Genomic DNA, 72,089 nt, shown 5'->3' on the forward strand with positions numbered 1-72,089 from the left:
CACCAAAATATTTACTTAAGAGAATAATAACATGAATCCAGAGGCACCTATTGCAAGAGCAGCTAGCCGGGTATTTTTCTCAAAATCAAGAAGGATAAACTCTGTAGGAAGGAACACGCTGAGAATACACACATGATAGATTAAACTGATCAAAGGTGTGCTCCCTTAAAAAAACCTGCAATCCTCATGTTCTAGAAGGTGTTCCAGAAAGTCCTTGTGCTCTAGCAGCCATCATGTGTCCAAATGAAGAATATTGATTTTTGTTTTCCTGGACTTTTAGTCAGATAAGCAAGCTTCTCTGTGTTACGGTGTAAAGGGGAAAGAAAGACAGCAAGTAATGCTTTAAGATAACTATAAAATTACACCCTTAAATTGTTTTCTTTATTGTTACGGAAAATCGCCCTGCTGTTTACAGCAGGCCTATTTCCTGCAGATGAAGAAAAAGAAACCACGCATTTGACACAAATATTTTGCACTGGACATCAGCATTCTATACTTACATGACTGTATTAAATTGGAAAGGGATGGAACTAGCTCAGTCCTTAAATAAAGCACAAGACCATCATGAAGAATTGTGGTTCATGTAGGACCACAGATCAGGTCCACCATGACATGGAACTTCCAAGACAGAATTGCACCTGAGTGTAATTAAGGACTGTAAGTGTAATTAAGGTTAATAATTGTGCCCATTAAATAAGAACTGACAGATATATAGGCTTTTGCAGCAAGAAAATTGCCTAGTATTTGAAGCTGACAGCTTGCAGCTCACTTAGAAGGAACACAGTGGATTCCAGAAGCCAATGAGTCAGAACAGGAAAAGGTAAAATTGCGAAGAAAAACTGCAACAGTTTGAAGCAGGATAGACAGCCATGACTGTTGCATCTTAGAAGTCTTTTTTAAAGCTTGTAGTATAAGAAAGTAATGCATCATACTTTTTCACACAAACTGTTGGTGACAAGACCACCTTTTTTTGGTACACTTCTGCAATTTCCACTTTAGAACTTGTAAGGGTGGCTGTTTGGTTGTTTTTTTTTTTTTTTTTTAGCTTTCAAACAAGACTCACACGACACAGACTTTTTGTTTCTTTTTCCATATTCAGATGTATATTTCTGGCGCAGAAATCTGTGATGGATCAGGAAGTGGGTCTGCTTCAGGTAACACACTACACTACGACTTCCAGGTAGGTAAAATTTGAGTCAGTCGTAAGCACACCAGAACAACATGAAGGGCTGGTCCAGAGCTGTTCATGTACCTAGGAATAACTGAATATATATGTTCAACAAGACAAATCAGCATCATGATTTTTGGGAGACAAAGCAGATAAGAAAGCATCAGCGAAGCAGCTGTAGTTTGCACTCAAATGTGCATGGTGCATGCACACATTTGTGATAGAAGAGTAAATGGCCAATTACTACCAACTGCCATTTAATTAAAAATTACAAGGCAATAGGAAGAGGACATGGACATACAAAATTCTCTCCTGGGTCACTTCACCATTTTCGGCGTCAGGATGCAAAGGAAATTCCAATTACAGTCAAATGTACCCAGAGTACTGAACTGCAGTATGAACTAGGAAGAGAAATTACATACTTAATATTGATCAAATCACTGAAAATTAGGACATGATCAGTAATCAATTTAATAACAACCCCCCTCTCCAGTGGTACGTAACTAAAAGCACTGTGCTTGTCAACATCAAACAGAAAAGTCCTTTAAACTTAGTAAGGACCTTCAAACTTGCTATAATGGAATTATGGCCTGGAAGATGCAAGGTAACATCCATGAAAATGTCTACTCAGTTTAAGGACGGGGTAGTTCCTTTCTCCAGGAACTTGCATCAAACCCACTCTCATTTCCGCAACTTCAGGGGATAGAAAGAAACGGAACACACAGAGAGACGATCAGGTGCAAAGATGTCATACTGGTCCTGGAACGGTGACAGGAGTATGATAACAGCTACCATTTTCAAGTATGGATTCGGACACGCAGTAGGAACATTCCAGGATATTCATATTTCAAGGGAGAACTAACTTTTTTTAAGTGTTGTGTTATGGGCTTTTTTCATATAGGTTGTACGAACTTGCAGCCTTATCTTCATCAGCAATGCGGAACAGAGCCACTGTGATAGCAAATGCATGAGCTATCCTGGAAAGCAGTCCAATATATCAAATCAAAAGTTTTCTCAATTGGTTGAGGGAGCAGATAGAAAGTGCCCCCTACTGTCAGGATTTTGGAGCTTCTCTAGGCATCTCCTATTTGCACATATGAACAAAATCCTTCAAACTGATTACAGTCTCCAGCAGTGAAAAAAAAAACCACCCATGTTGTGCTGGTCAAACTCCCAGTGATTTTGTCTTACTGTTCAGATAGAATGAGCTGCTTCAAGGGCATGAATTGAGCAAAGTCTGACCCATGTGACTATGAAATGGAGACCTAACTGCTATTACAATTAACATTTGCCTCATAACAATTAAATCCTCCTCCTTTTCTACATAAACAGTGAAATTTATTTTCTGCTTTGCAGGAAGGAAAAAGCAGTAAATAATATGTTCCCAATTCAGTCACTATAAAGAGAGTTGAGAAGGCTAAGCAGACTGCTTGAGAGCAGTAACTCCGTATGAGTTACTACGCTTGACACCAACAATGCCAAATAATTGTGGGAAAAAAGCTAATTATCAGGAAACACCCAAATTAATGCAAGTTTATAAGTCTGTAACAGTGGCAACCTACATCTGTATGCCGTAACTGTAAAGTTTACACCTGAAGTTGTTCAGCAAAAAGTAATTTATGCATTCAGGAGTTACTTCCACATTGCTTACATATTGTTACAGAGGAATACCACTAATGTACATGCATGAATACTCAGAATATTTAAAGCATGACTACTCCTTCTTCCCTTTGTTGCACTGTCTCTACGCATCTTTGAAATAGCGTAGAAATCCTAATCACAGGTTCATACCAATGCACTTGAAGTATTTCCTAACATTTCATCTGTCCACCTGAAAATGGTAAAAAGTTCATTATGAAAAGGTATTCACATACACTGATAAGTAAGCGTAAGAAGTAGATGTCCTAAGAAGGCCAATGGGAACTCATTAGAAAGACAGCAATGCTGACGTGTAAAGAGAAAAAAAAAGAAAATTAAAAATACACAATTTTACTACAGAGGATTAAGAGGCATCACAGACCACCACTGTGGTACTAGTAATTACACATAATATTTGACTGAATTTTAGAATTATTTTGAAACAAAAAATAAATTACAAACACTAATTAAAAAAAAAAAAAAAAAAAGAAAAAAACGCAGCTGAGTATCATGAAAAACTACTTGGCAATGAGATCTGCAAAGCAGTACAAAAGCATCCCAAGAGAAGTAGTGGAATCTCCACCATTTGGGGTATTTAAAACCAAACTGGACAAAATGCTGGAAAATATTCTGCAGGGAGTAGTTCTGAATTTGTAAGGAGACAGACTGGATGACCTAACAGGTCTTTTTCCATCTGTAACGTCTATTATTTTGTAATTGTCTCATGTCCTCAATCAATACATTAAGCAATCTTTGCATAGCTACAGTGCCAGGTGGTTTGGTTCCAAAGCTCTCACTCTTTCTTTACTCATCATTTAAGACTAGCAGAGCAAATCCTACTTATGAATGAAAATGGTCACAGCAATATCAACAGCAAGGAAAATAAACAATTTTGAGGGCCAACCACGTAATTTCTCTCACACCAAAGGTTCTCAAGCTGTGCTAGTGTGTACCATTCATAAAAGGGTACCACTGGTAGAATACAGATTCAAAATGGTATGCAGCTCACCTCAATGCTTCCGCTTTTTAGTATGACTTGTATTTGTGAAATCAGCATTTGTTAGATCCTGTTGCAAACTGCAAGCATCTCAGAAACTGATGAAAAATAATTCTGTAAAATCTCAACTAAGTTTTCTCAAGCTGTATGTTGATGACAGTTTCTTTCAGCTACAATAATAATCTAGCAGTATCTGCCTGTGTCTCATCCTCATCACTCAATCCAATTCTAGGCTGTTTACAAATCTTATTTACATACTACAGGAAGCAGCAGGGAAGAGGGAGTGCATTCATTATTACAGACTTTTCCCCTAAAGTTCTTTTCTAGAGCTCCATAATCCACGGTATTACTTAAATTTGGAAAAATCAGAAAAAGCATTCTTTGATCAGGGACAGCTGCTCTGTTTTCGTAACAGAGAAACAGCACCAGGTTTCACATTACAGATAAATGTGTTTCTGAGCATGAGTTTGATAAAGTTGGAGAAAAACTCTCAGACACTTCTATCCCACACACGAAGCTTTATAGCCTTAAGAAAATGAGCAGAGTTGTCAGATCATAGTCACACCTTGTTGAACACCTGTGAGATTCTTGGGTTTGCTTTTTTGTTTTACTGAAGGTGGTACTTTAAATGTTCTTGTTTAAGGGCCCTGTTATTCCCACAGTTGTTCTATTTTATTGTTCATCAAAAGGAACATGCCATATGAAGAACATCTAAAAGTAAGACATTTACATGTTTTGAACTACGTTTTATTTAATAGCAGTTCAAATCTATGGATTGTAATTGATTGATTTCAATTTCCTAAATATAAGTTTTAAAAATATTTAATTAAGTACTATAAAATCAAGGCATGATTTAACTGTCTGCCTGTAGAGCAGGTAAAATTTTAAAAATAATTGATGCTTTTTACTTTTTATAGCAATATTAACATGCTTTTTACATTGTTTTCCACTTTGCTTCCTTTTATATTCACAGAGGGAGAATTAACCTGTTAGCATAGGCCAACTTAGATCCTTTCCTGGCACAGTTCACAGAAGTTTGCACATGGCACACATACTTCCACTTGTTTACATAATCTAATTTACCAATTGATTTATATCACTAAAAGTTTGTCCATGAGCATGCTTATTCCAGGATAAAAATTCCATACACAGACTTATAAAGATATGCAATAGTTAGAAATTTAAGATATTTTTCCCTGTATAGCCACAGTCTTTACTGTATCTGGTCTAAATTTTACATTTTTAAAACAGAGGTTATTTCCAGACATCTCAAGAGACTTTGTTTTCACTGTAAGTATAAATTAATGTTCCATACTCTTCTCATACAGTGCAAAGCACCAAAAAAATATTTTTGAAAAAGTGTTGCACATTTAACTGAACACCTAAACTATTCAACTTAATTACACATAAATGATATATTTAAGAGAAATTAATAAAAAATATTTCCTACTTCCATTTGAAAGCTTAAAAAAATACTACTTTTAAAAAAGTATGAACAAGATATGATGTGTGACAAGCAAAGAAAATCCAGAACAAAATCTCAAGTTAATATTAGAAGATTGACAAAAGAGGTACACAATGAGGTTATCTCTACTATGATGTCTGACATAGGGAAACATTAAAACTCCTAAAATAAATATTGTGATTATCCTAAAAGAAAAACAATACAGGTAAAAAAGATTTTACTATCTGCACAAAGCAACAAGAATTTTACTTAATCAAACTGCTATAAAAATACCAAATAAACTAAAACTGAATAAAAAATAAAACAAAAAATGAACTGACTTGTTATCTTTTCTATATTACCACCTGTGAAGGGTAAAAGAAAGAAAAATAACTGGGATGTTATATTGGGTTTTTTTTAAACAGTACTTATTCCCAGTTACCACATACTGCTAATTCTGTGCTCCAGGAATCATTCTGAGAGAAGCACCATGTAATATGGTAGTGATGGGTTACAAAAGATGAGTAAAACAAAAAAATAAATATTTAACTACTCACAACATATGGCAACATGTAGCAGAAAGTCTGTGGCTCTCTATGCTTAAGATGGTTGATCTTATTTTTAGTATATTAGTAAGAACAAATGTCACCATTTTAAACACAGAAATTATAATATATACACTAGCCATGTCTGGTTTTGACACTAAAGAATAAAAATATCATTCTGCATAGTGCCCTGTTTTTCACTCTTGGTTTTGCATCATAGAAAGAAACACAATTTCTGATGGTATCTCATTGATACATCTTGATTTCCAAGGATAAATCACAGAAATAATCTCTCTATAGATATAAGAAGATTAATATATGTATGTTACTTATATATGTGTAAGTTTAAATACATTTTGAATTTGCTAGTTAAGCTAAAATTTTAACCTTGAGTATTCGAGGTATTTGTCCTTTAAATGAAGGGACATAAAAGAAGCTTTTATTTTTGGAATTTTTTTCAACTTTTTTACATTTTAAATTTTTCCAGACCTCAGGGTTAAAACAGGTAAACTGTTTGTTTATGTGGTGCATTATCTTCCTAAATCCATCACCAACACCACAACCCTGACATTACAACACATTAGTGGCAAAAAGTATAAACAGCTAATAGAAGAAGTGCATCTTGTCACTGTATGGAGGAAGTGTTAAGCAGTGCCAGCACTGGATATCATCAAGTAAACAGTAAATTAAGAATAAGCAAAAAAGAAATATAATTTGATGTCAAAATATGAGTCATCTCACAGACCTAACTTTAAGCTTGCCCAGTTCAACCAACACATGCACCCAAAAGCATTAGCCTTAGAGGGGTTTCAGCTGACCCCATCAGCGGGCAGAGCTATCTCCTACCGCTCTAGAAAATGCTCCCAGGGTAGAAACATCAGATGTGCCCAAGAGTTAAACGCTACTTGTCAGCTCAGCTAGAATTTACACAACACAGAGCTAAAGAAAACTCTAATAAATTATATGGCACATGGATAGCATACTCTATCTTGTAATCCATAAGCATGATAAAATTTGTTTCAGATGAAGAATAATTTGCCTGTTCATGATACTTCAATTATCAATACTTTTTAGATTCCTGGGTTTTTTAGCTCTTCATTTTGAAAGTTCCATTTGAGGAAATCACATTACAATTAAATGTAGAGCTAAGCATTACTACTTTCATGCAAATGCAAGTCTAAACTTTTTTTGTTTTGTTTTAAGAAGGCCCTTCTAAAAACACCCATTATCCCAAATTCACATTTTGCTTTATGCACATGTGTACATGGTTGAGAATCTGCAAGACCTGGCTGACTATCAACTCTCGCTGCCTCCAAGAGGAGGAAGCGGTTTTGAAAAGATGCTGCTTGTTGCTTCCTGTTGGAGGGCTCGGACGGCTGCCTTTAATCTCTACTGCCCCTGACTTCCATTTCAGGAGAATGGAGCACCTCCCAAGGAGGACCGGAGCATTTCTCTCTTTCTCAGCATAGAAGAATGACATAGGATGAAGATGAAGCACTATTCAGTGATGCCAGTACTTAAGCACCAACCTCTCTTCCCTTCACACTCCCATCCTTCCGATCTGTTGTTGTACTGTGAACTGACAGACCAGGCTTCCCATCTTTCAGTAAGGTGGTCATTTTGGTATACCTATCCACAGGAAACAAGGCAAAGGTTTCACTACACCATGCAAATGCCCTAAAAGCAGACATGCTCAGGCTGTAAATGAAGGACGGAGCAAGTGCCTTCTTTCCATCTGCAGCCCAGGTACTTTGCTTTCTTGTTAGAGAAAGACATCCTAAGGGGGTTAAAGAGATGCTGGAGTGGTCACCTTACATTCACAATCAAACCTTTTTCCTCTAAAAAGATAAAACACGTATGTATAGACTGGTAGTCTATATATCTACCAACTCCACCCAAGTCAAAATATGACAGGCAGTCATACAAACGTTAGCATTATTTTTAGCTGGTTACTCTTTTTTGTTGACTTGACCAGTAATTAAAGTTAATTTGTCTGTCAGAGACGACATAGGCACAAAGGCTACTTACTATATGAGGTAGACAAACAAAATCCATTAAAGAACTAAACTAATGAACTCTACTTAAAAGCAAGAATTTCCAAGCAAAATATTAATGCAGTTGCTCCAATAGAAATCAAAATGCATTATACATTTAAATGACATTTCTTCCTTGCACAAACAGGAGAAATTCCTCAAAAACAAAATCCTTCCAAGAAAGCCAACTGCCAACTCCAAGGGCATACCGAGGCCATCCATTGCATTGTTAATGTTAGAGACAACTGAATTAGCACTAAATCAGCTAGTATACTTACATAGCATATTAAAACACTATAACAGAAACACTATCTTCAGTCCTAATAACAGGATAACTTCATTAGTAGCACGCTGTGCATAGGCTAATTACTTTTGCATTGCAAGGTGCAGATAGGCTTTTAAAATTCCCTCCCACTTCCTATTTTCAATGTGAACATCTTTCTCCCATTAGCTAATTGAGTGTCATACCTATGGAACATCATTCTGGGTAGATATCTAATAAATAAATGACATCTTCTCTCACAGTATTACACATCACTAGGACAGTATTGCATAGTCACAGTATTACACATTACTGTGTTCTTCCTTTACCTTCCTTGCTAATCCAGTATTTTGCTCTTTCTCACATGGGTAAGAGCTCAAATTGTAGATTTATAGAACCTAAGGCTATGGAAAACATTATGATCATCTATGCTGGCCTCCTGAATAACGCAGACAACAGAATTATATGATTCCAAATTAAATACATAAACTCCTGCTAAAGCAACAGTTTATTGTATTCAATGACCTCCAATTCCAATTTAAAAGACTTCAGGCTCTAAAGAGCCCATCATATTCCTACACCATTTGTTCCACTGGTTAAGTACCCTGACTATAAAATTAAATCTTATCTAAATCTGCCTAACTTCACCTACCATGCATCAATCTGTTTAGCCTTCTACCAGATGCATGAGTCTACCATCAGAAATCTCTAGGTTTCTGTAAGTTTTAATTCTTTTCTTAAACTTCTTTAGTTTAATCAGCTTCCTAGTTTCTCTCAGTCATGGTGGGCTGAGAAAGATAACATTAATCCAATTCAGCAAATATTTTTGAGAATCAGTAAACCAAAGTTTAGGGAGAAACATATGGACAAAAAAATATACAGTGAATACAGGAGAAGAATGATAGAATAACAAACAACTCTAAAGATGGAAGAATGATCTTACATTAGTTATCTGCTTTCAAGAACATATCATCAGACTGAGCAACTTCATCATTGGATTCCTTAAAAATATTTAGCTGTTTGAAGCAAAACTATTTTGATCACTTAGATCATTTATACGGAACTGAAATATTTGCACATGAATTGAAAATAAAAGAAAAATAAAGCCCATAACATTCGGCATTTACCATGAGTTAAAAATACTCATTTGTTCCTCATCTGTCAACATAATTTCATCACTTTTCTTTTTTTACTAATTGTCCTAATAAGCATGTCCATGTAAGTTAATATGTATTGAAATAAAAACAACTAAACAGAATCAAACGTTTAAAATGTAGCCCCAAGGAACTACTGAGGAAAAGGGCAAGCTTTCTTACTTTTATTAGAAGTTTAGATTGAACTACAGGTTAAAGGTTCTGTAACATTCTAACATGGTTTCCTTTAGGGTATAGCTTTTGGAAGCTTACCAAGACAAATTTTAACTCCTTGTACAATTCTAAACCTGTTTCTATACAAACTTCTTTGCTTCATTCAGCTCCTTCCTTAAAATCATGACTGTCACAAACACTGGAAGAAGTGAAATTATTTTTCTAACTCACAGTGAAAATATTTATAATTTTCTACAGCTTGAGCCTTTTCTCCATGTGAACAGGATTTTGTCTCCTTTGCAAAACACCAACATAGTTTAAAGTAATAATTAATTCTTATATTAATATTTTAAAAATAGAGGTTCTATACAACAATGGATTCTATAAATTTCCTACAAGTGAGCTAAAACAGTATCATGTTTGACTAAACCAGATTTCACATGAAACTGATTACAGAGTTGCGCTTGAAGATTAAATCACTGTGTCCTGGTTTCAGCCAGGATAAAGTTAACTTTCCTTGGGCTGAGGGGGAGTACAGCTAGAGGATAGGGTCCAGATTTATCATTGGAGTATTCCACATTATGTGACATCATGCTCAGTATATAGGCAGACAGGGGCTCTCACAAGCCCCATTTCGGTTTCCAGGTTGGTGTGGCAAAATTTTCTGGTGCGGTCAGATCGCTGCTGTTGGGGGGCGGGCTGCATACCTGTCACCATGCTCAGTAAGACACTGCTGCATTCTACCCATTTTGGACTTACCGTTGGGTTTGTTACTAGATTTTTTTTAATTCAACCTACGCATTTCTTCTTTTGTCCCTCCCCTATTTCACCAGGGTGGGAGAGGAAGTAAACAACTGGCCATGTGGCAACTGGCTACCAGATGAGTTCATACTACAACACACTGAAAAAATTCTGAAACTTTATGATGAGCAACAGAAGGAAATACTTTCAACAAAGTATGGAACCAGGAAATTAACTTCCAGAACAAGAAGAAAAATGCTATTAAGATAAAAATATAAAAGCAAAGTGACCTAACCAATTGTAACCAATGGGAAAATGAGACACACTCAGAGAGAGTGAGGACATTTTCTGAAGTGTTACATTAGTCAGAATAAAGTAGGCTATTTGAGAGAAGTCTGAATGAACAGAAAGCTGGAATTTTAACAAGAAAATTCACATGTTGACCCCATCTTCATATTCCTAGGGACTATGAATAAAATGTCTCAAATTTTTTTTTAACCCAACAAGTACAGTTAATTGCTTAATTAGAAATTATAACAGCTGTACTGTAAGAAAGAAGAACAACTAATTAAATATACAAGAGAGACAGGACCTCAAATGCAATTTCTCAGCTGGTCTTTCCTATTTAATACCGCACTAAAAGGAACACTCTTATTAGGTGCCTACATAAGACTAAAATTCACTGAAAAAATTCTTCCTTTGTAGTAAGCATCTCATTCATCCCATGAATGATAATATAAATTCCTTACCTTCTACAGAAAAAACATCAGAAAAAAATTAGTGCTCTACTTTTTTCTCCAGAGTTTTGTATGGAAACAAGAGGTACACAGCATGTTATCTACCTATTCATTCACCTTGTTTTACTTAGCTGTAAATGAGCATATTTTATAGACTTTAAGTAGTAGTAGCTGCAGTGATGACCTATATGAGAGGAGGACATTAACTGATATGTGTCAGTCAGAATTGGCTCCAGCCTGTCCCAAATGAGATAAAAATGCTGGAAAAAAAATTTCAGTCTACCAGAGAAGCACACAGTATCCCTGCTCAGACATATTTAAGACAGTCAAAGGCAAATGTGAGGGGCTGGAAACACTTTTGGTGGGGATGGGGCACTCCAAGCCAAAAGGCATTAGGGACATACCTGAGGGACTGTGACTGTGGGCAAACCACAGCAGGGCAGGGACACCCCTAAGGGTCTGTGGCTTACCTGTGGCCACAGGTGATGCACACAGGAACCACTGGCACAGATTAGCAGACAGAAACCATCACACAGATCACCTCAACCTTCTGGCTGCCCATTGCCACACCACAGGTGGACTGAGTACAATTTACAGCAAAGTAAGTACAGTTGGACTGGGGCAGGGGGGGACCAGATTTTTATGTACATATGTGCCTAATTGCTTGTCATTTTCTTCTCAACATTCAAAACAGTGACAAGAGACTCATGTTGGTTCAGAAAGAATTATCTCAAGTAAAATTTCCTAACTCTAGACTGTCTCACTGACTATATTACCTTAAATTTTAATCCAGTGACCCAGTTCTACCAAATTTGAGAGCAACTGAATTGCCAAAGACATTACAGCTGTGGTACTCAGTAAATAGGGGGGTGAGGAGGGAATAGAAAGGTGGGAATAATCTCTAATTCCCTGACTGATGGTGGAAACAGAGAGACTTTAGACGTTACTCACTTTGACAACAGCCGGCAGACCATTCAGCACATGCATTATTTGGAATAAGCACAAGCTTTGTTTAGAAAATAACAAAGCACATGATGCCTTTTGCCCAGCTAACAGAAGCAAAAGGAAGCTGAAGGTACTACCAGTGTATGTTTACAAAAGGACATGAGAAAGAAATGTGAAAACTGTAGTGGGATTCACATGGAAAATGAAATACAGGTTATCTTCTCAACATGAAGATGTACGCTTTAATTCCATGGCACTCTAGCCACCAAGGATGGTTAGGGAATAGGATACCATTCATCTTTCCTGCAGCTGCTGCTGCAGGTAGTCAGGAATGCAAAACAGCTGGGACCAAGTATGCATAACTTTGCCTTTACATCCTTGTTCTCAAGAATGCTTACTTTCTCTGCAAGATCCACTCCTACACTCTTTTATATTTCACTTAAAATGACAGAAAGTTATCTTTTATTTCAATTATGGCAGCTTCTTTCATCAGTTGCTAATTATTTTCTTCTAACAATTTTGATACTACTTCTCATTCTGCCTTACTACAGGCAAGATGGTCCCTATAAGACTGTGCTACATTTTTAACCTTTACTGGGGAAAAAAAGGAAGTATTTTACCAATAGAATGCTTTAACAAACTAATTAGTATGAACTTGAAAGCTATTAACTTATTGAAAAAGCTATTAACATATTTTCATTACGTTATCTTGCAAATTAAATATTATCTATGAGATTTCAGAATCAGGTCTTTATTCTGAGAGGAATGTCTCTGCTAAGGAGATTTTTTTTTTTTTTAAATAGAAAAATAAGGTAACTTGACAAATGTGTGTATGTTTTCCTTGCACATATTTGTTAGTGGTGTTTATTGTACAGCAAATGTTTAAAGACATAAGACCTTACCCCATTCTGAAACCTAGTATTTCAGCTCCGCAAGTGACAAATCCTTACTTTTTGGCTGACATCTTTTATGCTTGTCTCAGGCTGCACTCTTCATTTTTGTTAAACCAGGGAAAGAATTACACATATGGATGTCACGAGAAATGGTGCATTCACTTTAAAAAAGAATTACATATGAAATGCTTTGTCCTTATTAAAAGTGAGGAAATGTTTTGCTTAAAAGCATAAACCTCATCACAATTTAACACAATGGTCTGAAATAAGGCACATGGGATGAACTATCTCAATACTGTGCTTTCATGAACCCTGCAGAAATTATCCCACATTTGGCCAAATTGTGAATCTCTGCAAATTATATTTTGCATATGCTCAGCAGAAAGTTCATTCCAAAAGCAAGTCTCTAAAAAAAAAAAAAAAAAAAAAAAAATCACTACTGAGTATTCTCCAGACTGGAGATGAAGGAGCTAATCTAGCCCTTTGTAGCTGCCTCTGTTCCAGGCTGTTACAATGCCAAAGACAAGAATAGACAGCAAGGGAACATTTCCTTCTGTGCCTTTTGTTCCTTCACTAATTGAGCCCTGAGAGTTCACAGATGAGAGAAGCATAAAAGAGGGAAGAAAGACCAAAGACAATTAGGTAGATTAGAAAGACAACTGCTACTGGAAGTATGATACAAAAGGTCAGGGGGGGAAAAAAAAAAAAAATAAAAAATATATATATATATATAAAACAGCAGAAGGGGGAGAAACTAAAATGAGACAGTTTTAGATCTGTATTTGCTCACGAAGGACAAGGACAAAGTCAGGACAGAAAGGTGAGGATATGGGTTAAGCAAGATGAGGAAAGATGCCAGGAAAAGCTGTGTTAAACAAGAAGGACACAGACAGATGTGGTCAGCTAAGAGGAGGTAGAGTACAATTCTATACCAATATAATCCATCCTGCTCAGAAACTAGAGTTCAGCCTGAGTTTACAATCTCAACAGCCTTCAGTGGTCAGCAAACCATGTGCTTTAAAAACATCTAGAAGTTGGCCCCTATACAGATGATTATCGTTAGTAGTCTCTCAAATTAAGTAGCAGATGTTTGTATTATCACAATGAACTATGTGAAGATCAATATAATTCCACATCATGGAATTTTTTTTTTAGTTGCCTTCACTTAAAAACTTAGCAGTTTATATTGATAAAACTACAATTTTTCTGAGTGATCATTTCCTAACTGGATAATATTTCCCAAATTACTTTTATCCCTTCCTTCATGTCATAAATCACTGCTGGAGAAGCACAGGTATTATATCTAAAGCTGACAAAAAGTTGAGCTGGCACAACCAGTAACGGGGTAAATATTTTTTAAAGATCTTTCTAGTGCTTTGTGGGAAATATCACCGTCACTGCCCCAAGCCAATAAATAATCCTGTTGTTGGATAAAACATAAACTAAATTTGTCCTTCCAAAGAAAAATGAAATCTTACTGAATAAACCTGAGATACCAAGATCCCTCTGATCATGCATAATGAGTTATTAATCAATTTCTTTACTAAATAGTCATTTAAGAGAAATATCCTTCACAGTAAGCCAATTTAAAAAAAAAAAAAATTCTATATTGTAAAAGCAATCTTTGTATTTAACCTTTAATCTGTGTTTTCCCAGTTTAGATAAACGGAAAGGGAAGAGGGAGATATGTTTTGATCAATGTGGCCCTATTTTATATTATTTTTCACTGGGAGGGTCATAAAAGAGCATGCCTTCTTTCTTAGTTGCATGCAACATTAAACTGAAGCTTCCAGAGAAGTTCAGATTTTAATGCTGATCTTTATATTATCCTCGGATATAACCACGTAGACACACTGTAGCATCCCCACTGTTGTGAAAACCTACATAAAGAGACACCTGTGCTCTGAGAATCAAGTTAGTATACATAGTAGTGCTGCAAAGGTCTAACAGAACAAAGGATACCAAGAATTTTAAATGAAAGTCTTAAAATGACATGGCAAGGATACTTACCAAAAGATGGTCTCCCCAAAAGAAAATGAGAGACACAAGTAAGTAAAACCTGTACGTTCCTTATCTCTAGTTATTGCTCTAGCTATTGAAGAATTTTGTGTCTCGTATCAGAGAAATGTTGACTGCAAAGCACAGAAAGCAAATCTGTTGCATTAATAGGTACCATTTTAAACAGTTACTTTTCAGATTAAAACTGCATTTTAAAGTGATGCAAAGAACTGCAAAGCTGAAAAGAGGGATTATAAAACAGAAAGGGTACTCTTCAGTTCAAGAAATATTTCTATTGCTCTCCAAGGAGATTTATTTCATCCACCATATAGCATGTGTCAAGAGTTATGCTGATCCTTCACTGGGAGCTAAGTACCCCAATAGTTTTTGCATTACTGTGCACCACAATAGCAATCCTTGACATTGGTTATAAGTGTCAGGCAAAGCCTTCATTAATTGTCATCATCTTTAAGACATAAAAGAAACCCTCTCTTCTTGAATGTTATTACACAAAAAGTGTACATGTTATCTATATACAGCAAGTGCAAAAATGTTTTGTACTGTAATAATAATCATTTAGAATATATGGGATAGAAAGTGTACTATTGTTAAACTGTCAGTCAAAACCCTTGTTATACAAGGATAGAACATCACATCCATCTATAACAGCCTTTTCTGTCAGTCAAATGTGTTGTTCTATACAAATCTAGCATCAATTTGATTTTTAAATTGGCAGAGGCTGTAAAACATTATTCTGATGTGATACCAATGTGATCTAAGTTGCTGTTGATATCAGAATACAACACAGATTTCCTCTAAAATCCAGTTCCCCTGCTTTTAGGCATCTGCATAATGTAGATAATTTTGCATATATAAGTACATGAACAGTCAAATGAAATTTTTCTTTCATTACATGCCAAAGAAATGTTTGGTGATAATCTCCTCTAATTTGAAATAAGCCATAATTTGAAAAGTCTGTATCAGGGTGATGAAATCATTATTAATATGTACCCTACAAAACCCAACAAATACTCCTGTTTATCCATCACATACCTCCATTCAGAATCAGATTAGTCCCTTTATCCCAGCTATGAGTAACTGTGGCTTATGAAAATTGAGTTAAAGAGCACTGAATTCCTACAGCCTTTTTCTGTGACATTAGCTGCAGAATGAACTGAATGGGACAAACTATTCATTCATGAAAGAATGCAGAGTTGGACTGTTTCTTGTCCCACTGCAAAACTGAACAGAAATAAAAAGGACAGGTGAAATTTAAATGTCATTATAAATTAAAAAAGAGGAAAGAATAAGTCAGGACAAGATTTGGCCCTTTTTATCCGATTCCCACATACACCCTGATGTCTGCATTTTTTGTACTAACATACTAATTTTTGTAGGTGGTTTCAACACAAGCTAGAGAAAGTAGTTCAAATCAGTCTCCCCATACACCACTAACAAATTTAACCATCCATTTTTCTTCCATCTTTGGAGTGTGCAAGTAGAGGTGATAAAAAGTATAGGTAATCTAATGTTGCTTTTGGTATTCATGTCTTCTTTTTTTCTTTATTAATTTCATATAGGAATCATTAATCTAGAGTGATTTATTAGCATACTTACAATTATTTGGGCATATGCAACGTAGCAGGCTTTTGCAGGGGTATAATCAGTGATTTCTAATATACTTGACATACACAACAACTTTATGGAAAACTACCTAATGATTGACAAGATTCTAAAATCCTCAAGAGCTCTGGGGGCAAGTTCAAATAAATTGCTACTGAGATGGCATCACCCATCTGTTTTCCACTTGCAATGTTTCAGTAGCACCTACAGTCAGAAGTCAAGGGTGCCAATGCCTAAACCATCCAAGTTTTCAGAACACTAAGGCTTACCACTGATAGCGAAGGCACAGGACTATGAAACAGAGACGCTAAAATGCAAGTTCATGCTTTCACTTACCAAGCCAGCTACCTTTTTACAGAACTGACGTAAACAGCTGGCTACATTAAACCTCACTATATCAGAGTCAGAACTGTATTATGTATATCTTTTACCTTACAAATAGCAAAACTGAATCATGAAACTGAGTGTATATAATACCTTAATCTGACAAAATAATAAAAAAAAATCTTAACCAACAAACTTTAAATGTGTAGGTTACCACATAAAACCTTATTTTCCTCTAGAATGTAAATATTAAGATTTCTTCTTTCCCCATGTGTATACCTTCAAAGAAGACTACATCATGGTTAATTTTCAAACATATGGAAATACTAACATAATACAGTACACAAGTTTTCCGTGACGGTCAAATTCTAATTTTTTTTTTTTGATTAATAAAAATGTCTAATGTCTATGCAATGTGAATTTGCCTATCATACAATCTCTTCCACTAAAAACTACACCAAAGATTTTTCAGTACCAGTGCACTGCCTTAACGCATCATTAACTATGGAACAGAATCAGTTCTCTCAACAGATCCGCATCTCCACCAGAGCTTCTGCTGTTATCAGGTAGCTACTATGACTTTTTCCTCCTCCTCTGCTGTCATAATTATGCTAGCAGAATACAGCTGGATGTACCAATCTTAAAATTTCAAAGCATAGAATAGATATTAATTTATGTCTACAACACTAAGAAGCAAGCAGATATTTTACATACCCAGAAATCAAAGAAAGGTGAAGTGCTTTGTCTAAAGGCACTTGGAAGAAATGAGTAACAAAGCCATAATTAAAATTCAACATCAAGCTTCATGTTAATCCTCTAGACCTAACTGCCTTTTTCAAAGTGCATGATTTGGAACATCAAAAATAAGAATCAGTTCAGTCACTTTTCTCAATAAATGCTTTAATGATAAAATAAACCACCACATTCAGCTTCTTCCTCTGGACTGGCATGAACAATCATCTTTAAAAAAAAAAACAACAACAACCAAAAATAATAATGATAAATAATAATATAATAATTTTAGAGTATTATAAAGGAAGACAAATCACAGTTAAAATTAAAATTCCACATTTGATTTAGCCTCTACCTCTGTGTACTGAGGGACTCACAGGAAAACACACGTACGTGCCAGGTATGCAAGTACACCAACTTATACTAGACTGATTTAATTAGTTTGCTTTCAATGCAAAGGTGCTGCACCTCAGCAATTATGAGATCGTTAATACAACAGAGCATAACAGCACCTTTAGAGATCTTGTCTAACCTCTAGGCACACATATAACTCCCATTAAGGCTAATGGGAGTCACATGTGTGCATCCAAGGGAGAAGAGACCCATTAAAACTGATACAACATATCCATTAATCTTCAGGTCACTCTTAAGGTCAAACATTATAAAAATGTTTATGAACAGTACTTACTAGGTATGCACAGTGGCTACTTTGGTTTTAGGACAGACCTATGAGCAGTTAAGGCCATGGAAAATGTCTGCTTTAAAAGCATAACCACGTTTCAAGTAGTAGCATGGAAATTCAAGTGTGCTTTTGTGTAGTCAGAGAGGACATTTTTCTGTCATCTTCTGAAAGAATTAGAAGGATAGAAATGACAGCGAAGGTTAGACAGGAATGAAAACCTTGGACAAAAGTATGCTCTAGCTTTTCATTTTTCTTCCATCCCCCATTCTTTCTTCATATTTCAGTCCCTTAGTTGTGGTTTTCCACTTCAGGAAGAACATTAACTGCAGTGACTAAATTCCTAATCTGTGCAGTCTCCTACAAAGACACTACAAATAAGATTTTGATTACTGAATCGCCAGCAAACCACAACAATTGAAGCACTGCTTGCAGGGAAGAAGGGGTGTTTAAAGTTTTTCAAAACGAAAGGTAACCTTATTTTGCTACCCATTTAATTCTGCATATTTGAAAACTCCCTTTTTCACCACAGTAGTATAGTTTAAGCAAGAATGTTCATTTCCAGCTTCGAACAAGCTAAGGCTATTCAGTCTGTAAAACCAATCTGATCACAATGAATTTGCTGTCTTCGTCCACACTGAGTCCTGGAGGAGAGAGAGATTGCTCAGAAGCATGGGGGCCAGGTGATCTCCATATGAACAAAGCATAAGAAACAGCAGGAGGAAATGCAGGTGTCACATGAGTACAGAAATGAGGACAAACTTCAGCTATGACCTACCCCTATTATTTTAGTATTTCTTTCAGGAACGGAAGTGAATGAGGAAAGGTGGCTTCATCAAGAGAGTTATTCATGAACTAGTCTGAAACTCATCTTCCAGAACTCATGTAAAAACTCTCATTCTACATGTAAGACTTGTTCAGCACTTCCCCATTACACTTCCTGTTACAGGGTCTTTAAGTATTCCAAGCACTGATTGACTTGCAAGCTTCTATTCAGAGATCTCATATGACAGACACAGGTGGTGAGCTGCCTCTGGAGTGTCAAAACACACGTAATAGCCTGGAGAACCACCTCTCACCTAGAAAGCGTGGCTCCCAGAGACGATCACAACAATATCAGCCACACCAAGAAATAGCACATTGCTTTAGTCTTGAGTTGCTGGTCTGCTATTGCCTTCCTCTGGTATGCCCAAGTCACACACGGTCTCACTTCACAAGATTTTTAAACGCTGATATAGTTTACAGTGCCCTGCACAAGGAAGTGTTTGTCTTGGTTTGTAATTCAAATATGCAGCGATAAATAAATTATAATAAATAGATTAATTCCGTGATTCAATTATTAATTACTCCTCAGCAGAAATAAATGATCACATGGTTTTGTTTGAAAAACAAAGCTAGAATTGCCCTAAGTACCTTGGTTATATGGTAGACTATCTAACATCTGGGTGTGATTGTTTTTCCTTTATTAGTGGTCATAAGCTTTCCACTACAACATCTTTCCATGAAAGAAAAGAGCTGTCCTAGCTCAAAAGCTAAAATTAGCTCATTTTCCTTAACATGCAGTTTTCATATAAATAGATCTAATCCCCATTTTGTGAAATCAGACATATGAATTAGCCTTATTCACTTCAAACAGTTCTAAGAAAAGGTAGTTAGGCATCTGTTTTGAAGATGCTTTACCATTGCGAAAAATGACATGGAAATATTCAGCTAAACTGTTCTTACAAGATCATAATATCCATAAAGGGCTGTATCCTGTTTTGTGACACCATAAGTAGTTCAGAGTGCTACTTAATTTCTTGGCTGCAAGTCAGAAAAAACCAAACATATAGAATCCATCAATACGTGCCCATGGAATACCCCTACAGCCTCTTTAGCACAGGTAACCTCAGCAAGGTTATCTGAAGTAGGACCCTTAACATCACCTGTGAACCTGTATTCATAAATACACCAAAACTATAGTTACTGTTTGGAAATAAACACCTGTGAACCTGTATTCATAAATACCCCAAAACTATAGTTACTGTTTGGAAATAAATAAGCCACTATTTAAGTATCTTTTAACTTTATGTTTACTAAACAGCGTAGATTCCTCTCAACCTGCTCATAGTCATATTTTACAGAGTTCTCTTTAATTTGCTTTCTAGAACCGTAATAGCCAACTTGCCGATGCAGTTTTCCTCAGCTGTGTAATACATCCAAAGCACTTAAAACACTTTGGGAGGACTTGGCTATCACTAACGCTGGTAACTAACCGATCGACCATGCATCAAACAGCGCTGGAGTAACGCTGCTAGAGAAATACCTGCCTGCAGTATTTAGAGGCTGTTGCCACATTTCCTCCCTAGTTCTGCTCAGTTTCTGTTCTCTCAGCCCTGTGAATCATGCCAGCAAATGCTACAGAAGCCCCTCGCCCCCCACGGGCAGCGGCCACGGCCCAGGTTACCCCCGACTCCAAGTGGCTCGGCCTCGCCGACCCCACACCCCCCTCGGAGACCACCCCACCCCCAGACGGAAGACCCTCCACCGCCACACGGGCGGCCAGGGCGAGCAGGAGCCGCTTGCCGAGCTGAAGACAGCGAAACCGCAGCTTCGCTTTCACCGGGACGCTCGAGCGGCTACGGGCCTGAGAGCCACTCTCCGCCCAACGGCCCCCACTCGGACACCAAACTACCCCACCCCCTGCCTCTCCCATTGGCTTCTCATCCGCATTGCGAGCCACTGATTTGCTCTGCGGCCTGTCAGTCAGAGAGCCTCGCCGTTCCCCCTGGCACGGATGCCGTCCCCGGAGCCCTTCTAGCGAGTCATCTCGATCTCCTGGAGGACTTCCTGCAGAGCCGCTCTAGGCGCTTACCCGCTGTAACGATTGTCTGTGCTGTAGCCGCTCTAGGCAGCAGGAGCTGGCTCTGTGACCTGGCGGGGCCTGCTGCTGGGACGGTGTCCGTGGGCCGGGGGTGGCAGCTGCGTGGCGGAGGGGAGAGCCCCCGAGGCTCCGTCCGCGCAGGCCTTCGCTAGGAGGCTCGAGGCAGAGCCCGTCGCACCCGGACCCCTGCAGACTCCCGGCGGCCTGGGCCCGGCGGCGGCGCAGGTCAGTCGGGGCGCGGGGTGGGACGAGGCGGGGGGGGGGGTACCGGCCTTCGCGGACAGTGGGGCTGCGGCGGGCGGCGCTGCCGCCGTGCGGAGGCTGCGGCTGGAGCCGCGGTCTCCGACGGAGCTCAGCCACGCAGCACCCGCGGCCCACCAGGCTCGGGGCGGCTGGCCGGGACGCGGCGGCGGGCCTGCAGAGCCGGCGGGGGAGCCTCTCTGGGTCCGCACCTGTCACTCTTCTGGGCCCTGTTTATAAAAACCCGTGTTTCGCCTCGCCCTCTCTCCGGGCCTTTCTCAGTTTCGTGAGCCCCACTGACGTTCCCACGCCTGTTGCATGCCTCAATATTCAAAGAGGCTTCAAGGGTTCCAGCTAGGCCCAGCTAGGTGTAAGGTAAGAAAGGACAGAGCCTGGTAACATGCTCTATAGAGAGGAAAGGACATAATATTCTGGCAGAGGGATATTTTAATCCGAATTGTTGCTCTGATGTCAGTTGAGAGAGTGAACCCATTTGTGGACCTCCACAGGTCGTTCCTATGACTGCCTGCTGTGGGTGGCAAGGCTTCCTAAAGGTACTGCCAGCTCAAGGTGACAGTGCTTCCTTCCTACTTTGTGTTAATCCAATTTTGTGCAACCTGTAAGTAACCAACCATTGGTTTCCCACAAAATTAATGTAGATTTAGTCTGAATGGGCAACATATTTTGGCAGAGTGATTTTCTGCTTATGATATAGTCCATAATGAAAAACAGCACTGTATATTGTTTCCAATTCCTAAGTATATTTCTTGTATCATCTGTCAGCAAGAGGGACATATTCATGAAGGTCGAAGATGAAGTATGGCCAGTTTGTAGTAAATTTTGATTCTGAAATATTTAGCCATTTGTTTGATTTTACTGGAAGTTAGTGAATTACCGTTTAAATCCTTTGCTGCTGATCAAGTTTTCACTATAAGACTAATATTGGTTTTATTCTTTATGAAGATCAATTTTTTCAGTGCTTTCTTCTACAAACTTTTTTTCCTCTTTGTGGTTCAGTTTCCACTCATCAGCAGTTTGTTTTTCACTTCCTGGATGTCCATTATTACTAGTTTATCTAATGAAATGTTTATTAGGAAAACAGCTGAAAGTGTCATTGCTGGGACAGGAGTTAGAGTAGCAAAGAAACTATTGAGGAGAGTAGCAATTCACACCTCTGAATTGTTTTTTTAAAGTTTGTTCATACTGCATGAAGTCATCAGTTTCGGTTACTTGCTCTGGAGTTAGAGGGCTAGCTTCCCACCTATTAGACGTATAAATTAACTTATTAAAAAGGCTTTTTTCTTTTTTTTTTTTTTTTTGATAGAAAGGAAATAGACCAGTAGGGCACATCATCAAGATTATTGGAGGGATTTGACACATATATTTTAATTCTTCTGGAATTTACAGTGGAAATAGATGATCATGTCAGTACTGGAACACCTACTGTGCCCACTAGTGCTCCACCAGTACTTGCTAGTAAGGATACTTTTTTGGATTTAAAAAGTTACATTCTCCACAAACCTTTTATTTGAAGAGAACAGCTCACCACTTGCATCTGCAGCAATGTATGTGGAGAAAAGGCAGTGCTGTGCATGAGAGATTACACCATGAATTGGCTAGTTCAAACTAATTTCAATTTTCTGTTAAAAAATATGCTTCCAATATTATGCTATCCTATACACTAATGTTTTGAAAATACTTTGTTCTGTTTTGTGTAAATCAGATGTTACTTTTATTGCTAAAGGTTGTCAGAAGTTTGTCTGCCTGTGCAAACATATTCTTCAGAAAGCAGCATTATTATTTTTCTATTTTAAAAAGATCCTAATATTAGCTTGTGCATTTACGATTTAATTACCATGACTCTTATAGTGTTCTCCATATTGTTAAGTAATTGATAGAGTCAGTGAATTGGAAAGTGGAATACATTTAAAGCTATTGTCTATGAAGGTTTTGCAAGGATCTTACATTTACATTGCTGTTCTTGCCTACCAATCTGGATTGTATTGTAGGGGGCTGTAAGAGGTGGGGTGTTATGGTATTTTTATAAGTGGCAATTTTTATATGTATATATTTTAAAAAACCCCAATGTTATGTGTATATATATTTGCAGTTTTTAAAGAATTGAGTATGTTTTTTGAGTATGGAGTGTAATGAAATTGTATTAATGTGGGGCCAAGACAGCTGAAATAAGTCTTTGCTTAGAGTTTTGCTTGTAAGTCCTTTAAACTTCTAGGCCCATCTTGGTTAAAACCTGTGGCTTTTTATTTGAGATCATTATTTTCACCAAAAGAAGAAAATCAGTTCCCATTAAAGCTTTAGTGAAACTTTTAATGTTGATATAGTTGAGTAAATAATTAAAATTAGACATCTCTGCAAAAGTGGCAAAGTATCTTAGAAGTGTTGAAAAATGAAGTGGTGAACTTATATGTATGTGAATCAACTCATGCTTAAGTCTCTCATAGCTACCCTTAGAACTCTTAGTACAGCAGTACAAGCATGTAAAATACCATCCTCTGAATTTATTTTTAAAAAGGTTTATTTCTCAGGTGATGGGCCTTTGGGTACACTATGAATCTGCTCACTGATTAAAAGGCTGTCAGGTAGCTGGAACGGTGTGCCCCAATTCATGTTGGTGGATTGTTAAGGATTAAGCTAGATATATGGAATGTCTGTTTTGTGCAAGGAGAGTGTTTAGATTTGGGAGTGAATTTGTTTGAGAGGTCTGTGTGTTTGTCTCCTATTAGATTCTTTTATTATTCCCCTACCCCGAGACTGTAGATATAATTTATTTTATTGGAGAAGGTAGTGAGTCACAGAAAGGTTTTGATACTTACTGTGATCCAGGACATGTAGGAAGCAAATGTTCTTGTGATGGACTAAATAAAACTCAAAACTTGCAAACAGGTATGGGTAGTATATAAAGACTCTACTAGACCCTGTAAAATGGGAAAGGTAATTTCTGTACTGTGATAGTTTTTGACACTGTTACTAATCTGAGGGCCTCCGTTTGTGCTTTGATATCAAATGCTGTGGTGCAAGTCAAGAAAAGCATTTGATCTCCTGTGTTTAATCTTTTATAGTCTTTTAAAGTGACAGTTCTGAAGATTGCTAAAGACTGCTACCTAGAGGATATTTGAGAAGGAAAGAAGCTATGTCCGATTCTGGGCTCCCCAGTATAGGTGAGGCCTGGATATGCTGAAGAGTCCAACAAAGGGCCACAAAGTTGGTTAAGGAACTATGGCATAACTCCAGTGAGTCTCCTGGCTGAGAGCTGGGGCTGTTCAACCAGGAGAAGCGAAGACTCAGGGGGATCTTAATATTGTATGTAAATACCTGGAGGAAGGTGCAAAGAGGGTGAATCCAGGCTTTTTTCAGTGCTGCATATTGACAGGACCAGAGGCAGCGGGCGCACACTGAAAAGCACAAAGCTCTGCCTGAACATCAGGAAACAGTTTTTCAGTGTGAGGGTGACCAAGCACTGAGAGAGGTTGCACAGAGAGGCTGTGGAGTCTCCCTCCTTGGAGGTAATTAAAAGCTGTCTGGATGTGGTCCTGGGCTACTGGCTCCAACTGGCCCTGCTTGAGCAGGCAGAGTTGGACATCATAAGCTTACAGTAAGCACACTGATCCATTTCTACTTCTCTCTATTACCATATTTATAAAAAAATAATAAGGGGAGGGTAACAGTCAACTTTGAAGTTGTCTCTTTTTTTTGGGGGGGTAGTGTGGGGTGGTGGTGTAATTTGCAGTAAATACAGAAGCAGTATTTGGCAACCCACCAGTGGACTTTCACACACATACTTTAGGAAATTCAGAGAGGGAAACCGCTCCATATGACTTTAGAATGACTGCAAAAAAAGGACCCTTTTGCCAGCAAGCTTCCAGTGAGGCATATTTTTCTTTAAATCGCAAAAAACTCCATTCTATAAATATTGTAAGGTGTCTACTGGTCCTTCACATCATAAGTACACTTAACTCTCTACAAAGATGTTAGCCTTATACATACTAAGCTGAACATCTCATAAGATACAAAATATGAAAAGGGTGTATTTGCACTTGTATGTAATGTGTACAGTTAGAAAATGATAATTTCATCAAATAAAATCAGTCTTTCACTAGAATACTGTGATAGTTTAGGCCCGGCTGGGACTGGAGACCACGTTGCTGTTGTCCCTCCCCCACCCTCGGACCAAGTAGGGCACAAACCCTCGGGGTTGAAATAAGGGCAAATTTAATACAACAGTGTGATAAACAATCTGAACAACAACAATAGCAATAATAACAACAATAAACAGTATTAACAGTAAACAAGACAAAAGATATACAGAGAAATACCGCAGTGAACACAGTCAGCCCACCACGCGTGCTTCCCATGACCAAAGCCACAAAGGAAGGCTTCCCACGCTGCCGTGCTGGACCTGACCTCAGCATGGTATGAATAACCCGGCTGGAGATCCCTTCCCCCTGCTTGGGAGAAACTTAACCCTATCCTAGCTGAACCAGGACAAATACCCTAAGGTAAATTTCTCCCTAGCAAGGTCTGGTTTCCAAATGTTAGCTTTCCAGGAACAACATCTGAATTCACACAGTTTTTTAGAGCATTCAGAGAGTGAATTTAAATTTCCAACCTAAATGATGGTAAGTTGTGTATGACTAAAACTGGAAATAGACTCAAACTCACTGTATTGCTGCTGCACTTAATGATGACAGCCCCTACAACTTGTTACATCTTTTGGACTGCAGCAGAGGGTTACTTCAGTATGGTGTTTTCAAGCAGGCTGCTTATGCTGGTTTGGGGTTTTTTTGTTGTTTTTTTTGGGGAGATGGATAAGGTTGGGGTTTCTTCTTTCTGAGACCTAATAGAATATATACTTTATCACATAGACCAGTGAAGGCAGGAAGAGATGCTACAACTCTCATTTTAACTAACTAGTATGGTCTCAACACCAGCTACTCCACAGCACTCCCTGTACTCTTCGAGTAGTAGAGTTAAAAGCAACAAACAAACAAATTAAAAAAAGGTGTGTTTTGCTACAAAGCTGCAGGCTCATAAGTCATGTTGTATGTGGACAGGGAAGGTAGCAGGCTTTCTGTCCTGAAGTTTCTCTGATGAGCTGAATGGTTCCTGCAGCCATGCATCTGACCTACATCTGCAAGCATTGTCAGTTGACATCTAAACTTTACAAAAAATCTTCAGGAGGAGTACAGAAAGGATGCTATCTGTAATGTGACTCTCTCAGAGATGGTGGTGTTTTTTTGTTGTTGTTGTTGTGGTTTGGAGGTGGAATGCAAGAAATTTGGAAGTCAAGATTATTTCAGACTTTTCAGAAGGAAACTGCAGATTTTTCAGAGGAAGAAAGGGTAAAATTTAAGATAAATAAAAAACTGAGATAGAGGAAAAAGAGGACAAATACCTGATATAGGAAGATAGAGGAATTATGGCAGTGGTGTGACTCTTGATTCAAGCTTGACTCTGGGTCTGGGCACTTCTTCCTTTCCCTGCAAGAGAGGACCCATGGAGATTTTTGGCCTTTAGAAGTAAGGTGAATCACTCCTATTATTCATTGTGTTTGTATCAGTAGCTGACTGGGAACGACCTTTCTAAAAATGCTGTCTCTGCCACTACTTATCTCCACCATCTCTATTTTTGCTAATGTTGGCAGTGGTGTTGGGAAAGAAAGGAAATAATCCAAATTTAAATTCTATGAAAACATGAAAAATACTTTGTATAATAATAATATTCAAAAATAATACTACTAATTCTATAAGCAGAGGAGCTGACAGAAGATCTCGCAGGAAGGGACTGACAAAGAGAAAGGAACTTTTCCTGGAAAAGAAATTAATATAGGGCCGTGATACTGTGGGGCATAACTAAATCATGAAGGGGAATTCACGTTCGTGTTACAGAGGGATTGTAGAAGCTGTCAGCGTACAGCTCAGACTGCCTAGTAAGGAAATTATTATCCCTCTTCTAAACTGTTACTTGTAATATGTATGTGTAACTGTGCCAGTGGATTCTAAAATGCTAATGAAGTTACAGGATTGAAGAGAGCGTGGTGAAAGCATATCAGTCTTCCCTCATGTGCTTAAAGTTACCATAATTATGAAGTAATAAAACTGTCAAGGTTTTGGGACACTGAGCACATCTAATTTTCCCAGCATCCCTATTAGTCACTGTGTATGCCAAACATTTCAAAGTACAATCATATCAAAAAGGTAAGAGTGAGGAAAAATTGCATAGTGTTACTTAGTTGAACAGAGTAGCCTCTCATCTGCAAGTCTGCATGAGTCCTACAGTGGACTTGTACAAATAGTGGATTTTTTTCATTTCTGAAAGCAAAAAGTTTCCTATTTACAGTGTTGCAGTGTTATCCATGCAAATTCAGCATGTTGGGTTTGAAGACCATAAGAACAGTTATTCTAGTCAAATGAAAGACTTGGATTTTCTCTTTTGCTGTTGACTGGTGGCAGATGTAAGAGTATAATTCTCAGATTCAAAAGCAGCCAGTTTCATGACTATCTGTTTTTCCTGGCCCTGATGCTCTTCTTGTTAGTACTGCATGCATCTTGCGTGGTGCTGTGTTGACCTGTTTGTGTACTAAATCTGCAGGAAAATAAATTTAAACAGGTTTGTTTTCTGCCAGTTTAACATGCAAGAACAGTTCAGTAGAGGGTCAAATAAGTGTTTGCGTTAGTCTGTAAGAAAAGGTGGCAATACAAAGTTGAAGGAAGGTGGGATGGAATGACTGTAGCTGTCAGAAATTACATCAGCTTACGTTTCTGTAGAACACGAGTCTAAAAAATGAGATGTATACATCAGGTAAAGTACTGTTCTTTATCCTTCTACCACTTGGGAGTTCTTGATTATAATTAGATACAGTTATGCCTAAGTTACGCCATATGTTACAAGGCCAAAACTTAAAACTGACAGTGAAGAGGCTTGTCTTTTATTGATGGAGGGCCTTCTTGGTTTTAATGGATCATAGAATGATTTAGGTTGGAAGGGACCTTAAAGATCATCTCGTTCCAACCCCCCTGCCATGGGCAGGGACACCTTCCACACCTTCAGGCCACTATAAGGTCTGCCTGAAGCCTTCTCTTCTCTAGGGTGAACAACCCCAACTCTCAGCTTGTCTTTGTAGAGGAGGTACTCCAACCCTCTGATCATCTTCATGACCCTCCTCTGGACCCACTCCAACAAGTCCATGTCTGTCTTGTACTGAGGACTCCAGAGCTGGATGCAGTACTCCAGGTGGGGTCTCACAAGAGCGGAGTAGAGGAGGAGAATCACCTCACTTGACCCGCTGGCCACACTTCTCTTGATGCATCTCAGTGTACAGTTGGCTTTCTGGGCTGTGAGCGTACATTGCTGCTCATAGTCAGTTTTCCATCCCCCAAGTCCTCCTCCACAGGACTGCTCTCAATCCACTCTTTGCCCAGCATGTATTTGTGCTTGGGATTGCCTTAACCCATGTGCAGGACCTTGCACGTAACTTTGTTGAACTTCATGAGGTTTGTACAGGCCCACCTCTCAAGCCTGTCCAGGTCCCTCTGGATGGCATTCCTTCTGTCCAGTGTGTTAACTGCACCACACAGCTTGATGTCATTGGCAAACTTGATGAGTGTGCACTTAATGCCACTGTCCATGTCTCCAACAAAGATGTTAAACAGTGCCAGTCCCAATATGGACCCTTGAGAAATATTGACAGCAACTCTTTGAGTGTGACGCACCAGCCAACTCCTTACTCACCAAGTGGTCCATCAAATCCATGTCTCTCCAATTTAGGGGCAAGAATGTTGCGTGGGACAGTGTCAGATGCCTTGCACAATTCCAGGTAGATGACATCGGTTGCTCTTCTCTTATCCACCAGCACTGTAACCCTGTTGTAGAAGGCCACCAGATTTGTCAGACACAATTTGCCCTTACTGAAGCCATGTTAGCTGTCACCAATCACCTTATTTTCCATGTGCCCTAGCGTAGTTTCCAGGAGGATCTGCTCCATGATCTTATCGGGCATGGAGGTGAGACTGACTGGCCTGTACTTCCCTGGCTCCTCTTTATTTCCCTTTTTAAAAATGGGGGTTGTGTTTCCCCTTTTCCAGTCAGTGGGAACTTCACTGGTCTGCCACAAGTTCTTAGATATGATGGATAGTGGCTTGGCCACTTCATCCACCAGTTCCCTCAGGAATCACTGATGCATCTCATCAGGTCCCATAGATTTGTGCACCATCAGATTCCTTAGATGGTCTCAAACCTGATCTTCTATAGTGCATGGTTCTTCATTCTCCCAGTCGCTGCCTTTGAGTTCTGCAACATGGGCGCTGTGGCTGGAGCCCTTCCTGGTGAAGACCGAGGCAAAAAAGTTGTTGAATGCCTCAGCCTTCTTCATGTCCCAGGTAACCAGGTCTCCCATTCCCTTCTGGAGAGGGCCCACATTTTTCTTAGTTTTCTTTCTGTCACTGATGTACATATAGAAGCTTTTTTTGTCCTCAACGTCCCTGGCCAGATTTAATTCTATCAGGGCTTTAGCTTTCCTAAGCCTGATCCCTGGCTGCTTGGACAATTTCTCTGTATTCCTCCCAGGCTACCTGTCCTTGTTTCCACCCTCTGTAGGCTTCTTTTTTATGTTTGAGTTTGTCCAGGATCTTCTTGTTCATCCATGCAGGACTCCTAATGGTTTTGCCCGACTTCCTCTTTGTTGGGATGTATTACTCCTGAGCTTGAAGGAGGTGATCCTTGAATAATCAACCAGCTTTGTCGGGCCCCTCTTCCCTCCAGGGCTTTATCCCATGGTACTGTACCAAGCAGATACCTGAAGAGGCCAAAGTCTGCTCTCCTAAAATCCGGGCTGGTGAGCTTGCCATGTGCCCTCATCCCTGCCCTAAATATATACAGTCTGTAACATCATTGTTTTTACATACAGTCCTCCTTTTGGTACAGATGTGGGCAGAGGTTAATCATGAGTTAGCTGTGCATTTAGGACAGATTTTACCTTTCTCATCTAATAAGTATTTCTAATAAAAGGTTAAATGATGTTATGTTCCTGCAGTGCAGTACTTGGATCAGCAGTTATGCTTGCATATCACTGAATATTCATGACTGTGCAGTTGGTATGCATATATATGTATAAAGAAAGAAAATTTAAATAAAATCCGGGCAATGACTGTGTTTCATAAATGATGAGCCTAAGGTATTTAATACAAAATTTCAGGGTTGTGTCATCTGTGGTAAATTGTATCAAAGTATACAGAACAGGCATTGCTTCTGAATCCCTTCTACATATCTTCTTAATCTTCATTCAGGCGTCTCCATACCTATCTGCTGATCCATTTGTATGGATCAGACAGGTAGGATCAGAACAGAAACAGAGCTGTGAAATGGGAATTTAACTTAAAGACTTTTTCTTTTTTTTTTTTTTTTTTTTGGGTGGGGGGGTAGTTTCAAATGGAAGAAAGGTAAGGAGGGGCATGGGAAAAATGCGTAAAATTGGGATTGACACTGCTTGACAAATAAGGCTATGTGAGACAAAGTGCCCTTACCATAGTGAAAAGCAGATATTATGTATGTCATGATGCACAAGGCCAACTTTTCAGGTAAGTGATAATAACCAGCAAATGAAGAGTTTTGGCTATAACTGCCCACAGTGTGCTCACAACCATCCATCTCTGTTCTGTCTTTGAACCATTCTGAAATGGAGCTGCATACCTCTGCCACCATGTGATGTTTCACCTGCTTTACACAAAGGATGGCACATCTACTAAACTTTACATCCTTTTCACTTTTATACTTGCAGTGCAGTATAACTTTAAGTTATCTGTCCTTATACTAGAACTTCATATCCTCATTATAACCAAAATATCTTCAAATGCAAGGACCTCCTTGTCATCAGTACTGTAGTTGAGACCTACATTTGTAGCTCAAGGGATCCTTATCTTTCCTGTGCTCTTACACCTCCTGATACTGGTTTAGTCAGAGATGTTGCCCCTTCCTTTGCAAGGGGCTGCTCCTTCTTAGTTAACCATCAGTTGCAGCTGTTAAACTGCTCCAACCAAACCCTCTACCATTTTGATTCAGCAACAATAAATGTAAGGCACTTCTCCAGATAATTCCCATTACCTAGTTCCAAAGAAAAAGAGTTAATAATGTGTACTGGGCATATATTTTGGCTCTTCATCTTAGTGTTCAAAGGAATTTTTTGAAACACGTTTCTTGGAAAGCATCAAGTTACAGTGCAGCTTTGTCTTGTTAAGCTTTTGGGTTCTTTTATAACTGATTTAATTAAAAGGAACAGCAGCTAGATTTCATTTAGTACAGCAGAGAATGAGAATTTACAAGCAGAATTGGCCCATCCCTGTAGAGATGAGTTTGCAATTTGGCATACTAAGGCGAGCGATAACAAACAAGAGGAAATAAAGTGGCAGAAGAAGAGGAACGGGATATGGAATAAAGAAGAATAGTGGTTGAATATAATGACTTGTTACATGTTTATCTTCCTGTTTATTCTAATAAAGGAAGATTAGGGCCTGTTGTGGTTTGAACCTGGCTAGCAGCCAAACACCATGCACCCACTTACTCACCCTTCCTTGCTTCTGGGGAACAGGGGAGAGAGTTGGAGGGGTAAGGTTAGGGAGACTTGGTTGAGATAAAAACACTTCAATAATTAAAAATAATAATTATAATAGTAGTAATAGAAAATACAAATGGGTAATGCATGTTGTGATTGCTCACGCCCTGCTGACTGATGCCCAGCCCATTCCTGACTAGTGATCCCAGAGAAGAGAGAATCCTGAAACCACCATCCTGAAAAATGATTGGAGCTTCCCAATCAACCCTTTTCTATATAATGAGCATAACATTAGATGATATGGAATATTCCACTGGCCAATTTGGATCTGTTTTGGCTATGCTCCTTCCCAGTTTCTTGTGTACCTGCACACTAGCAGGACATGAGAAGCTGAAAAGTCCTTGATTTCTTAGCAACAACTAAAAAATCAGTGTCTTATCAACATTCTTCTCATATCAAATCCCATACTGATCCAAACCACAGTACTATTCTAGATACTAAGAAGGAAAGAAAAAAAAAAAGGTTAGCTCTACCCCAACTGAAACCAGAACAGGGGCATATCCAGAAAGTTGGTAGGATGATGCTATCTACGACTTTTATACTAGAGGAAATAGAAATGTACTTTGAGCTTTTGTAGCCTTTACCATCACAAATTTTAAAAGGTAGTATTTTAAATATTAGTTATGCAGTAGTTATCAGATCTAGATGTTTGCATCTGATAATCTGTCTTTTAAGAGTGCTGACTGATCACAAGTTTTTCTGAAGTCATTGGGAGCTCTTCGCATTTAGAGTATCTTTTAACAGTGGCCAGTAATAGTCTTGGTTGTTAGCATTCAAGAGAATGTATTACACTGATGTGAGATTTTCAGTTTCCATCAAATACAGACAGAAATGACTGATGTACAGCTTCTAACAGTGCAGCACTTTCCTACTGTTCTTCATTGCTGTTGTATCAGTTCTGGCTCTTCTGAGCTGGTTTTGATTTTGTAACTTGAAGCCCTAATATTTCAACTCTAGCAGGTAGTTTATGGAAGAAAAATCAATGAGCTATCCTTATGTTTTCTTGCTGTCTCCAGGCATCCAGTAGTGGCTAAACTCTTGTGTCCCATTTTATGAAGTCTTAGCTTACTGAGTTAAAAGTTGGAAAAGCAACCTGTGATATGAACGTATCTTTGTCTTGTACTTGTTCTTGGGGCATAAAGGATTCTGGGATTTGTTACTAGTTGCTCACTCAACTTCTTCCTTAGTGAAAATCTTAATTTAATCTGTGGGATTGATATGTTATGTGTCACTTATTCAGTGTTTTCCTTTACTTTGTCTATTTTGATAAATAGTCCTAGGAATATAAGAAACAAATAGTATTTTCTGTGATTGCAGTGTATTACTCATTTTTCAATTAGTGTTAGTAGTTATTCCAAATGGTTTAAGAATCAGTTTGTTCTTTGCAAAATGATGTGTATTTAGCTGAAGTATACAGAAATCCAGACAGTAATACAAAATCAATCTTTTGTAAGGTTAGTTGAGGGTAATGATATAGTGATGTTAATTTTACAGTGATCAGGTGACAACGCAGTTGGGGCTCCCAATGAGAGTTTGATCTGCACTTTAAGCAAGAAAGAGATGAAAATTAATGGTAAGATATGAGGCTTTCACTAGCTGGGGTCTGGGTTCTGTGTTCTATTATGAGAGTTGATGTAAAGGAAGATTTTAAAATTAACTGGATACATATAATTTGATTTCTTATCTTTAAAGTTTATTGATTTCAAATTTGACATCTAAAATATCTGTTGCTATTGAGAGTAACTAAAGAGAACAGTGGAATGGAATATATTTTAACTCGTGCAAAAAAAAAAAAAAAAATCCAACAAAAAAAGGCAAAACCAACTCAAAAAACCCTCACCTTGCCTTGAAAATCTCAGCATTCTTGTGGTGGGTGGAAAGATAGTTTTCTTTGCTATCTGTGGATATCTTAACATTGTGAACATAAAAGGAGGAATAGTAGACTACAGGTAGGACTTGCGTGCGCTCTCTCTCGCATAACCAGTATGGCAACACTGAATGTGCAATACAGAATGCATTGTAGCTCCTGAAAAAAAGAGGAACTGTGTGTTAGTGATACTCTCTCCAGAGAAGCTGTGATTCCTGGCATGCCCACCACATACTACTTCCCCCTGCCTGGTCTATAGATCTGAATCCTGGTACTTGGCAGAATCTAGTCTGTTGACAAGGCTGAAAAATGGTTCTCTTTAATGTATGTCCAGTTGTTTCTTTGTGTTGAGATAGTTTGTTATTATTTTAGTTTATTATTATAATGAATGTTAAAGAGACTTTATATATCAGGAATTCTTCAGTGGCCTGGAAATCAAAAGAGCTGTCCAGGCAAAAGTAATGCAACACTATTAGCAATGAATGTATAGCAATGGCATAGGAATGTAAAAATAAATCAGTGACTAAAGAATAAAATTTCAGTTTACAAAGCAGAAGAAAAGAATCAATGAAAGGGTTCAAAAATGTGAGACTGGAGACACAAAGGGATAGATCCATTAACTAGATCTGTTATTAAATAAGAAAGGAGAACAAGTAACAGATTTTCAAAGACTGATTCTTTATGGCACACTTTATAAAAGAGATATATCGTGACCTGCTACTTTCATAAAATAAATCTTCGACAGGAAATAAGAGTGGAACCAAAGCACAGAAAGAATAGCCTAAGGAATCTTAATATAGATATGCTCAAGTGACAAATCCTAATAAAATTCATCCTAGAATGATTGAGGAATTAGGCACTACTGATTTTATTTATTTATTTAATGTCCCAGAGGGTGAAAATAGCCAGCAAAATGGGTTTGTGTGTGTTTTTGTGTCTCTTTATTCTTCTGTTAAGAGAATTATGGAAGCTGTCAGTTTTGATTCCAAATAAGGATTCAGGACTATATAGTTTAGCAATTAATTTGTATCTAAAAATGTGCACAAGAGAGACTGTAAAACAGCCTTACTGGTTTGACATGACCTGTTCATAAGGAACCTCAGTCTGGTTCTCCTCATAGAAAGGATGACAAACTTAGTAAGTAAGAGAAAAAGTTTAGGTACAATACAGCTTGATTTTAATAAAGTCTTTTTCCCTGCATAAGCAAGCTAGGGAAACTCAATATCAATACTACCTCCATTAGATGCTGGTATTATCAGCATCAAGTTGAAAAATTGCCTTTACAGAGTAATTACCTACAGTACCTTGTCAAGATGAAAAGGCATTAATGAGTTGGATGATCGAAGAGAATACACGCTTACAAAAGTTACTGATCATACTAAACTGAAGAGGGATTGAAAGTTTTGTGGTGTTTTTTTTTCTTTGTTCTGAACATAAGACCTGAATCCAAAATACTCTTGATAAATTTGGAGAGAATCTCTGAAATCAAGAAGATGAAAAGCAATGCGGGAAAATATGAAGCACTGCATTTCAGAGGAAAAAGTCAAATACATGAATACAAAAGAGGAAATAATTATTCCGACAGAAAAATGACAGAAGATGATCTGAAGATACAGTAGACCTCAAGGTAAATACTAGCTATGCCAGTGGAAAAAAGTTAAGAGTTTTTTCTCTGGAGGATCGTACCTGCGACATTGTAGGAAAGAAGATGTTGTCTAGTTTGGCAAATCTATATGTAGTTGGTCCTCTCACATATGCCTGACCACTTTTTCCTCTTGAGAAGATGCAGACAAACTGGAAATTCTTCTCCATTGTTGTTACTGCTTTCTCCTGTGAAATCAAAACCATCTTTATTTGTAATAAGCATGCTTTAGATTTCATACGAGAAAAAGATTCTTTATAATGATTAGGGTGATAAAAGACTGAAACAGACTAGCTAGAGAAGGTATGGAATCAGCTTTCTTGGTAGTTAAACACCTGTCAAGATATTCTTGAGCCTGCATTCATGTTGAGTTAGGATAAGGTGAGTCTCTTGAGGTCCATTCCATCTGCATAAGTACAGTGTGTAAACTCCATATTTTGGCTGCACAGAAGAGATTATCTAAACTAGTTAAATCATGAACTCAGTGAAGTGAATGGATGTGCTACTTCCTGCATCCTAAATTCAATTTTAAGTTAGAGCAGTAAGGAACAAAGTTCATTTTTGACTTAATAAAATTTTTTTTTTTTTTTTTTTTTTTTTAGCTTCCAAAAAAGTGTTTTGACAAATCATACTTTAAAATGTTTTGAGGCTTCTGCCTATAATATATGTCTGTCTGTCTTCTAATGATTATGCTAGAAAAGCAGGGCATGGGATTACAGTAGCACTGAGACAGTAGAAGCCCCTTGATTACTCAGCCACAGTGGAATAACCCTGTGGAAAAAATGGCACCCTAGAGGTTAGTTGGATTTGTCTATTTCTGCAGGCAAAGTTTACAGACCTGTAAATTTAAATGTAGAATTTTTGTGGGCAGTATGCATTGACAAATATGCCTGATGGTAATACATCTCATACTGATAGTCCCAGAACAGGTCAATAATAATGCTTATATTGATAGCAGCAATGCAGGAGATGTTACTTGGTATTATAGCTAAAATCCATGTTATCCCCTTAATCATAATTACATTAATATTGACAGTCCGTTGACAATACTCACATTACTATTGATAGATTTCTGTCAATAACATGTTTCCAAATAAAATATATTCATTCATAATTTGTACGATGCTCGATAACAGCACTAACATATACCAGAAGAAATTCCTCTTTCCCTGGCGATATACAATAATTTTTTTGTTGTACAGTGTACTGTACAAGTGGGATTGTTCATTTGTTTAGTTTTTAAAAAAACAGACAAACTATAGGTTATTTAAGAAATAAATGTTCTGTGGGCTGTTTTTTTTCTGGAAGGCGATTTTTATTTTTTTTCTATGCAGTATCTGTGACAGTATAAAATCAAGGAAGAACCTTTCAAGTAGTAGTCTTTAGTTTTTTGTCTTAAAGTGTATTTATGTAACAAGTTGATCACGTGTAGTTTACTTCTTGATCCAATTCTGGTCATGTAAGCTAAGCCTGATGGCATCCTTAACTGAGCACTGATATTTGTCTCTTTCATTGCTGGGTCTACCATTCTGAGTTCTTAGGTTTTAAAAAATTTAAAATAGACCATGTAAGATGTTAAATCAGTAAGGACACGACAAATAGAAATTAATGCAGAAATTTGGAGGAAAAACAGCTTTCTCTTTATAGTCTGTGTAGCTCGGCAGAATATGGAATGCAAAAATAGCATGAAAATGTGCAAGTTAAATGTCGTGACACTTACAGTCTGTGTTATCTAGTTTTAAACCAGAATATTTCTCATTTATTCCTACTCTAGGATCACTATTTGTGAAAACAATACAAACTGAAAAATGTAACAGATATCTGAAAGGATTTTATATAGAGAAAGGAATTTTAAAAGATAAAATTATCATGTATTTATTCTTGAAAAAATGGCCACTGTAGATAAAGTATATAATGGTCATTCCCTACTATAGCAAAATAGAGATCAGAATTTAGGCCTCTTTCAAACAGTTGCTGTTACCCAGATCATTAAGACATTTGCAGACATTTTTCATAGGAAAATATGTATTTCAAGCTTTCCCTTTTAATGTTTGTCTATAGGAAGTATCTCCCCTATAAGTGCAGTAAAACCTAACCTGGAAGTAAGGACAGTGTATAGCAGAACACTTCAGCCTATACTTAACAGTAAGCACATTGAAATGTGCTTACTCATTAAAACCAAACCTATATGGATATAATCTTTAAGTAACTTGCAGGGTCCAGATAACAGCTATGGCCTATGGCAAACATTTAGTAGTCTTAGCAACAAAGAACTTAAGAACAATGCCCAGTTTTATTGCTTAAATTGAGAATGCTTGCCTAATTGTTCATCAAAAAGAAAGCTTTGCTTACATAGGAGTATTATAAGCATAATTTAAAGGATTTTAAAGGAGTACATTTGTATTTAGTTGCTTAGGTTTTTGTCTTAATATTATTCCTTTTCCATATAGTTTGTCTGAAAGTGACTTCCAAGTTGAATCAATCTGCTAGTTGGTAATTCAGGAAGAGACATTAAATATGTCACAGTTAAACAGTATATATGGTGTTGATTCTGTTGTGTTTTTTTTTTAAAAAAAAAGGAGACTTATTGGAATTTGCACAATTTCTAAGGTTAGCAAACAGTGGTTGGACTTGTTTGTTGAAAAGTGGCTCCCATTTTCTGTATACAAAGTTTCAGCTCACACTGACAAGTTCACTGAAGTTATTTCCTTCAAGTAAAGTTCTATAAAGGATCATGGACATGAAAAAAATATGCATTTGAACAAATCATTTCAGTCTTACAATGAGGCATGCACAGATTTTTTGAGAAGGTCAAGCTCCAACTTCTGGGGAAGATCTTCAGGGCATTGTTGGGTTAAGTTTTAAGAATCTCTAGGGATGGAGATTTCACAGTCCCTCTAAACAAACTATTCCAGTTTCCCGATGTCCAACTGGAGTTTCTCATGTAGCAACTTACAACCAGTTGCCTCTTTCTCTTTCACTGCACCTCACAGAAAGGTTTGGCTTCATCTGCTCTGTAATCCTTAGATAGTGGAAGGTTACTATTAGATCACTTCTTAGCTGCCTTATCTTCAAGTTGAGCAATCTGAGTTCTTTCATGCTCTCCTCATATATCAGGTGTTGGGGCTCTCTGGTGATATTAGTGGCTGGATTTTTTTTCAGTTTGTTGAAATTTCTTTTGTACTATTGATAAAAAAAAAAGAGGCAAAACTGGACTTACTATCCCAGGTGTAGACTCACCAATGCCAAGAAGAGGGGAGTAAATGCATCCTTCAGTCTGCCAGCTACACACATGCTAATGTACTCCTGTAGGCAGTATTGCTGCAGGGATGCACTGGTGACTTGTGTTCAGTTTGCTGCCTACCAGAATCCCCAAGTCCTTTTTCTCAGAGCAGCTGCACAGTCAGTCACCTCCCAGCCTATAGTGATCCATTTTTCTTGTGTATTTTATGATCCATTGTAATACAATTTGACATTTTTTCTATGAACTTCAGAAGGTTCCTGATTACCCGTTCCTCGCTTGCTGAGGTTTCTTTAAATAATCTCGCTATACATGGGGGGAAAAAAATTCTGCACAGATACAGCCTACCTTATTTATGAGAAATCTACAACAGCAGTTTTGTATAGCATCTGGGATAATGAAAGACAGCTGGAAAAGGTGGTTGAACTGTTGTTGGAAAATAGTCTTAGTAGATGGATCAAGGAAGCTTATTGATAAGATGACACTTTCAAATAATGTGAAAGGTAATTTTGTGTATTGGGAATTGTATAGAACACTAGTGGGAGGTGAACTGAAATGAGTAGAACAGAGAGAAATTAGTAGAAGGGACTGAGATGTTAGCAGAAATTAAGAAGACACTAGACTTTTAGGGGTTCCGAGTGAATAGCAGTAAACCAGTGATAAGTTCCAGAGCAGATGGTTATCAGAGGATGTGGTTCCTAAAATGGTAGTGGGATGAGAAGATCAGGGGTAGGAGGGCAGATAGTCATTGGAGCTGGAGTTTTTGAAGTGATACAACAAGATGAAATAGGGATTGAATTGACCCTCTGATCACAAAGTGAAGGAGGTTGGGATGATACTGGATAATGTTTTCCAACCACAATTCCTGAGACAGGCTTGGGTATACTGCCTTTGTATACTGGCTTGTGAGGCCAGTGTGAGTTGATGCAATGAACCTCATAGCTGTTTGCCCAGGGGAGGTGGCCTAACACTAGCTTCAGCCATATTTTGCTTGAAAATGAGGGAGGAGGAGTTTAAAGAAACTGAGTGGAGCTCTTGTATGCCCTACCCACGTAGCCAGTTTTAGTTAATTGGAAAATACTGTTGTACAGCATACATGAAGAGCAAAATCATATTACCTGTTAGCTTTGCATGACACTTTCCTTACAGACATGACCAATTATGGGTATAGAAAGCAGTAGGAATACTATATATAATATTTTATACTGGGATTTAAAACTTTTGGTGCACTCCATCTCAGCAGTTACTGGTTTGGAGGTTTTGGGTTTTTTTAGTATTCTTAGCATCATTAGCAACCATTCCTATATATGATCCTCTACAGCATCTTTTATTCAAAGCAGATTTGTGTTACAGCAGATTTTCCTCTTATGAATAAGGATTTGAAGTACCTTCTTCTGTACTTCCTCCAGAAAGCTGTTGACCCTTGCTTGTCTGTTATACAAAGAATCTGGTTTAGCAAGTGAAATATGTTGCGTTCTACCTGAAATACACCACTTCTGAATCACTTTACGTTTTTCATGTGGGCAAAAAGGAACCAAAAATCAGTTACCCCACAACTTTGCATTACTGAGGTGTTATTCATATTTTGCTCTTGAAATTTATTGCATTTATTTTCTTAGTCATGGAATGCCAGATACAATAACATTTAAACCAAGTAATTTAAAAAAAATATATTTTTTTTCTCTGTAATGCTTGAACAAGAAGAGTATACATTTGTTGAAGTTGCTAGTATACATTAATCATCTTGCCAGGAAATTTGCTATGTGACAAGTAGCACAATCCCACATCTGTCAAGAGACTCTAGAAAATATATGCAGCCTTCAGTGATGTACTGTATGATAATTTATGGCTGAATGCTGAATATTTCTTTAATCTCATATAATGATTTTTCTCTAAACTAAACAGATCACTGCCTTTATTTAGCAAGTTTTATCACTCCCACCTTAATTTTCATCCATATCTTCCTGTAGGTAATCCTTAAATCTGTTAGTAATTCTAAGATGTTACTTTCGGCTGCAGCTGCTGAAGTATTCATATTGCACTATTTTCTACACCACCCCCCCCCCCCACACCCCCCGTTCTCTTCTTGATTTTAGTTAGTATGTTCATTTTCCCTGTTTCTCCATAAAATACCATATAGATATACAATCCTCGTTTCTGATCTTCTATTTCAAGGTGTAATTGAATATTACATTATGCCCAGCAACTTTTAATATTTCACTGTATAAATAAAAAAATAAATCTGTGGAGTTTTTTAAATATCTGAAATGTGTTAAACACTTCTCTGTAACCAAATACAAATGTTACTCTTTGAGAAATAGTCCAATATGACTTCTTCTGAGATGAAATTTTATGCTGTTAATGTAAAGCTTCCTGAAAGACTTATAGCACATTAGTATAGCATTCTGAAGAAGCTTTTTCGTTATTTCTTGTTTACTGCTGGTATATTACAACTTTATCTTTAATAAAAATAGGAATGCTCCATTATGCTTAAACCTATTTGTGTTTATTCCTAGATTTTTTTTTGCGAAGAAATGGCTTCCATCATTGGAAATGAAAAGAGTGTGAATCCTGTGCTCAGAATAAGTCAACTTGATGCTCTTGAACTAAACAAAGCTCTGGAACAACTAGTGTGGTCCCAGTTTACCAGCTGTTTTCATGGATTTAAGCCAGGGGTGTTGGCTCATTTTGAACCAGAAGTAAAAGCATTTTTATGGCTTGTATTATGGAGATTCACTGTCTATTCCAAGAATGCAACCGTGGGACAGGCTATTCTGAATATTCAATACAAGAATAACTTATCTCAGACAGAGAAATACCAATCTCTGAGCAAACAGCAGAAGTTATGGTACCTTATTTTCACTGTTGGTGGAAGATGGTTGGAGGAAAGATGTTATGATTTATTTAGTAATCGTCAACTTCAATCTTTCTGCAAAATGAAGGGTTATATTAACTTTGGAGCCGGACTTCTTAAACTCTGTGGACTTCTAAATTTTCTGATTTTTCTTCAGAAAGGAACATTTGCAACACTTACAGAACGGATTCTAGGAATTAGGTCAGTTTTTTGCAAGCCGCAAAGTGTTCGTCAGGTAGGATTTGAATACATGAACAGGGAGCTCTTATGGCATGGCTTTGCTGAATTTCTCATCTATCTGCTACCACTTATTAATTTACAGAAACTAAAACTTAAAATATCTTCTTGGTGTTTGCCTATTGCAGGTCTTTCCAATAGTGAAAACACATTAGCAGCTCACTGCAAGGAATGTTCACTATGTGGGGAATGGCCTACCATGCCTCATACCATAGGCTGTTCACATGTTTTTTGTTACTACTGTATTAAAAGTAACTATTTATTTGATATGTATTTTACATGTCCTAAATGCAGCTCAGAGGTACACAGTCTTCAGCCACTGAAATATAAAATGGAAATGACAGAATTGCGTGCCTGATATAAGATTGATTTGGTTTTTTACTGTACATGAAATATTATGTTGAAGAGATTAATGGAAAAAGGATGATTTTGGAGACTGTAATTTGTTGTAACAAATGTCTTTACTGGTCCTAGTTTTTTACTGAGTAACAGCACCAACTTGCCTCTCTGAAGGAAAGAAAGGAGTTCACCAGATCTTCTACTCTCTGACTACTTGATCCCAGTTTGGTACCCCTATCTTGTCAAGTCATTCCTTCTTAGATCTAGAGTCTGTCAGTCTGCCACTTTCTAACTGCATGCTATATACTCCCCTCAAAGACGGAGAAGGTGCCCAGTAAGCTTTTACCCCTTTTGTGGATTTTCTCAAGCTTATTGTAAAAGCTTCTGCCATTAACAACTTAGCTAGTAGATGGATTTAGTGGAAGAGTCATCCTAAAGAATAACTTTAAATTTGAATATTTTACATTTGAATTCCTGGTGTGATGTTCCACTGCAAAAAAGAAAGGTGTAAGATGAATTGTCATTTTAGCAGATTATCAATAGTTTTCATCATACTCACCTACCATAACAGGACATAGACTTTCTCTAACTTAGAACTGCTTTCTTATCAATAGACCATAAGCTTTAAGTGATCCACGTGGTAGACAGATAGATGCTGCATAGTTAGAATGTGCCTACAGGAAATATGACCACTTCTTGAGCAGATATGGTGCACCTTCTAGACCTCTGTGAGATAACCGGAATAATTTTCTCAGTCAGCTATATGTCTGTGATCTTCAGTGACATATGTATGACCACCTCCCACTTCTTCCTTTAAAGCTGAGGGACGCAGTTCATCATCCATTGGAATGTGGCAGCTGCCCAAGGTAACCCGCATTCTTCTCAGTCAGAGACACTGGAGAAAACTCATTACTCACAAGATGCTGTCTTTGGAACTTACCACTCTTCTTTTTTTGGTGTGGTCAAAGATGGGTGCCAAACCTCACTAATAGCTCACTACCACACAGAAGATAGATCAAACACAGTTATGTGTATGTAGACACATTAAAAAATATAGGTAACTCTTCCTGGTTTTTACTATTACTATGTGTTTTCTCTGGTGTCTTTGCAATGTTTTTATTATTCCCTGTTTTAACACTTCATCCATTTATTGTCTGACCTGGTTTTGTAGGTTTTTGTTTGTTTGTTTGTTTTAAATTGCAGTCTTTTTTTAACAGGAAATCTTATCCAGAAGTGTCTCATTAACACAAAAATACCTTGCATCCTTTTTTGGCTCTTAAATTTTCATACTTACACAGTTAAATGGAATAAATCACTTTATGGTGACTGTGTTCCTGATTGGCTATCATCAATAATCAGTCCCAAAAATAGTATGGTAACTGATCCAATATCTTTGATCTACTTTTATGAGATGGTTTATTACGTTCTTCAGTGTCTGATTAAAACAACCCACCAGCCTGTTTATTTGAAGATCTTAAATTCTAGGTTTTGATCTTTAGAGTGACACACAGCGCTTTCATCTGATGCAATTAAATATAGTTAGTGGGTTTGTAAGTATCTTTGGGCAGCCTAAAACTTCATTAATTCTGCTACTGTTCTGTGAGTCAACAGAGACTTCAGAGCAACTGCTTCCAGATACTGTGCTGCAACATATTACTGGCCATCAAATAAGTGTATCAGCAGCCTGACAAATTTCTGTTATTCACCATTGCAATTTGAACCAGCAGGTGCAAATCTGCTTTATTAGAAGCATCAAAACTGGCAAGTCTGGAGAATATTCTGGATTCACTTGCTGGTCCTGAAGTGATTCTCTATGAGTGGTCCTTTCATATTACTTAACAGCTCTTCCCAAATAAATACATTAGCAACCCTGACTTTGAGCTGGTCAGTTCAACCTTTGTTCAGTTGTGGTCACAACTCAGATTGAGACCAAGGTTTCAACTTGCATATTGATAAACTCTTTCCTACCGGGTTAGCTTTTTAGGACTCCAAAGTGAATACTCAGCAGCTTACTTCTAGCACTGTTAAATTAAACACATACCTTTTTTATATTGTAATTCTGTTCTGCTGTGTCTTGAAATATATAAACTGCAGAAGAGTCTTACTTGAAGATATTACAGAAAAAAGCTAGATGATTTGTAGGCTAATCAAAGGGTAATTAATTTTACATACTAATTGCATTGATTATTTGTCCTCATAAGTATTATGTTTTCAAGTTAAAACTCTCCTGTAACAAAGGACTAAGATACATCTGGTGATGATGTGTTATCTGCAGTAGAGAGAATAAAATTTATTTTGGAATTTAATCTCCAGTTATTTTCTCTAAATAAAAGGTTTTTAGTGTTCACCTGTCACGAGAATGTACTTCTGAGCAGCCATACATGCATAAGGGAAAAGGCTAAATGCCTAGAATTTAAGAAAGGTAAAGGACCAGACCTTTTATTCAGTCTTGTATAGGAGTTACAGTCCTGTATTAAGTTTTATTTGTGCTCTGTGGTGTGTCTTTGTGTGATACATGAACGTTTTCATTGTATCAGAAATCAAAAAATGAAGCTATAACTGAAACAGACTAATTATATTAATAAACATATCAGAAAACTTTTCATATCTTCACTTGAATGAGAATTACTAGTTGTCACAAGGTGTGATATTTTTTTAGAGATATTTAGATAAAAGGAGTCAGGCTCCTACAAACCACCACCCCTCCCATCTACTCTAGTGCTTTAAGAGAGGTCTCATTTAAGTAATGTTATGGAAGACTTAAAAGCAGGAGTTTCAGTATTCTGTAAAAGAAATAACAGGGATATTATCAGATTTCTGCATTACCTGGAACTGTTTCTTTATTTTTCCATAAGTGTGAGATGTGATAATTGAGGATTATCTGGACAAAGTGGTAAAGGGAAGATGTTAAGAAAGATGAAAGAAATATATTTCCTGTATACAATCCAATTAATATCCTTGTTTAAGAATACTACTGCAGTTGTTATCTGACATGTGTCATTCTTATGAAAACCAAGTTGACAAATAAAAGATAATGTCTTAACAGGAGGTTCTGAAATCTGCCTTTCTTCTAAGAGACCTTTTTGGAAGGCTAGTTATGCTTATTCAGTGGTTTGACTGTCAGGTGATATTCATGAGACTAAAATACAAAGTGGGAAATTAGTTTATGACAGTTTTTTTACAGTTTTTTACAGTTCACATAAAAGTTTCTTCAATCTTAGGTTCCAAAGCAAATTATCTTTTTAATAGTTCTCCTTTTGAGCAGACTAGTTATAGCAGTAAATTGTCAACTATTAACACTTTGCTGTGTGTTTGCTAGGAAGCTGTCTTGGCTTGTACTAAAAAGAGAATCTTGTGGCACGAGTAGACGCACAGGATAGGGTCGTGTGGTTACTGCCATGATAGATATTAAAGCTGATGGTCGTTTACTTCTAATAAAAAAATGTGGTAGCCTGGGCTACTGTAAGTCACAGTGCCTTCAACCAAAACACCAGGGAGCAGTTTCAAAACGGTGCTTCATACCTCTTGAATGTCAACCCCTTGTGCATTACCAGGTAAAACTCTTAGTAGAATTGGTCAAGTAGATTACAACTGCTTGCCTTCACCCTCCCAAGAGGGTTTTCCATGTTTTCATCATCAGAACATCCACCTAAATTGTTACTGCAGTAGTGTTTCCACCATTCCAGGGGAGCCCACTTCCAGGGCGGGATCTGACGCAAGCCTGGCACAGTGACCAAATAGATGGTATTCAAGCAAAAGACACTTGTGGGGGGATCCCTCCCAGGCTGGGACAGACAGCTGCACAAATATGCACAAAGATACTTGTCAAGCATCTGCCAAAGTCAAGAAATGATCTTTTCCAGTCTCTGGAGCACACCCACATTTTTGTACCTCTGCTCAAACTGTCTGTTCACTGCACACAGAATGCAGACCCATTTCAGGTAGGAGGTAATGGGCAAACTTGTGCAACAGCAAGTACAGGTAGTTCTGAATCTTGCAGGCAGTTTTTAATAAGTACAAAATCTCTAGTTGCATACTTATCTGATCCTGAGTTTTACTTAGAGAACAGACTGGTGCAAAGAACAGTAAAGTTGGCCAGTGTGCGACCATGCATCTCAAATGAATCAGTCTACTTTCAGAAAGATATTTCAAGGTTATTTCGGGGAACAAAAGATTGTTGGTCTGGTAACGACTCTGTGCTATGCTCTGTTGGAAGACCTGTAATGGAGAAATAATCATAACATATTGGAGTAGCCCAGCAGAGGGCAAGAGACTCTTCTGCCATTTTCCATATTCATTACAGCCCTCTGTCTAACCTCTGACTGCAGAACTACCAGGTTTGATTGAAGTGACCAAAGTGTCATGTCCCCTAACTGTTAGACACTTGCCAATAGCTGGTGTGCCAACTTATTTAGAGATCTTTCCGAACTAGTCTTTCAGGATGCAGTCTGCCAAGGAAGTAGCCTGACCTAGCATCTCTGAATGGTTTCTTACCTTTAGGAAGGATACCTCCGGTGTAGTAACTGTGTTAAGCATTTTCCTCAGAGATACATTGTCAGGAAAAGAAGTCATGGCTTACAGGTTCAATAGAAGCTTCAGGTAAATATACCCAATTCCCTAACAAGATTGCTAGCCTGCCCTCTGTAGTTAGATCTCATGTTGTTTGGGGCCTAAAGACAGGGTGCAGAAAGGATCAGGTTTCACTGCAAAGAGGCATGGCAATCACTCAAGCTAGGTGACTAGTGGAGTGCTTATTGCAACAGGCAAAGACAGTACCTAGTGTTTGTGGTGGCATTGACCACACTGGAATCTGTATTAGCACTAAAGACTTTCAAAGAGTTTTGAAACTTACTCTGCCTTAAATCAGGTCTACTGCCTGTAACATGATTATTCTGAAGGAATCCTCTCCTGTTATACCCAGTCTTGATGTAAGGTCTTCAGTCATGGTTGGACATGGTACAGTAAGGTACAACAGTGGGCTTGATATCCTGGATGTTGATACCCAGTTTGTCACTGGTGATCTCCATCTTACTTTCAGATGCATTAAACCACAACAGGAACTGAACATCTGACTGAACATACTATGTGAGACCCAATTATCTGGGTAGAGATGGCTTGTAACAAGGCGTAAGAAGCAGTGTACACGATGCAGACCCAGAGGCTAATTAAGTTTTTGCATTGATGAAAAGAAGGTTTTAGTCTGTTTGTACTTAAGTAGGTAAGTTTCTCATATGATTGACTACCATAGCCACTTATAATATCCACAAAAGTCTCTGTAATTAGCAAAAGCCTGTATGATGTGAGTGCAGTATTTATTGATAACTCCTGCCTTCAGCCTCCTTTGATGTAGGCTCCTACCAAAGACCATTTATCCCATGGATTGCCCCACATATGGTTCAAAGATAGAGAGAGAGAGAGCAAATATTTACCATCACTTCAGGATAATTCTCACTACAGGCTGTAACATCTCTATGACTGCTACGCTATCAGTAATAACAACCCATCCTTGATTTGTTCTATACTAACCCAAGGGATCAGAATAGGGCCAGGCTAGAGGCAGTGAGAGCTGTTGGACACAGGGGATGGAGCTATAGAGCACTGTGGATTCAGGGTAAAAAGCATGATAATTTTGAAGAGGCCTTTTCTTTGCAAAAGCTTTGTCCTCCCTGCTGTTCATTCCATATACAGATGACAAAATTGTCCCATGTGGTGAGTAGTATTTCTTCTGCAACTGCAATGCTTGAATGGCCAGAGCATGTTGCAAGTGCAAGCTTAAGATGGGCAATTAGCCAAGTGGCAACAGCTTCTGTCACACGCATTGTAGAAAGTAGGATAACAGTTAAGTTGTGCTTGGCCAGCTGTCTCCAGGTTTAAGCAGACCTGGCCATTGCAGAAGGTATAGATGGACCTGCAGCATGCCTTCTCAGTTACATCTTTTTTACAATCCCTGTGACCAATAGCAGCAACACCAGGCATCATGTAACAATTACGAAAGTGGTAGATGTTTGGCAAGGCACAAATTAATGCGGACTGCTCATTGCACGTTTGCTTAGTGCTACAAAAACTCATCTTCATAAACATATAAATTGATCCAAGGAAGACTGGTGCATTAGCAGAACTTGCAGAACCAAGACAAGGAGATAAGTATGAAGAAAATATCACTTGAAGTTTTTTGGATACACAGCGAAACAACTTTTGCTAAAGAAATACAAAATGCATTAGTCATTAAAAATATATCTGCACGTTTCCAATCACCTACAGCTATTCCTGGAAATATTTGTCAGGATACAAAAAGAGATCACATTCAAGCACTGACATCTACTGAAATATCTCAAGATACTGAAAGAACTGAAGTTATCATAGGAATCAACTTCTGTTGCCATCCCCCAATGTAAGAATAAACCCATTATTTCAGTTAAATTCTCAAAACTAGCTCCACTAATTAATTTGCAGACATACAACTGTGTTGAGACACATTTGATTGTGAAATGGTCAGTTCTTACCCGATCTGTAAGTTTAACTCTTATATAAAAGGGAGAGAATGTTAGTGAAGGGGCATGCAAGGAAGAGCAGGTACTTGGTTGTCTGTGATTACAGAGAGACATTGCTTGCATTTTGAGGAAATGCTCATGAGCATTATTTTCTTCTATGCTATGTTTCAGATGTACTTTTTTGAAGCAGAATACATATTTTTTGACAATAGTATTCATTTTAAGATGCATTAACAAAGGTAACAGTGTTAATATTGTCCCTGTTATTTTTTTCTCTTGTAAGTCCTTAGAGAATGAATGGAAATTTTAATTCTATTATAGAAGTAAAAGCCCTTTTTTTGGCATTTTGTAAGCAGATGATATTCTGCTAGTGACTGTCTTTTCAGTAATATGTTGGTCTAAATTCTGAATTCTATTATTTTACATCTACAGCAACTGAAAGTATATCTTTTATAAACAGCAAACTTCACCTCATAAAAATTCATTACATAAGGGCATAAACAAGTACTTTCCCTTCCAGTCTTTGGCAATAAGTGATTCATCAGTTTTCCACAGAAAACCAATTTTGTTGCAGATGTTCTGCAGACTCCCTGAATTGTAGAATCATATAATCCAATCCCAGCGCAAGGAATGTAAGATTTTTAAAAAGGGGGGAAAAAAGGCTGTGCTTATTCTTCTTAATAGGATTGAATATCATTTGCTGTCTCATCAGTTTTGTGAAATAACCATAAAGTAATCAGCTTGCCATTCTTTCCTTTCCCATACAGGCTATCAACTTACCCACAATGCTGATTCCATAGCAAGGGCATAAGTGAATAACTTGAAGGAGAGAAAAATCTTCCTTTGAGGTTAAACAACATGTAACTGGTTTACATAGTCCTTCCTTCCTTCCTTCCTTCCTTCCTTCCTTCCTTCCTTCCTTCCTTCCTTCCTTCCTTCCTTCCTTCCTTCCTTCCTTCCTTCCTTCCTTCCTTCCTTCCTTCCTTCCTTCCTTCCTTCCTTCCTTCCTTCCTTCCTTCCTTCCTTCCTTCCTTCCTTCCTTCCTTCCTTCCTTCCTTCCTTCCTTCCTTCCTTCCTTCCTTCCTTCCTTCCTTCCTTCCTTCCTTCCTTCTCCCATAGTTATCAGCCACAATTTTAATTGTCTAACAAAAAGACTTGCCTGTCTTTTTTTTTCCTTTTTTAATTTTTAAATTAGGGTTTACTTTTATAAGAATGAAAAATTAACTATTAATTCAATTCAGGTTTATCCCAGTGAGACAGAAATAAAGAAGGGGCCCCAAAGCTACTTTTTGCAAGTGTATGCAATTTCATTTAATTCTCTTCTGTAGAGCATATGGAATCCACCCTACTGTATTTCCATTGCGTTAAGTTGTGTAGATACCAAATTCAATTCTGATAGATGAAGAAGGAAAGGAGACAAAGCAAAGAATATATTCAGGTGAAAATGAAAAGGGATGGAGAAAGATTGAAGCAGAGAAACCAGAACAGTAGCCAGCAAGCAGCAGGCACCAGAAAAAAAGAATTATTTTCAAGAAGGGAGAATGAATTTTATAGATAATTCCAAAATGGGGTTGAATTTAGCCCTTAGAGAAGCAGCTGATAGTAGCAAAATGCACAGATTAACACAGCAAGTAAATGTTGGTTTATATTCCTTTAAATCCTGCTGTAAATCTTCTATTTACCATTTTGTTTTCTTCATCACTACTATTCTTAACATAGCATGATGAGAGAACATTTCTCCAAATGTGTGAATCACTGAATAGTAACAGAGCAAGATCCAATCTTGTATCTATATCCACAAAAATAGTATATAATTTGATGCTGAAAGAATTGGTGAAAGTCCTAGAGGAGAAACAGCAAATTCTGGATCCAACTGACTTTTGTTGGCCTGATCAGTTTCAGTATTTCACCGGATTTAACACAGATACACTATGTCTATACTAGAAAACCAAACCAGTCAGGGCATATTTTTTTTTTTTTTTCTATGGCCAGTTTACATGACACAGTCCCCATCTATGTTAGTAAACTCACTATCCATCAGAACAGGAAGACTGATTGCTTGGGCTCAGCTGAGTGTGTATATCTAGAAACAACCATGGAGACTTAATTTCTAAGTAATTTCAAATATATTTCACATGGTAAGCACTTCCCATGTATTGCAGCTATGCTCACAGATTGTGCAGTGTAACTGATTTCAATAATAGATAAAAATAGATAGAGGATGCATGTTGCCTTCCTACACTAACCTCCACAGAAAATGGACACCAGTAGAAGAAGGAGCATTGGTTCCAACTTTGACATCACCGGTTCTGCAGAAGGATCTGTGAGTGCCCCCAGAGTGCTCTCTTGTTTCTTTATTGCATCTCCACTTCTTTACAGAGCAGAATCCCTGCGTGGTTTCCCTCCTGTGACTGCTAGAATAAACAAAAGAGCTCAGACTGCTGGTGTCCATGTTTCCAAGATAAAGTCCATACGATTTGCTAATAACAGTGCTACAGAAATCACCTCCCCATGCCCATTCAAGTTCTTGCTGTGCAAGGACACTGAGGCAAAGCCTAGGCTGGGTTTAAGCATGACTATCTCCTAAGCTCTTTCTTTCCAACCTTATTTCTGGCTCCAAGCCACATGGAACCAGGATTCTGACTGCGTCAACAAAGAAGAGCTGGATTTGGCATACTTCCTAGAGGACAGTGCACTTGAGCTACCTGTATTTGTCCTTTGTAGGTTATAAAACCAAATACTTGAGCCCATACTAAAGCCTTGAGCATATCCAGTCTCTTATGCCTTCTGAGAGCTACAGAATTTAACTTGTATGTTTGTATTTAACTGTGTCGTTAAAATTATGTATGACTAACAAATCTAAATTCAAGAACAGGCTCAGATACTTAAATTGATAGCTTCGGTATACATAGAAAGGATAAACCCCGATGTTGTCATTGGTCCTTTTCTTGTGTATCCATGAAGATGGAGCTATGGAGTAAGTGCCAACCAACGCAGAGAGGTCTATTCAGTCCTAAATTCAAGTGTGGTGAAGAATGAGAAATTGCACCCTGATAGTAAGGAAGAATGGATTTCTAGATATATAATTATATATGTACATAAATATATATCTAAAAATATATATGGTGCTTTATTATTATTTTTAGGACCTACTGTTGTTGCATTATCAACTTTCCTGTTCTTCTGAAAGCAGTGCAGCTGTCCCTCAGAGTGCCAGAGATTGTAAAATCAGACACCTAAGGAGAAGAGTTTACACAGTTTTGAAAGAATGACCTGCGATGACATAAAAATATGGTCCAGGAGAAAAAAAGCTATAGACATATGGACAGAAATTAAAAGAAGTAATTTTAGAGAAAAGCATAAGGAGGACTTGAAAAAGGAGAAGGCACTTGGCAGTTGGGGACAAGAAAATTTACCTTATGCAGCCTCAAGGAGTTGAGAGCAGCAGATAAAATGAAGGAAAGTTGATTCTTACTGGGGTACTGAAAAATCGCATTGAATTACATTTTTCCTTTAAGATGTCTTGCTGAAGTTTTCTTTCTAAAAAACAATCAGCCTGCTAACTGCAGGCTCCAAGTGAATATGTGGGAAAAAGTTTTTTTCTTTCTGTGATATAGGTTACACTGACATGTAGAATGGAAGCTTAATACCATACTTCATCATTAGCCCAATGAAATTACAGATATCAACTCTGTTAATAAATTAAAGTTATACCACACAGAGAAAAGGATTAAACCACATACAGAATTAAGGCTATCTTCATTCTTTTCTGGTCTTAGACCCATTGAAATGAAAAGGGCTGGTTTGAGAAAGTTGCTAGGAGACCATAATCGCAAGTGTGAGACTAATACATTTTTATTTAAAATAGGAAATGTTGATTAATGAACATACTTAACAGATAATGAGTAAAGGTATTGAAAGCATCTATGTTCTATCAAATTTCAGGTGAAACATTTAATTTATATGTTGAAAAGCCAATGAGAATCAAAAGTCTTCAAGGTAAAGCAAACCAACACATGCAGTTAAAACTGAAGAACACAACAGATTCATAAATACCTGATTAGGAGCCCCTATATACCTGAGAAGCAAGAGAAAATGTTTCCAGTGCGCAAGTCCAATAAGACTGAAAACAAAGAACAAAAAAGGAAATTATTTAGCTGTCAGCATCTCATGTAGGCATGTTGTTGAAACTAAGGTAAAATGAGCCAATGGCTTTGGAAGCAATTAATTGATTTAAAGGTGAAATGCTGTGTATATAACACATTATAATTAGAGAAAACTAAGCAATAAATTAATTTGATGATAAAGAAACTTCAGCCTAAATTAAAATTTAACTTGTTAAACCCTGAAAAGAAGGGTCCTAAGATTTATTAGACCAAATTTTCCAACAGTGTCTACTGCAGTAGCCATGCTGATTTAATTTGTGTCACGACAATCTAAACAGGTATTATGCCCTGGAACCACTAGCATGGTAGTTTGCCTGCAAGATTTATGATCTTTATGGTCTGAGAACCAGGAGTCCAAGAATGTTACCTAACTAGGGAACTTGAAACTACAAGACACTGTCTTTTCTCACATTTAGATGTAAGTGGTGTTATGACCACCTCAGCTTCATGTGCATAGCATGGATTATGTTCTTACGGATTCATGTCAGTGTCTTGACAAGGAAACAAGTCAACAAGACTGTCCATCCAAATCAATTAAAATAATTTTAATGCTATGAACAAATTGGTTCCTCTATGCTAGTAGACACCTGCAGAAGACAGGGAATGGGATAGTGGTCCCGTGTCTGGCCGCTGATCACTCCTCCTACTAGTAGCAACAAAAGTTTATCGTAGATACAAATTTTGCTATGTGTTTTAGGGAAAAAAAATCTATACTAACAGGAAAGGAATCACAAAATTCTCTTGAAATAAAGGTAGTTTGAAATAAACTGATAATTCCATTTTTAATGTGGAATCATCATAAAAGCATCATTATTTCTGTGGTGGTTTTACTTGATAAATAAACAATCCAGACATTTATTTTTACTAAGCATCACTTAGCTAATTCTAACTTAAATATTTCTAATAAAGTAGTATATGCATAGGTTTGTTTCTACATACAGCACATATTATTTCTAATAAGAAAGTGAAGTTGCATGCACTGAGAAAACAGTCATGCCTAAAGCAATTACAGTGCAGGAAAAATACATTGTTGGTGAAATTAACTGAAATGACAGCTACTTATACAGAGAAAGCATAACCAGAAATAGTGCTTTACTTAAAAGCAAAATACATTAGTGTTGTTTTAATAGTTGGCTCAAATTTGAAAAATCGTGTAAGTACAATGTACAACTGATAGTTTTCCACTATCCAGTAAAATATTGAATTTAGGAAATAAATGTTTCGGTAACTTGTAATTTAGAACATCAAGTGTGCCTTGTGTGTAAGAAAAAGACTAAGATAACACTAATTTGGAAATGGTTTGAATTTCCAAAGTTATAGATGTTTCCATTAACAGTTCCAACAACCTTTTTACTTTTGATCAGAAGAAAGTTTTCTTGGCAAATTGGAAAGAACTGACACTGATTTCTCTCTTGAATGGTGACTTCATCATCTACCAAAAAGAAAAGAAAAAAATGCTGTTTATTATTTCTTGATAGAAATTACAAACTCTGACAAAACATATTTGAACTTTGGTAGCATCATTATTTAGTCATCTTTATACGGTATTATATTATTCTGGGATTGTTTATTTCATTTATATTGTGATTTAATTTAACACCAGGACTTGAATCCTCATATTAGTTAATTAATCCAAATTCACCAGAAATGCAACATGAATAATTAGCCAATAATTAGCAAAATTAATTAATTTCTACGGTGTAAAGGAAAAACCAAGGTAACTCTCTGTATAGATTACTGAATTCTTTGTCTTCCTGCACTTTAGGTGAATTATTTGCTGAAATAAATAGCAGAGTTTGCTCTTCTTAGGAATCTTGGGAAAGCAGTTACCAGTTGAATTTCATAGCTATTATATGGGGGAATAAAGGAGACATGTAGAAATTAGTCATTTCCTAGGAACATTTAAGGGACCATTTTTTTAAACTTCATACACACAAACAAAAAAGACTAAATAGTAAATAAGATAAATGTGATCTGTTCTTAAACAGAAATGATCAGGTTCTAAGAACATATTCAAAAAAATATTTCAGCATCTGTGTCAGGTGCATCCGCCCAACGAGAGCAGAGCTTCTTGGCTGCCGAGGTGCAGCAGCTCGGGGCTGCCTTTGCTCTCGGGGCCTCGTGGTAGTCGGGGCCTTTGGCCAGCGGGAGCCGCTATTGACTCCAGGTCAGATTGGGCCTGGGTACAAATGGAGTCCCCTGGGGGAGTCACTGGGAGCTCGTGCCCTGGAGCAGCACAGTGAGGTCGAGGACTCTCCCCTTGGGTCAAGATGCTGCCCAAGGACACAACTCAAGGTGCCTTGGGTCGGGACGCTGCCCTGAGCAGGTCCTCGAGGTTGAGAGCCCTCACTTGTCAGGTGAGTGATAGAGCGTTTTGGGTTGCCATTAAACCCTATGGACCTCTTTGTTCTACATTTTGGGTTGCCGTTAAACCCTGGAAAGTTGTTCTGTTCTCCTCACAGACATTCAAACCTGTAATTTATGGAGAGCTAGTTAATGGTGTTAGTAATAATTTTTTAATTTATTTTTGGTGGTTGGTTGTTTATTTGAGAGCCTCTGTAACAGCACCTAAGTCCAAGAGAGTGATCCACAACTATCACAAAATATGTAGGAACCTTGCTTTCTACCTGTAGCTTCGTTGCTACACCAAATTTCTTAGACCCCATCCTGGTACTATGTATGCCCCAAAATACAGCTCTTTTGGGAGAGCAGAGCATGCCAATGCCCACCTTGTGCCTAAGAAAACTTGGGGGTTTATAAACCAGCTATACTTCTACCTATGTCCCCTGAAAGGCCTGTTTCAGCACTCATGACCAGGATCTCCAAACATGCATTGACAACCATGAGTCATACATAAAACATAGAAAGAGGTAGTGAGAGCTGCACCTGCCTATATCCATATTTTTTTTAATAAAACAATGGGTAGAAGTGAGAGATTTGATGTCTGTGATTTCCACCGCCTGGAAGTTCAACCCATACATGCCTGTGAGGAGTTAACACCAGCTCTAGATTAGGCTACAGGGAAGGCAGCAAACATGTAAGCATTCATAGCATTTAGATCCATCTTTTTAATGATCATAGCATCATAAAATAATAGAATGGTTTGGGTTGGAAGGGACTTTAAAGAGCATCTAGTTCCATGATGTGCGAGACAAAAAAACAGGGCAGGGATACCTTCCACTAGACCAGGTTGCTCAAAGCCCCAGCCAAACTGGCCTTGAACACTTCCAGGGAGGGGCATCCACAGCTTCTCTGGGCATACTGTTACAGTGCCTCACCACCCTCTGTACTAGGACTGGCTGAACCGGAATTGGTTTTCCCCTAGAGCAGCCCTCACGGTGCTGTGTTTTATGTTGGGAGCTGGCAGGGTGTTGATAGCACACTGGGGTTGTGGCTACTGCTGAGCAGTGCTCACACAGCACCGAGGCTCTTTCTGACATTTCCCCCGCCTCCCCCCCCAGTGGGACAGGGTGGGCAAGATCTTGGGGGAGGACACAGCCAGGACAGCTGACCCGAACTGACCAAAGGGATATTCCAGACCATATGACGTCTGCTCAGTATAAAGCTGGGAGAAAAGAGATAGGGGGTGGGGGCACCCTTGGTCCTCCAAGGCAATCGCTACACGTATCGGAGCCCTGCTCCTGAGAAGGCCCGACAGCGCCTGTTCATGGGAAGTAAAGAATAAATCTGTTTTGGTTTTGCTTCCACATGCGGACCTTGGTTTGCTTAGGTTAAAACTGCTTTTGTTTTACCAACAAGGGTTGTTTTTTTTCCTATCTTATTTTCTTCCCTTCTTTTTGCCCTGTTGAGAAAAAAAAAATAAAAAGGGGGGGGCGGGGAGTGATAGAGCAACTTGGTGGGTACCTGGCATTTAGCCAAGGTCAAACCACCACACCCTCACAGTAAAGAACTTTTTCCTTATAACTAATCTAAACCTACCCTCTTTTAGTTTGAAGCCATTACCCCTTGTCCTATCACTACACTCCCTGATAAAGAGTCCCTCCCCATCTTTCCTGTAGGCCCCCTTTAAGTGGCCCTCCTCGGGACCAGCTCGAGCAGGTTCCTGTCTTTCTTACACTGGGGTACCCAAAGCTGGGCACAGCACTCCAGGTGGGATCTCAGAAGAACAGAGTAGAGGGGGAGAATCACCGCCCTTGACCAGCTAGCCACACTTCTCTTCATGCAGCCAAAGATGTGACTGCTTTCTGGGCTGTGAGTGCACATTGCTGGCTCATACCAGGTTTTCATCCCTTTTTTTTTATCTATTTCTTTATTTTCTGTGTTAGGTTCCTCACTGTGCTTTCCAATGAGACCAAGTTATCCCTTATTTTCAAGTTAAAAGTTAATAGAATACTATGTTGCCAGAAATATTTTGTCAATTAGTATTTGGTTTTACTTCTGTTGACTGCTAATTCTGTATCTCTTCTTGGAGTTTAGCACTTGGGAGATACTAAAGATCAGCTTCCATAGATGTTCATGGCAACTGAGTCTTTCAACAAGAGCTGATGGCACTCAATGTATCATTGAATATAATAGGTTCTGCTTTTTTTTTTTTTTTCTTCATCATCTCTATCTACTGGACCTAAATTATATTCAGTTGCATCATTTCCAAATGACTTTTTTCTGTGAGAGGTTCACACAGACAGTAAAATTAATTCTACTACATGTTAGTAAAACCTCAAAATTCTTGTGCCCTTCTGAACTGTTCAGTTCTGAGAAGTGACACAAGACAAAATACTTCATACTGTCTTTTTTAGTAGCAACAAAAATACTTCCATTTTAACTTACAATATACTTTATTCACTTTCTGGGCTTGAGTCCAGAAAGCTTTGAGAATGTAGGCCTTACTGTCTAAGAACACAGTCATCTACTATTCTTAAAAACCAAAATCTTCTATTTTGAATAATACCTGTTCTAGCCACTTAAATACACCATTTTTCTTACTTATTTGCCCAAAGATTGGAATTCTAGTACAGTCAATCACTTAGCAAAAACTACATTTTACATGAATAGTTTAGAATACTTTTCATATTGAAATCTTCTGGATATATATAACATACAGTATATATACTGTTAGATGAGTTATGGTGTATACATACACAAACAGGAACTTTGGCTTTAAGGTTTGATAGCTGAGGAGAAAGATTTGCTGTTGTGCAGTTCCTCCTCCACACAGTGAGTTTGCTATGAGTCTTTATTTCCACTTGTTTAAAAATACCCAGAAATTAATTCAGATTCTCTCTGAACGGTGTTGGGAGTTGCATTTCCTTCATTTCAGCTGAGCAGTTAAACAGTATAATCAAAGTAAATATGGCTTTGTCTGCTATATCCCTCCCACCTTCAAAGCTGTTGATGGTGCTCAACTGTTATCTTAAACAGCATTCAATTTTACCCTCCAAACACTACATGAATTTCATGCATAAAACTAAGATCTATAAATTGATGCCTGTGAGACATGGAAGGTCTGGCAGAAAGAGTAGCTGTGTGGGTTTACCCAGTGTACAGGGCCATCAATACAGTTTTATATAGACCATCGTGAGTGGAGTCATACAGTACACAGACCCATTCAAAGTCCAGCCTGGACACTGAGTTTTGGTGCTGCCATTTGTAAATATATATCTATCTATTAGGACAGAAGAGAGGAATAAAAGGAAGGAATCTAACAAGGACTGCCAATTCAGACCACAATTTATTCTTAGTGACAAATTTCCTTTGCAGTTTCCCTACAACTGTTTTCACCTGGTGGGCTAGAAATGAAAGGGCAATTTCAAAGTAGATGTAGCACCCCCTCTATTAATCAATATATTTTTTGACAAAATTTACAGATTTGCACATTTAGCCACAAATTTTGTTTGTTTCTGCCATCTGTACCATTGGAACAGCAAAAACTATACTTATCCAATAGCTCGTATAAACAGTTTGCAGCAACAAATGTAAAAACTGTCCATTTATTTTTTTGCTCTGGTGTCCCAAATTTTCTTACGTAGGCTGGTAATTCAAGGAAGTTGAGCAGGACAGGAGAAGAAAGAGACTGGCATATTCAAACTCCATTTTTATGAAATTGACAATATTCTTGATAAGAAGAATTTTAAAATTCCTCTTTCATGAAATGTTTTGTCATATTGCCATTTTCCATATACAATGGTCAAAGGCGGGTATTGGATAAGCTTTTGGATGTTGCACAAAAGTTTTGTAACAATCTACTTTTGAAGTAGTGAAGACAATAGGAAAGGTTCAAACAGGAGCAGAAGAAAAATTGAGCCTTACATTCAACTATTTTTCTTATTCTTACTATTGTCTTCTACTATGTTACAATCATTTAATTTATGGTCAAGTTCATATGTAACATGTAGGACATCTTCTATCTTCAAGACTATTTTTTACTATTTTCTTTCATAAACAACTAAACCAATGAAATATTACTGAGTGAAAATAGACTTCAAAATTTAAGAAAAGGGGAATAAAGTTTCATTCTCTTGGGGTTTTGTTTCGTTCTGCTCTAAAAATACAACAGAGATACATGCCCAGGATCTTTCCAACTCTCTCTTTCTTCAAAAGAGAAAATAATGTATAGACCATTTTCCAGGCTTTCCTGAAAATCGGATATATCATAGTAAACATGGTCTAGATGTCAAGGTAAAGTGTATTTTGAAAATTTCCCTGTTGTCCCCACCATTCACACTAGTGTCCTTCTCACCCTCCCACTCTGGTTTTGTTCTGTTGGAAATCAAATGGTGGTAAAATGGGAGTGGAGTGGTTAGGTTCTATTCCAACACCAAATCAAAACGTGGTTTGAGCTTTCAAAGGGATTTGGGAAGAAACGCTGAATTTCACAACATAGTCATTCACCGTGGTTACAAGCCTGCCTTAGTGTCTCAGCTGTATTGAGAGAATTGTCTGATGCTATCAGGTACCAGACATCTTTTTCAGCACTGGAGGAGGAAAAATGTCTCCATTCCTCCTTCCTCTGCCTGAAACTCAGCATCAAAGCCCCAACCAACAGGGCTGGTTTATTTACAAATCCCGGATAAATTCTCCAAGACTGTGAGTGGCATTGTCTCATATTCTACCAATGTTTAGGAAAGATAACCAATTAAACTTAAACATTCATTAAATTTCTAGATGAAACTGCGAAGCAGTAGTGAAAAGGGAGGAACTGTAAGGCTCAGTTTCTGCCTATCAGTATTACAAATAAATGCTTTAAACTAAAAAAAAAAAAAAAATATGGAAGGACTTGTGTGACTATAATCCAGCTTTTTAAAGAAAATCTATATCCCATAATTTGTTACATATAACATGTCTAACGAACAATGCAATTGAAAGAGTAGTCCTGATTGTTTGGTTTGGGTTTGTTTTCAAGTCTAGATAAATCCTTCTTAAAAACGTATTATAGATTTTTAGGTTGGACAAATAAAAGACTTTCTAAAACTGAAATATTTTCAAAAGGTGTCAGACATCAGGATTCTGAAGACTCCTTCCCAGTGGGGGACACAAATCAAGATCACATGGACCCTATGGTCACTTTTGAAAATGTTGGCAATCTAATTTTAAAATTTTAATCTCATTTCCTGTGCTTATTTATAGAACAGTGCAAACTAAGCCCTTTGTTGAACTGCAGCCATCCTGTGAATTTATGTTATCAGTTATAAAAATGTAAGGTGCCCCAATTTCACAAGTCCTTAATTACTCATCTCCTCCCACAGAAACCATTAGCAAGTGATACATGATATGTATTTCTTAAAATATAACATGGAATGCAAAGCAAATTGTCAGGCTATTCAGAAGCTATGCATATTTTGGTGACTCAGAACAATGCACTACAGTATAAGGAGATTAAAAAAATTAAGAGTTCATATTCATTCCCAGTTCCAATTGGTCTTATTTAAATGTTGGGCTGTCCTAAAAATAAGCCCTTCTAGTTTTAAGCCTTTAAATTCTAGCTTTAATCCTTTGTCTCGTTTAAATTTGATAGACCATATTCAAAGCAGATGGGTTATAAATATTATTTATTTATTTATTTATTTATTTTTAAATGCTACCCATTGCAAACCAAAGAGGTAAGCAAAATGCAATTTCATAACTTTCCACTGATTATTGAAATGTATTTTCCACATGACCACAAAAAATGTTGTGTAAGTTTTGATTTAATATTTTAACTCTTTATTTCCTCACAGAAAAGTAATCTGGTAGCAAGTATTTTTAAGGAGTTCATCAGACTGTGAGACGTATTACATTTGGTGCAGAAAAAACAAATACATATATTTAAGTAAGGGAGATACATGATCTGGACAATTACAGGCATAGTAATCTTATCTCACAAAGATTTTAGAATAAATCTGGATCAAAGTATAGTTAATTATATAAATCGGAAGTGAAATATAATTCTAGATAGGTTCAGCAAAGGCAGATGATGCCAGGGTAATGCTGTACCTTTCTTGGCTAAATTAATAGGTTTTCTAGGCAAAGAAAATGTAGTAACTAAAATATATCCAGATATCAAATTTATTACAAAGTAATTCCTATAGGAAATTATTTATTAAGTTAATGTAGGTAACTTAAATCAAGAAATGCAATATGTATAGGAGAAGAGAGCAGGTGATAGAGTTAGGGAAAACTGTTGATATGAAAAGTAAAATAGTTTACAATGATGCTAAATTGGATTATCACACAAGAGGTCCAGACTATCAGACAGAGCAAAATGAAGAACTGAACATTAGAGAAAGATAGATGGGATGACATACAACAGTAGGAAGTGTGAGGTTTAGGATGAATAACAAGACTTTGGTGCTTACAGAGTAGATATAATAGAAGAATAATATAAAGCTTGGTACTATTAGTCAGTCACATAGAATATGTCGACCATCAATGTGAAGAGGCTATCAAAATGACAGATATGATCTGAGGTTGTGGCAAGTAAAGTATTTGCAATAGAGAAAGGAAAGCAGTATTACTATTGTAGAAGACATTGCTGAGATCTCAGCTGAAGTATGATACTATTTAAAGTTTTTGCCATCTATTTACCAGAAAGATGCATAGAAATGAAAAGAAGCATGAAGAAGTGGACTTGAAATATCTGCCTACAGAAGACAAAAAGTACATTTAGCTGCACGTATTATATGCAGAATAGCTCACTTTCCTTAGCCCATGTGCTGAGCTTACAGTCTTGCAACTGTGTTAGAGAAATACTATGTTTGAGCTGATATAGTCTAACTCTGACATAAGTTGGCTCTTTTAGAAAACCTTACCTAAGAAAAAGAATGTAGAACATGTAGGTAGAAAAAGTGGTGCTTGCAAAGGTCGTCTTTAGTCTGGAAGGCTTATCTTTCTTCTCCCTGAAGTCTTGCAAGAGTCTGTGAAAAAAAGTTCCTCGAAGAATGATTCAGAAAACATAAAATTAAGCTACTACTCCAAATGGACTGGAGTTGATGGTCTGTGTAGTGTTTTTTCTTTTAAAGTATTCAGACAATTGTATGTTTAATGTAAATGACTAGGAGAACTTAGGAGAACTGAAAAATATGGTTCTCAGTGGAAGTTTCCAGTATATTTTACTGCCTAGCTACTTGGGGAATGCAGGGACCAGAGACATAGACATAGCCAGATTTTTTAGAAGGTGAAGTGTGTCGAGTTGTTTTATCAGCACACTCATTTATACTAAACCCTTGACCTGATTCATGGGTGGACTATATGAAATGTGAGCTGTTGGAATCAGGGGAATGGAATTTTTCCCAGAAGAAGAAGGAAGATGGGCTGGTCTACTCCTGTAACCTACATCAAAGTGGAAAATGTGAAGCTGCATGTAGAAGTTAAGAGCCACTTAAATTCAAATCAACTATGTCAACCTATATCCCCACCTTCTAAAGAACAGGGGGTGCATCTAAGTGCTCAACCAGCATTTTGAATTAGATAGTGAATAAAATAAAAGTTTATTATAAATTTCTTCTACACAATTAATTAGAGAAATAATATGATATTGTCTTAACAATTTACATTTCTTCAGCCAAACTATCATTCTTTCTTCTGCAAATGTTTAGACAATAATTCATGTTGCTGGCTTTGTCAGTGGAATTTCAGTTTAACACAATCTACTGAGTTTTAACAGTCCCAGCAAATAACTGAGATCACTAGCTTGAAGTGTTTTATTTTAGAGCATGTTTTTATCAGGATATATATCAAAAACAAATAATCCTCAGGCTGAAACTTTTTATACTCTGGAGCTTCTTCTCCCATGAATCCATGAGAGATTTGCCTTGATAGCTCCTATTAACACAAGTGGGAGTTGCAAGCCAATCCCCTATGCATTATTTGAAGAACTTATCTCAAAGCATTGCCCAAAGCAAATTTTTATGATAGCTTGGCACCCCTGGGAACAGGGATTTATAATGGCAACAACTGAAAAAGACCCTAATCTATAGTTTAGTGATGGGAATAAGAGTACTGTTATAGGTTTTCAGTTATTATGCTGCTGAACTTGAACTCCAAATTGTTTCCTTCTTGAAGAAATATTTGAAGTAGTTTTATTGAAATAACTATTACAATGCTTTAAAGTTTCTAAAGTATTTTAATATTGTCTCAAATTTCAACTTTTCTTTTCATTCCTCAGTCAAATGGCACAATATATAACAACATGCATTATTAACAGAATTTATATAAAATCCTTGAAAACCACCATGTAAAGCAACAAACACTCTTGTATGTATACATTTAAAATAATGTTTTCCTAATATCTATACAGTTAATCTCTTACTGGCAATTTTCTCTGTGATAAAGGATCTGGCTTGTTCTTTGGGTAATCATCTCTGTTTTAAAAACTTCCAAAAGGAAATAAGAAACAGTGAGGACTTTTAAGCTAAATGGCATGAGTAATGCTCCGCAAATTATCTTGTCAATAATGCAGCCCAACATTTAAAAAACCAAGGCTGATAAAAGCATCTAAATTAGAACTCTGTTTAAGTTTGGGAATTTTTCAAAAATCTTTTGACATGTTAAATGTTGCCATTTTGTAATTTTAGAATTTTTGCTAGGTTTGAAAAACGACTAATGAAAAGTTAATGAAACAAAGTTTTGAAAGTTAACAAAAACAGTGGGAGGTTCATATTAGGTTTTTCATGGTTATGTTTTTGGATATTTTGGAGAGAAAAAAAAGCTTTTTTAAAATACGTAATGTTTTTCATCTGAACTGAGAATTTTTATTTATAAAGACAGGGTTTGACGAACCTTGAAAAAAACAGACAAATTTTGATCTAGTCTGTCTTTTTGATCACACGTACAATAGTATAGTTCATAGCCTCAGAAATGCACTTTCACTCAAGTGAATCCTTTCACTCAAAGTCATTGTTGTCAAAGTCAAAGTAGTTGAGGATGGAAGAGACCTCTGGAGGTCATTGGTCCAAACCCCTTGCTCAAGCAGGGCCCCCTAAAGCCAGTTGCCCAGGACCATTTCCAGATGGCGATATCTCCAAGGACAGACTCCACAGTCTCCCTGGGCAACCTCTGCCAGTGCTTGATCACCATCACAGTGAAAAAGTGTTTCCTAATGTTCAGGCAGAACCTCCCGTGTTTGGGTTTTTGCCTATTGCCACTGGTCCTGTTACTGTACACCACTGAAAAGAGCCCAGCTCTGTCTTTTTTTGCATCCTTTCTTCCAGTATTTATAGGCATTGATATGACCTCCCTGAGCCTTCTTTTCTCCAGACTCGGCCACCTCTCAGTTCCAGTTCTCTCAGCCTTTTCTCATAGGAGAGATGCTTCAGTCTCTTAATCACCTTTGTGGCCCTTTATTGCTCTCCAGTGTGTCCATGTCCATGTCTCTCCTGTACTGAGGAACCCAGAACTGGGCACAGTACTCCAGGTGGGGACTCACTGGTGCTGAGGAAAGAGGAAGAATCTCCTCCCTTGACCTGCTGACAACACTCCTCCCAATGCAGCCCAGGATAACATTAGCCTTCTTTGCTGCCAGGGCACATTACTGGCTTACACAGCAATCTCAGGTCTTTTTCTACAAATCTACTTTCCATCTGGGTGGGTCCCAGCATATACTGGTGCTTGGGCTTGTTCCCTCCCAGGACTTTACGCTTGCCCTTCTTGAACTTCACGATGTTCCTATCAGCCCATTTCTCCAGTCTGTTGATGTCCCTCTGGATGGCAGCACAATCCTCTAGTGTATCAACTGCTACTCGCTGTTTTGTGTCATTAGCAAACTTGCTGTGAGGGTACGCTCTGCCCCATTATCCAGATAATTAATGAAGATGTTAATGAAAATGTTCTGAGTTCTCATCTTTTATTGTCACCAAACATCTTTCCCCTATTCTCTCCATATTTTACTAGCTCTTTTGTGCTTCCAACAACAGGAAATAATTTAGGCATGATGGCTGGTATGAATACTCAGAAATCAAAATGAATTCTAAACTGCGTAAGGAACAACAGAAAACCTTAAGTGACTAGGAAATTCAGTCTAGGTCATATTACAATGTCAGAGAAAGATATAATGGAAAGACTAAGTTAGCAGCCGGTTCATTAACTGCTATCACCACACATGTATTCACACATAGTACTCCAAACTGCACTCTCCTTGTTGATATCTCTAAGTAAAGTGTAGACAACAGTAGAGACATTTCATCATCACCTTAAGAACTAAAAGTTGGGTTTAGAACTGCACTTCTTTGCATCAATGAAATTCTTACACCACTTGGATGCTGTGTTACAAATAACTTCCTCTCAGAACCACTCCTAGTACAACATGTTTAATATGAAAAAAAAAAAAAAAAATTGTGTACTCTCCTCATAAAAATATATTTGGATTAATCCAAGACTGATGAAATCTGTTACAATTATTATACAGTTGTAGTGATGTTGAATTTGTACTGTTTGACTGGAATCAAGTTTTAACTGGAAATCAGGAAAGAAAAGATGATGCAGGTATAAACTATTTTGGTCCATTATTTTGAAATGTAAATTTTACAAGATTTGGATGCTTAAAATATCTGGAAGAATAGACTACACTAATGCATTGTTCAATTAACTTCAACTTGTGGAAATATTGATACAGCTGACCTGTTATTTCCTGCCAGTCATGACTGTTCTTAAATTATTTTAACCTGGTTTACTTAATCTGTGCAAGAAGGTTGTATTTTGAACAATGGTAAAAGCCAAGTAATTTATTTAGTTTTGTATCAATAAATTACTCCCTGACTTCTTTGTCAAACTATTAGCTCTCAATTTGCAAGCTGTGTGTCTTCTAGATGAATAAAATACCATATATATTCATCCTAAACATAGATAGCTGTATATCGCAGTTCCCTTCCCTATTTCATATAGTATTACCTTATAAAGCTTAGTCTTTCTAACAAGAAACTAACAGATTCCAGGAATTTTCTTCAATGATAACCATAATTTTTTCTCTCCTTCTAACATAGTTGGCAGTCGAATGATTCAGAATGTTTTGTCTGAACAAAGATGACCAGTCTCTTTATCCATGAAGTGTTTGTACCTATACAAAATGTGCCACACACGTCCTTTTGTGCTGACTGAAGTATTGCATTTGCCTGAAATAGGTTATAGCAGTTTCATTTTTCTTGGTATCTACCTCGAAGTAGTATACCACATAAATAGAAAAATCCCATTGTCCCTGAATATATTTGCAACACTGTTTCATATTATGGACATATTCTGATTTCATTTACACTGGCCTTCACCAAGGAATTAATTGAGAAAGAAACGTAGATCACTGTAATGAAAACCAATGTTAATGTATATCCATACTTTCTGGCAATAGAAAACAAACAGGTTGCTCTCTGCTTTGAATATCTGCATAAAAATATAGTATAAAAAATAATTTCTTGTAAGTTTTCTATATTCAAAATAAATACTTCTGAATTGGTTTAAACTTGGTTCCATTATTCTTTATACCAGTAGAATTCCAGCTTATTTATTAAAACCTGAGGGCCCATCACATGATAGGCTGTAATCAATAAAACCTGTGCCAACTGATGTTATTCTGCATGTCAAGTCATATTGCTACAGTTCTGTCTCTAGGATGTTACAAAGCACTAGCTTGTTTGTGATGTTCTTTTCTACCTTCTTAGCACTGGCTCAGGAATTGTTTCTCATAGCTATAGCAACAGGAAAAAACAAATCATTTTCCATCTATTTCTAACAAAAGACAAAAACAGACCAGCAAAAGCAACAGAAAATATTGCTCTAATGCACCGTTACTGCATTGCCTCAGATACATTATGCAAAATAAATTACCTTCTGGTAAGAAACTTGCATGATCAGTTGGTCACGTCAGCTTGTTGCCAACCTGACTAATATAAGCAAACAAACCAACTAACCTACCAACCCACAAACTGTATTTGACATTCTCAGATCATCTCAAAGGCTACAGTATTCATCAAGATTAGCTTGGTGTATATATTTTAAAGAATAACCTAGATTTTGTTTATAAGAATTTTCTCTCTACATCGAGGAAGTTAGGGGAGAGGGGGCCCTTTCAAGGAAGAAGATATAAGAAAGAATCATCAAGGATAATGTGGTAAGTTTTATGGTAGAGATTCACAAGGGACTGATGAGGCCAAGTACTGTCCTTAATATGCACTACGGAAGCCAGTTCTATGACTCTTCAGGGATCAGCTGTTTAAAGCTGGTTTTGTTAACCTAATATGTATTTACATATATCCAGACACAGGAAGGGATTTCTGTTGCCATTTGGTTTTTGACAACTGGTCTGCTATTTAGTTCTCATACATTCCTTCATTAATGTCTTGGACATTGCAGGAAAAGAAGACAAGACACCGGGAATGTGGTTTAAGTAGGCCGTGACTTCATAAATAACACATCTGGGAACCATCTGTCAAGGACTCGTCCAGTGCAGGTCATACTTCCTTTGTAATCCATACCACGTGGTGGCAAACTGCCATCAGCCCTCCACCCTGCTAACATGGCCTTAGCATCACTCCTGGGATCCATAGGCCCCCTTACCCCTGAAATGGACTGAAAATATATAAAAGAGGCTGTATCTCTACTCAAACATAGCCCCAACCTTCTTTGCAGTCTTCTGTTCTCACTTCCTATTACGGTTTATCATAAAATAGATTCCTCAGTCAATATCTACCTTCACTGGACACTTCCTACACTGAAGCAACAACTTTTCCACCCCAGCCAGATTCTCACATTGTCAATAATTGCTTCCATTAGAGCAGCCAGCATCATATTCCCTTTCAAGTCAGAAATTTGAACAGAACATAGAATTCAATTGATTGCACACTCCAAATGAATAGTTATCTGATTTTTCTTTTCAGCTAATTTATAAATCAGACAAATTGCTCTTGTGATCACATAAACTTTATGGTATGATGTCCCGAAATCATAGTTATTCTGCTGTAATATGATCAGGTTGTACTTATGACCTCTTGTCATAATCTCAATTCTGCCATTATATTTTCCCTCCATTCGTTTTATCATGATTTATCTTGATCTGTTCATACAGCCTCTCCCTCATCCTGAACAAATCAAAGCTACCTTCTGCCCCCCTGCTATGCCTCTTCTGTTGGGCTAATGCCTACCTGAAAGCTAACAGATCAGCTTCCAGAAAAACTAGCTTCCTGATGCAAGCCAAATGTACAGTATTAACCAGGCAAGATATTTACTGTCTGACACATTCTGAACATTCTGAATATTGATCCTACAGAAACTGTCCCGTCCGTACTCATGTGTCATCTCAGAAATTATCAGTCACAACCACAGTCTTTTGGGTTTCTATTATCACATCTGCTTTAGATACTATCCTTTTCATCTGGAATGAAGAAGAACTCAGTTTATGATGAGAGTGTCTGTATTACATATTCTTTGACATTAACATGAAGTTAAATATTCTTTATTAATTAGCTGCCTTCCATGGGAAACAACAATGGCGTGGCATCTGTTGACCTCTATCTTTGTCACATCTGCATAGTTTGATTGACAAACTTACATTTTCGTAATATAGAAACTTACTTCATCACCCTTATTTTTTAAAACAATATTCTCAGAAGCAGATGAATTGTAAGAAACAAAGGCAGCTTTTCTTCATTTTGTAAATGCCTGATTTGTAGATACCTAAACCAAGACTCTACCAGAATTGTTTTGCCAATTTTTCAGAAACTCTGCAAGTATCCCACCCTCATGCCTACTTAAATCTAATATAAAGTTTCTCTTAAACTGATATACTCCTAAAATAATGATGAGTGATATTAATGCAAAATAAAACAATAACAGATTGCCTTGTACCCCTAACAAATAAAGATGGAAAATGGAAATTAGTAATATTTTAGGATAGATTATCGTTCTCCACTTATGAAAAGTTAATAAAATTATTAATATTTACACATTTCTAGAAGTTTTGCATGTTAGCAAAATTTCTGCCAGAAATCAAGTTTCCAGAGTCCAACAGTACATGAATAGGCTCCTCGCTGGCCCCCAGCAAATACTCTCAATCTCTATCTTTTTTCCTCTTTGATTGATTTGAAAAATATTTATTTTGGTTTTCACTATTCCCTAAAAATCAAACTAGTACCATTTATGTAAATGGAAAGCTTTACTTGCAGTGTAATATATCAATCTATGTTAAATGGGTGTTATGGTTGACTGTAGTACTACATTTTCATTTAAAATTAAAAAAAATAAAAAATAAAACCAGGATCTCTCCAAAATAAAGTACCTCATTTATTTTTTTTGCCTTTAAGAAGAAATTATTTCTGGTCATTACTTAAAACACAGCTGATGGGAAAGTATCAATTCCAAAGTGACTTCCCAGAATATTAAAGGTACTGTATTTGTAGATAATATTTTTTAATATTGCAGTTGCCGTAATGGTTTTCACAATGTTAACAGTTTTAGTGAGCATTTAATCTAGTCTCCAGATGAACTAACTAAATGCAGCACTGAATAGAGAGGACAATTCACTATTTTTCATTTGTTGGCAGTATCCCAAACTTACTGGATGAAAGAATCCGAAGGCAGCAAACTTTTGTCCTTTCATGAACTTGCACTGAAGAGAAGTTCACTATGGTGGCTACTTTCACATGGCCTTAAACTTTAGCCAGTCCACATATATTGATCCATAGTCATACTATACTGCACTTGTACAACCTGCATATCTTTTGGTTTGATCTTCTAAAACAACTTGAACTTTTCACTGAAAGATGGAACTAGACAGAAATCTACTAAATAAGGTTCTAGCTCATCAGTATATGAAGCACAGTGCAGAAAAATGAGTGGGTTAGACTCCTGGCCCCTGGAAAATGGAAGATATCACTTCACAGGCTCTCAAAGTCCTGCTGTTATGACTGGCAGATGTTAGCACACCTCTAATCCTTTGGACACGCAAAAGCAGATAAACACTTGACAAGTGTTTCTGCTCCCTGCCTTCTTACAACAGCTTTTTCTTCTAACACCAGTCAGGTACCGAGAGAGAGGTCTTCTATAGAGATATAGAAGCATATATATATATATGTAGAATATCCTCAAGGGAAACCACGCACTGGATGAACAGGAGCCAAGAAGCTGAACCTTCTGCTTGATCAGTCAGCTACAGCACCGTCCTCCTGTCTTCTCCACACTTGAGAAGAGGCTGAGTGACCAAAGAGAAGGTGGGTTGAAAAGATACGATACATAAAAGTGAATGTCTTTGTTGGCCCAGACTGTTTCCCTATCCTCTGAAAATGTGGAATGGGTTCTCCAGATGGACAGTGAATAAGGTAGTTGTTACAAAGTAAACTTTAAAAAAAGATTCTCTAGTGTTTTGATTCATCAGCTTTCTCTTGTTCCTAGAGTTTTGTATAATCATATCATTCCCTAACTGCTACTGAGAGAATGTGCTTTGAGTTGCAAATTGATGAGAAGAGCAATAATTAAGAGGGTATACCAAGTACATCTGCCTTAAGCAAAAGCAATTTGCAATACTGAATTAATGTATTCTTTGTCTATCAGTGATATTTGGTGCCACATTTGCTTCTGTTATTGTTTTGGGCATATTTATTTATTCTGACTGATTCTGTGTCCCTTGAGTGTGTTATTTCCCCAGTCTCACTTTCTTTTTTTTCCTGAATAAATGCAAAAATAAATATGCCAGGAGACTGCCTTTCTGTGATACAAAATCAAAAGGCATATTTTTATTGTTATTTACCAAAATCTCACAAAATACATTCATACCTTTTGACAGAGCCAACTGTTCTCTGAACTTGAAATTATTTTTTAATTAATTTTATTTTACAAGTATTCTTTTCCTCCTCATTTTATGTGTTTCAAGCTTCTGTTCCGCTATTTTTTCGATAAGCTTCTTCATGACTCCAACAGATGCAACTATTATGAGGTCAACTTTATTTATTTGAGGGTATTATTTTAGGTGTTGCTTTACTGACACATGTTTCCTGAAGATCTTTCCACTTCACAGATTGGCAAAGGCTAAATCTGCAACAAGCTTTAGGTGTTGAAATGCAGACTATGACAATATTTTTGGTATCCTACCACCATTCCCAGTTTCCCAATGCAGGACATGAGGTGAGTTGGGTTCTCAGCCATTGACAGAAGCAGCTATAAGTGAGTGGAGAGCCCTCCACTTTAAGCTAAGGATATATGCATACTGCCTACACCATGTCCCTCACAAGGACTTAACTGAATGTGAATTTAGACTGCAGTAAAGTGCTTCCTTCTATTCTGGAGTCACATCTGGAAACCCTTTCCTGAATGAGGCATCTATACCAAGTCAATCATTTCCTGAAAAATAAAATCTGTAGGGACTTTTTGGTTCCATTAAACCCAGCTGCCTAGTAGTTAAAGCATCTGACTACTTTAACTACATGAAAGGATGTAGGTGACCTACATTTAAGTGTGTCTCTCCATGCCCCACTCAGAGCATACTCCTGCCTGTTGGGATAGTACAGTAGCCATGAGGGTATAGTATATTTTGGGGTAAAATTCCTAGTCATTTTTAAAGCCTTTTTGTATAAACTACTTACATATTCACTTGGAGCAAAGAGTAGGAGCTGGATTTCCCTGGTGAGTGATTTAACCACCAGGCATTCTAACTCTCTCTCTGGCCTAATGAATATTTCATATTTTATTCTGTGGAACAACATATTATGCAATCATTCAATTAAGCACTGTCTCATAATGCATATGCACAAGGTGTTATTCATGAATAACACCACTGAAGCTGAGAGGCTTGTTTTGTAAAATAAAAAATGCTGTTCTTCATTATTAAGCACTACATCTTTATCGCTCTGCTGTTGAAAGCAGAGTTCACATCTGGAAACAGAATATCAACCAGCCATTATTGAAAATATCACTAAACCAAACTTCCAAATCAAAATGGAGATGTTTGGAGAAAGAGCATCGTGGTCTTTCTCCACCACCTGAGGCATCTGTCTGAAGATACTTCTTCCAGGGGAGGGAAGACAAGAAATAGTCCAGAGAACATAAATAA

At 37.5% G+C, this 72,089-nt stretch overlaps 1 protein-coding gene across 2 annotated transcripts; it reads left to right on the forward strand.

Annotated features, from left to right (window-relative positions):
* Nucleotides 1-20,879: 20,879 nt before the first annotated feature.
* On the forward strand, nucleotides 20,880-45,016 carry PEX2 (peroxisomal biogenesis factor 2). Of its 2 annotated transcripts, none has more exons than XR_012633102.1 (2): nucleotides 20,880-21,154; nucleotides 21,679-21,785. XR_012633102.1 is itself a non-coding variant. In XM_074898809.1 (2 exons), the coding sequence occupies exon 2, from the start codon at nucleotides 41,078-41,080 to the stop codon at nucleotides 41,990-41,992; it is 915 nt and encodes a 304-aa protein (XP_074754910.1). In that variant the 5' UTR covers nucleotides 20,880-21,154; nucleotides 41,060-41,077; the 3' UTR covers nucleotides 41,993-45,016. The 2 variants fall into 2 exon arrangements, 1 of the variants encoding a protein (XP_074754910.1); XM_074898809.1 differs by lacking the exon at nucleotides 21,679-21,785 and adding an exon at nucleotides 41,060-45,016.
* Nucleotides 45,017-72,089: the final 27,073 nt, after the last annotated feature.

The sequence above is a fragment of the Athene noctua genome, chromosome 2 (assembly GCF_965140245.1).
Source record: "Athene noctua chromosome 2, bAthNoc1.hap1.1, whole genome shotgun sequence".
In the NCBI taxonomy this organism is placed as follows: domain Eukaryota; kingdom Metazoa; phylum Chordata; class Aves; order Strigiformes; family Strigidae; genus Athene; species Athene noctua.

Bases quoted from the DNA above. Each gene is read 5' to 3' on its own strand.
- PEX2 (XM_074898809.1), top strand. From the start codon at position 41,078: ATGGCTTCCATCATTGGAAATGAAAAGAGTGTGAATCCTGTGCTCAGA.